Source organism: Triturus cristatus, chromosome 8 (genome assembly GCF_964204655.1).
Source record: "Triturus cristatus chromosome 8, aTriCri1.1, whole genome shotgun sequence".
Lineage (NCBI taxonomy): Eukaryota > Metazoa > Chordata > Amphibia > Caudata > Salamandridae > Triturus > Triturus cristatus.
The window spans coordinates 57,581,309-57,653,397 of NC_140591.1; the positions used below are offsets into that span (position 1 = coordinate 57,581,309).

A 72,089-nucleotide genomic window follows, 5' to 3' on the forward strand; every position below is an offset into this window, starting at 1 on the left:
TTTCAGTATTCAGATGACATAGCTTACCTACTAATGCCAAATACCTCTGTGTAATATGGTGCTAGTCCATTCAGAGTAAAAAACAAAAGCTACCTAACCTGGATCCGAAAAATGCTATTTACCTATTGCACCCGTTAACTGATGAATGATACAGGACATCTTAAAACATAGCTCTAGCATGAGGTTGAGCATCTATTTTCTTGGGAAGTTTAAAAGAAAGGATGAAGACCCCCACTACCAGCAGGCCGAAATAGCTCAGTTGGGAGAGCGTTAGACTGAAGATCTAAAGGTCCCTGGTTCAATCCTGGGTTTCGGCACAATTTCAGCTTCTGCTTTTCATGTCACAAAAGCTGTTTGGAGTTAAATCAACGCTCTTCGTTATCAAAACTTTTTATCAATCTGATCAACAACACAATCAATTCAACATATTATTTACTTTCTGTCTTCCTTTTCAAACTTGCTTCCACCTCTCTTGTATTCAACTATGCCTCATTTATTTGCCACTTCTTGCTTTATTTTAAAGTAAAGCTTTGCCTGCATCAGCCTCCAATTCCCCTTATACAAAACTGTCAGTAGTCAGATGACATAGCTTGTACACCCTGGCCATATAGGTCTGTGTTTCAGAGTATAAGTCAATTCAGAGTTTAGAAAAAAGGATATTCACTCATCAGACCAAGTTACCTGCTGAATGATACTGGACACTTTAACACATAACTATAAACGAAAATAGAATGACCAGCTTCTGTATGTATCGTCTACAATTATTAATAATACATCAGGAGGCCACAGGGACTTGTTGGCTGAAATATCTCAGTTGGGAGATCGTTAGACTGAAGAGCTTAAGGTGCCTGATTCAATCCTGACTTTCAGCACAGTGCGAGGGGATCCTACATTCTTGCAAAATATTTCTTGAAATCAGCTCTAGTTTTTTTTTCTTTATTTGTCAAAATATTTTATCAACTGATCAACAACATGATAACTTCAACAAAAAGTTGTCTTTCTGTCCTCCTTCTAAACCTGCTTCCACCTCTCTTGCCATCAGCTTTGATGACAAATTTATCCCATTTTATACTCTTTTCAAAGTAAACTCTTGTCTGCATCAGCTTTCACTTCTCCTTGAACAAAGTTGTCAGTATTGAGATGACATAGCTTACCTACTCAGGCGACATACGTCTGTGTAATACAGTGCTGGTCCACTCTGAGTTTTAAAAGAAAAACGACCTAACATTTATCCCAAAAACGCTACTCACCCATTTCACCAGTTAGCTGCTGAACAATGCAGGACACATTAAAACACAGCTCTAACCTCAGATTGGAAATCCAGTTTCTGCATCTCTGTTCTGGGATTGTTCAAAAAAAGAGGCTGAATACTACAGCTGCTGGCAGGCCGAAATAGCTCAGTTGGGAGAGCGTTAGACTGAAGATCTAAAGGTCCCTGGTTCGATCCTGGGTTTTGGCACATTTTGAACTTCTGCTTTGCATGCCACAAAGACTATTTTGAGTCAACTCATATTGACTTTATAATGATCAAAACCTTTTATCAAGATAATCGACAATACAATTAATTCAACATATTATTTACTTTCTGTCTTTCTTTCAAACTTGCTTCCACCTCTCTTGTATTCAACTTTGCCTCCTTTATTTCCCAATTCTTCCTTTAATTGAAAGTAAAGCTTTGCCTGCATCAGCCCCCAGTTCCCCTTATACAAAACTGTTAGTAGTCAGATGACCTAGCTTGCCGACCCTCGCCATATAGGTCTGTGTTTCTGAGTATAAGTCCATTCATAGTTTACAAACATCATCTAACTAACTTGGCTCCTAAAAAGGAAATCCACCCATCAGACCAATTAAGCTACTGAATAATACTGGGCAATTTAACACATAACTGCACATGCAGAGAGAGTGACCAGGTTCTGCATTTATCTTTAACAATTATAAAAAATACAACAGAAAGCTAAAATTGCCAGCTGGATGAAATAGCTCAGTTGGGAGAACAGTAGACTGAAGATCTAAACGTCCCTAGTTCAATCCCGGGTTTAGGCACATTTTGAACTTCTGCTTTGCATGCCACAAATGCTATTTGGAGTCAACTCATATTGACGTTGTTTATAATGATCAAAACCTTTTATCAAGCTGATCGATACAACATATTTTTTACATTCTGTCTTTCTGTCAAACTTGCTTCCACCTCTCTTGTATTCAACTTTACCTGCTTTATTTGCCAATTCTTCCTTTAATTGAAAGTAAAGCTTTGCCTGCATCAGCCTCCAGTTCCCCTTATACAAAACTGTTAGTAGTCAGATGACCTAGTTTGCCTACCCTCGCCATATAGGTCTGTGTGTCTGAGTATAAGTCCATTCATAGTTTACAAACATCTTCTAACTAACTTGGCTCCTAAAAAGGAAATTCACACATCAGACCAATTTAGCTGCTGAATAATATTGGACAATTTAACACATAACTGCACATGCAGATAGAATGACCAGGGTCTGCATTTATCTTTAACAATTATCAAAAATACAACAGAAATCCAAAATGGCCAGCTGGATGAAATAGCTCAGTTGTGAGAGTGTTAGATTGAAAATCTAAAAGTCCCTTGTTCAATGCTGGGTTTCGGAAAAGTCTGAGAGGTTTCTTGCTTCTCACAAAATATTTCTTGGTATCAGCTCAAGTTTTTCTTTCTTTATTTATCAAAATATTTGATCAACTGATCGACAACATGATCAATTCAACATAGAATTGTCTTTCTGTCCTCCTTCTAAATTTGCTTCCACCTCTCTTGCATTCAGCTTCGACTACAAATGTTTCCTATTTCATGCTTTTTTGTAAAGTAAACTCTTGTCTGCATCAGCTTCCACTTCTCCTTGAACACAGATTTCAGTATTCAGATGACATAGCTTACCTACTCAGGCCAAATACCTCTGTGTAATATGGTGCTAGTCCATTCAGAGTAAAAAAAAAAGCTACCTAACCTGGATCCGAAAAATGCTATTTACCTATTGCACCCGTTAACTGATGAATGATACAGGGCATCTTAAAACATAGCTCTAGCATGAGGTTGAGCATCTATTTTCTTGGGAAGTTTAAAAGAAAGGATGAAGACCCAAACAACCAGCAGGCTGAAATAGCACAGTTGGGAGAGCGTTAGACTGAAGATCTAAAGGTCCCTGGTTCAATCCTGGGTTTCGGCACAATTTCAACTTCTGCTTTTCATGTCACAAAAGCTGTTTGGAGTTAAATCAACGCTCTTCTTTATCAAGACCTTTTATCAATCTGATCAACAACACAATCAATTCAACATATTATTTACTTTCTGTCTTCATTTCAAACTTGCTTCCACCTCTCTTGTATTCAACTATGCCTCATTTATTTGCAACTTCTTGCTTTATTTTAAAGTAAAGCTTTGCCTGCATCAGCCTCCAATTCCCCTTATACAAAACTGTCAGTAGTCAGATGACATAGCTTGTACACCCTGGCCATATAGGTCTGTGTTTCAGAGTATAAGTCAATTCAGAGTTTAGAAAAAAAATTCTACCTACCTTGTCCCCTAAAAAGGATATTCACTCATCAGACCAAGTTACCTGCTGAATGATACTGGACACTTTAACACATAACTATAAACGAAAATAGAATGACCAGCTTCTGTATGTATCGGCTACAATTATTAATAATACATCAGGAGGCCACAGGGACTTGTTGGCTGAAATATCTCAGTTGGGAGATCGTTAGACTGAAGAGCTTAAGGTACCTGATTCAATCCTGACTTTCAGCACAGTGCGAGGGGATCCTACATTCTTGCAAAATATTTCTTGAAATCAGCTCTAGTTTTTTTTTCTTTATTTGTCAAAATATTTTATCAACTGATCAACAACATGATAACTTCAACAAAAAGTTGTCTTTCTGTCCTCCTTCTAAACTTGCTTCCACCTCTCTTGCCATCAGCTTTGATGACGAATTTATCCCATTTTATACTCTTTTCAAAGTAAACTCTTGTCTGCATCAGCTTTCACTTCTCCTTGAACAAAGTTGCCAGTATTGAGATGAAATAGCTTACCTACTCAGGCGACATACGTCTGTGTAATACAGTGCTGGTCCACTCAGAGTTTTAAAAGAAAAACGACCTAACATTTATCCCAAAAACACTACTCACCCATTTCACCAGTTAGCTGCTGAACAATGCAGGACACATTAAAACACAGCTCTAACCTCAGATTGAAAATCCAGTTTCTGCATCTCTGTTCTGGGATTGTTCAAAAAAAGAGGCTGAATACTACAGCTGCTGGCAGGCTGAAATAGCTCAGTTGGGAGAGCGTTAGACTGAAGATCTAAAGGTCCCTGGTTCGATCCCGGGTTTCGGCACATTTTGAACTTCTGCTTTACATGCCACAAAGACTATTTTGAGTCAACTCATATTGACTTTGTTTATAATGATCAAAACCTTTTATCAAGATAATCGACAATACAATTAATTCAACATAATATTTACTTTCTGTCTTCCTTTAAAACTTGCTTCCACCTCTCTTGTATTCAACTTTGCCTCCTTTATTTCCCAATTCTTCCTTTAATTGAAAGTAAAGCTTTGCCTGCATCAGCCCCCAGTTCCCCTTATACAAAACTGTTAGTAGTCAGATGACCTAGCTTGCCGACTCTCGCCATATAGGTCTGTGTTTCTGAGTATAAGTCCATTCATAGTTTACAAACATCATCTAACTAACTTGGCTCCTAAAAAGGAAATTCACCCATCAGACCAATTAAGCTACTGAATAATACTGGACAATTTAACACATAACTGCACATGCAGATAGAGTGACCAGGTTCTGCATTTATCTTTACCAATTATAAAAAATACAACAGAAAGCCAAAATTGCCAGCTGGATGAAATAGCTCAGTTGGGAGAGCAGTAGACTGAAGATCTAATGGTCCCTGGTTCAATCCCGGGTTTAGGCACATTTTGAACTTCTGCTTTGCATGCCACAAATGCTATTTGGAGTCAACTCATATTGACGTTGTTTATAATGATCAAAACCTTTTATCAAGCTGATCGATAATACAACCATTTCAACATATTTTTTACATTCTGTCTTTCTGTCAAACTTGCTTCCACCTCTCTTGTATTCAACTTTACCTGCTTTATTTGCCAATTCTTCCTTTAATTGAAAGTAAAGCTTTGCCTGCATCAGCCTCGAGTTCCCCTTATACAAAACTGTTAGTAGTCAGATGACCTAGTTTGCCTACCCTCGCCATATAGGTCTGTGTGTCTGAGTATAAGTCCATTCATAGTTTACAAACATCATCTAACTAACTTGGCTCCTAAAAAGGAAATTCAACCATCAGACCAATTTAGCTGCTGAATAATATTGGACAATTTAACACATAACTGCACATGCAGATAGAATGACCAGGGTCTGCATTTATCTTTAACAATTATCAAAAATACAACAGAAAGCCAAAATGGCCAGCTGGATGAAATAGCTCAGTTGGGAGAGTGTTAGATTGAAAATCTAAAAGTCCCTTGTTCAATGCTGGGTTTCGGAAAAGTCTGAGAGGTTTCTTGCTTCTCACAAAATATTTGTTGGTATCAGCTCAAGTTTTTCCTTCTTTATTTATCCAAATATGTGATCAACTGATCGACAACATGATCAATTCAACATAGAATTGTCTTTGTGTCCTCCTTCTAAATTTGCTTCCACCTCTCTTGCATTCAGCTTCGACTACAAATGTTTCCTATTTCATGCTTTTTTGTAAAGTAAACTCTTGTCTGCATCAGCTTCCACTTCTCCTTGAACAAAGATTTCAGTATTCAGATGACATAGCTTACCTACTCAGGCCAAATACCTCTGTGTAATATGGTGCTAGTCCATTCAGAGTAAAAAAAAAAGCTACCTAACCTGGATCCGAAAAATGCTATTTACCTATTGCACCCGTTAACTGATGAATGATACAGGACATCTTAAAACATAGCTCTAGCATGAGGTTGAGCATCTATTTTCTTGGGAAGTTTAAAAGAAAGGATGAAGACCCAAACTACCAGCAGGCTGAAATAGCTCAGTTGGGAGAGCGTTAGACTGAAGATCTAAAGGTCCCTGGTTCAATCCCGGGTTTCGGCACAATTTCAACTTCTACTTTTCATGTCACAAATGCTGTTTGGAGTTAAATCAACGCTCTTCTTTATCAAAACCTTTTATCAATCTGATCAACAACACAATCAATTCAACATATTATTTACTTTCTGTCTTCCTTTCAAACTTGCTTCCACCTCTCTTGTATTCAACTATGCCTCATTTATTTGCAACTTCTTGCTTTATTTTAAAGTAAAGCTTTGCCTGCATCAGCCTCCAATTCCCCTTATACAAAACTGTCAGTAGTCAGATGACATAGCTTGTACACCCTGGCCATATAGGTCTGTGTTTCAGAGTATAAGTCAATTCAGAGTTTAGAAAAAAGGATATTCACTCATCAGACCAAGTTACCTGCTGAATGATACTGGACACTTTAACACATAACTATAAACGAAAATGGAATGACCAGCTTCTGTATGTATCGGCTACAATTATTAATAATACATCAGGAGGCCACAGGGACTTGTCTCTGAAATATCTCAGTTGGGAGATCGTTAGACTGAAGAGCTTAAGGTACCTGATTCAATCCTGACTTTCAGCACAGTGCGAGGGGATCCTACATTCTTGCAAAATATTTCTTGAAATCAGCTCTAGTTTTTTTTTCTTTATTTGTCAAAATATTTTATCAACTGATCAACAACATGATAACTTCAACAAAAACTTGTCTTTCTGTCCTCCTTCTAAACTTGCTTCCACCTCTCTTGCCATCAGCTTTGATGACGAATTTATCCCATTTTATACTCTTTTCAAAGTAAACTCTTGTCTGCATCAGCTTTCACTTCTCCTTGAACAAAGTTGTCAGTATTGAGATGAAATAGCTTACCTACTCAGGCGACATACGTCTGTGTAATACAGTGCTGGTCCACTCAGAGTTTTAAAAGAAAAACGACCTAACATTTATCCCAAAAACGCTACTCACCCATTTCACCAGTTAGCTGCTGAACAATGCAGGACACATTAAAACACAGCTCTAACCTCAGATTGAAAATCCAGTTTCTGCATCTCTGTTCTGGGATTGTTCAAAAAAAGAGGCTGAATACTACAGCTGCTGGCAGGCCGAAATAGCTCATTTGGGAGAGCGTTAGACTGAAGATCTAAAGGTCCCTGGTTCGATCCCGGGTTTCGGCACATTTTGAACTTCTGCTTTGCATGCCACAAAGACTATTTTGAGTCAACTCATATTGACTTTGTTTATAATGATCAAAACCTTTTATCAAGATAATAGACAATACAATTAATTCAACATATTATTTACTTTCTGTCTTTCTTTGAAACTTGCTTCCACCTCTCTTGTATTCAACTTTGCCTCCTTTATTTCCCAATTCTTCCTTTAATTGAAAGTAAAGCTTTGCCTGCATCAGCCCCCAGTTCCCCTTATACAAAACTGTTAGTAGTCAGATGACCTAGCTTGCCGACCCTCGCCATATAGGTCTGTGTTTCTGAGTATAAGTCCATTCATAGTTTACAAACATCATCTAACTAACTTGGCTCCTAAAAAGGAAATTCACCAATCAGACCAATTAAGCTACTGAATAATACTGGACAATTTAACACATAACTGCACATGCAGATAGAGTGACCAGGTTCTGCATTTATCTTTAACAATTATAAAAAATACAACAGAAAGCCAAAATTGCCAGCTGGATGAAATAGCTCAGTTGGGAGAGCAGTAGACTGAAGATCTAAAGGTCACTGGTTCAATCCCGGGTTTAGGCACATTTTGAACTTCTGCTTTGCATGCCACAAATGCTATTTGGAGTCAACTCATATTGACGTTGTTTATAATGATCAAAACCTTTTATCAAGCTGATCGATAAGACAACCATTTCAACATATTTTTTACATTCTGTCTTTCTGTCAAACTTGCTTCCACCTCTCTTGTATTCAACTTTACCTGCTTTATTTGCCAATTCTTCCTTTAATTGAAAGTAAAGCTTTGCCTGCATCAGCCTCGAGTTCCCCTTATACAAAACTGTTAGTAGTCAGATGACCTAGTTTGCCTACCCTCGCCATATAGGTCTGTGTGTCTGAGTATAAGTCCATTCATAGTTTACAAACATCTTCTAACTAACTTGGCTCCTAAAAAGGAAATTCACCCATCAGACCAATTTAGCTGCTGAATAATATTGGACAATTTAACACATAACTGCACATGCAGATAGAATGACCAGGGTCTGCATTTATCTTTAACAATTATCAAAAATACAACAGAAAGCCAAAATGGCCAGCTGGATGAAATAGCTCAGTTGGGAGAGTGTTAGATTGAAAATCTAAAAGTCCCTTGTTCAATGCTGGGTTTCGGAAAAGTCTGAGAGGTTTCTTGCTTCTCACAAAACATTTCTTGGTATCAGCTCAAGTTTTTCTTTATTTATTTATCAAAATATTTGATCAACTGATCGACAACATGATCAATTCAACATAGAATTGTCTTTCTGTCCTCCTTCTAAATTTGCTGCCACCTCTCTTGCATTCAGCTTCGACTACAAATGTTTCCTATTTCATGCTTTTTTGTAAAGTAAACTCTTGTCTGCATCAGCTTCCACTTCTCCTTGAACACAGATTTTAGTATTCTGATGACATAGCTTACCTACTCAGGCCAAATACCTCTGTGTAATATCGTGCTAGTCCATTCAGAGTAAAAAACAAAACTACCTAACCTGGATCCGAAAAATGCTATTTACCTATTGCACCTGTTAACTGATGAATGATACAGGACATCTTAAAACATAGCTCTAGCATGAGGTTGAGCATCTATTTTCTTGGGAAGTTTAAAAGAAAGGATGAAGACCGAAAATACCAGCAGGCCGAAATAGCTCAGTTGGGAGAGTGTTAGACTGAAGATCTAAAGGTCCCTGGTTCAATCCCGGGTTTCGGCACAATTTCAACTTCTGCTTTTCATGTCACAAAAGCTGTTTGGAGTTAAATCAACGCTCTTCTTTATCAAAACCTTTTATCAATCTGATCAACATCACAATCAATTCAACATATTATTTACTTTCTGTCTTCCTTTCAAACTTGCTTCCACCTCTCTTGTATTCAACTATGCCTCATTTATTTGCAACTTCTTGCTTTATTTTAAAGTAAAGCTTTGCCTGCATCAGCCTCCAATTCCCCTTATACAAAACTGTCAGTAGTCAGATGACATAGCGTTTACACCCTGGCCATATAGGTCTGTGTTTCAGAGTATAAGTCAATTCAGAGTTTTAAAAAAAAATTCTACCTACCTTGTCCCCTAAAAAGGATATTCACTCATCAGACCAAGTTACCTGCTGAATGATACTGGACACTTTAACACATAACTATAAACGAAAATAGAATGACCAGGTTCTGTATGTATCGTCTACAATTATTAATAATACATCAGGAGGCCACAGGGACTTGTTGGCTGAAATATCTCAGTTGGGAGATCGTTAGACTGAAGAGCTTAAGGTACCTGATTCAATCCTGACTTTCAGCACAGTGCGAGGGGATCCTACATTCTTGCAAAATATTTCTTGAAATCAGCTCTAGTTTTTTTTTCTTTATTTGTCAAAATATTTTATCAACTGATCAACAACATGATAACTTTAACAAAAAGTTGTCTTTCTGTCCTCCTTCTAAACTTGCTTCCACCTCTCTTGCCATCAGCTTTGATGACAAATTTATCCCATTTTATACTCTTTTCAAAGTACACTCTTGTCTGCATCAGCTTTCACTTCTTGAACAAAGTTGTCAGTATTGAGATGACATAGCTTACCTACTCAGGCGACATACGTCTGTGTAATACAGTGCTGGTCCACTCAGAGTTTTAAAAGAAAAACGACCTAACATTTATCCCAAAAACGCTACTCACCCATTTCACCAGTTAGCTGCTGAACAATGCAGGACACATTAAAACACAGCTCTAACCTCAGATTGAAAATCCAGGTTCTGCATCTCTGTTCTGGGATTGTTCAAAAAAAGAGGCTGAATACTATAGCTGCTGGCAGGCCGAAATAGCTCAGTTGGGAGAGCGTTAGACTGAAGATCTAAAGGTCCCTGGTTTGATCCCGGGTTTCGGCACATTTTGAACTTCTGCTTTGCATGCCACAACGACTATTTTGAGTCAACTCATATTGACTTTGTTTATAATGATCAAAACCTTTTATCAAAATAATCGACAATACAATTAATTCAACATATTATTTACTTTCTGTCTTTCTTTCAAACTTGCTTCCACCTTTCTTGTATTCAACTTTGCCTCCTTTATTTCCCAATTCTTCCTTTAATTGAAAGTAAAGCTTTGCCTGCATCAGCCCCCAGTTCCCCTTATACAAAACTGTTAGTAGTCAGATGACCTAGCTTGCCGACCCTCGCCATATAGGTCTGTGTTTCTGAGTATAAGTCCATTCATAGTTTATAAACATCATCTAACTAACTTGGCTCCTAAAAAGGAAATTCACCCATCAGACCAATTTAGCTACTGAATAATACTGGACAATTTAACACATAACTGCACATGCAGATAGAGTGACCAGGTTCTGCATTTATCTTTAACAATTATAAAAAATACAACAGAAAGCCAAAATTTGCTAGCTGGATGAAATAGCTCAGTTGGGAGAACAGTAGACTGAACATCTAAAGGTCCCTGGTTCAATCCCGGGTTTAGGCAAATTATGAACTTCTGCTTTGCATGCCACAAATGCTATTTGGAGTCAACTCATATTGACGTTGTTTATAATGATCAAAACCTTTTATCAAGCTGATCGATAAGACAACCATTTCAACATATTTTTTACATTCTGTCTTTCTGTCAAACTTGCTTCCACCTCTCTTGTATTCAACTTTACCTGCTTTATTTGCCAATTCTTCCTTCAATTGAAAGTAAAGCTTTGCCTGCATCAGCCTCGAGTTCCCCTTATACAAAACTGTTAGTAGTCAGATGACCTAGTTTGCCTACCCTCGCCATATAGGTCTGTGTGTCTGAGTATAAGTCCATTCATAGTTTACAAACATCTTCTAACTAACTTGGCTCCTAAAAAGGAAATTCACCCATAAGACCAATTTAGCTGCTGAATAATATTGGACAATTTAACACATAACTGCACATGCAGATAGAATGACCAGGGTCTGCATTTATCTTTAACAATTATCAAAAATACAACAGAAAGCCAAAATGGCCAGCTGGATGAAATAGCTAAGTTGGGAGAGTGTTAGATTGAAAATCTAAAAGTCCCTTGTTCAATGCTGGGTTTCGGAAAAGTCTGAGAGGTTTCTTGCTTCTCACAAAATATTTCTTGGTATCAGCTCAAGTTTTTCTTTCTTTATTTATCAAAATATTTGATCAACTGATCGACAACATGATCAATTCAACATAGAATTGTCTTTCTGTCCTCCTTCTAAATTTGCTTCCACCTCTCTTGCATTCAGCTTTGACTACAAATGTTTCCTATTTCATGCTTTTTTGTAAAGTAAACTCTTGTCTGCATCAGCTTCCACTTCTCCTTGAACACAGATTTCAGTATTCAGATGACATAGCTTACCTACTCAGGCCAAATACCTCTGTGTAATATGGTGCTAGTCCATTCAGAGTAAAAAACAAAAGCTACCTAACCTGGATCCGAAAAATGATATTTACCTATTGCACCCGTTAACTGATGAATGATACAGGACATCTTAAAACATAGCTCTAGCATGAGGTTGAGCATCTATTTTCTTGGGAAGTTTAAAAGAAAGGATGAAGACCCAAACTACCAGCAGGCTGAAATAGCTCTGTTGAGAGAGCGGTAGTCGCACATCTAAAGGTCCCTGGTTCAATCCCTGGTTTCGGCACAATTTCAACTTCTGCTTTTCATGTCACAAAAGCTGTTTGGAGTTAAATCAACGCTCTTCGTTATCAAAACCTTTTATCAATCTGATCAACAACACAATCAATTCAACATATTATTTACTTTCTGTCTTCCTTTCAAACTTGCTTCCACCTCTCTTGTATTCAACTATGCCTCATTTATTTGCCACTTCTTGCTTTATTTTAAAGTAAAGCTTTGCCTGCATCAGCCTCCAATTCCCCTTATACAAAACTGGCAGTTGTCAGATGACATAGCTTGTACACCCTGGCCATATAGGTCTGTGTTTCAGAGTATAAGTCAATTCAGAGTTTAGAAAAAAAATTCTACCCAGCTTGTCCCCTAAAAAGGATATTCACTCATCAGACCAAGTTACCTGCTGAATGATACTGGACACTTTAAAACATAACTATAAACGAAAATAGAATGACCAGGTACTGTATGTATCGTCTACAATTATTAATAATGCATCAGGAGGCCACAGGGACTTGTTGGCTGAAATATCTCAGTTGGGAGATCGTTAGACTGAAGAGCTTAAGGTACCTGATTCAATCCTGACTTTCAGCACAGTGCGAGGGGATCCTACATTCTTGCAAAATATTTCTTGAAATCAGCTCTAGTTTTTTTTTCTTTATTTGTCAAAATATTTTATCAACTGATCAACAACATGATAACTTCAACAAAAAGTTGTCTTTCTGTCCTCCGTCTAAACTTGCTTCCACCTCTCTTGCCATCAGCTTTGATGACGAATTTATCCCATTTTTTACTCTTTTCAAAGAAAAACTCTTGTCTGCATCAGCTTTCACTTCTCCTTGAACAAAGTTGTCAGTATTGAGATGACATAGCTTACCTACTCAGGCGACATACGTCTGTGTAATACAGTGCCGGTCCACTCAGAGTTTTAAAAAAAAATTACCTAACATTTATCCCAAAAACGCTACTCACCCATTTCACCAGTTAGCTGCTGAACAATGCAGGACACATTAAAACACAGCTCTAACCTCAGATTGAAAATCCAGTTTCAGCATCTCTGTTCTGGGATTGTTCAAAAAAAGAGGCTGAATACTACAGCTGCTGGCAGGCCGAAATAGCTCAGTTGGGAGAGCGTTAGACTGAAGATCTAAAGGTCCCGGGTTTCGGCACATTTTGAACTTCTGCTTTGCATGCCACAAAGACTATTTTGATTCAACTCATATTGACTTTGTTTATAATGATCAAAACCTTTTATCAAGATAATCGACAATACAATTAATTCAACATATTATTTACTTTCTGTCTTTCTTTCAAACTTGCTTCCACCTTCCTTGTATTCAACTTTGCCTCCTTTATTTCCCAATTCTTCCTTTAATTGAAAGTAAAGCTTTGCCTGCATCAGCCCCCAGTTCCCCTTATACAAAACTGTTAGTAGTCAGATGACCTAGCTTGCCGACCCTCGCCATATAGGTCTGTGTTTCTGAGTATAAGTCCATTCATAGTTTGCAAACATCATCTAACTAACTTGGCTCCTAAAAAGGAAATTCACCCATCAGACCAATTAAGCTACTGAATAATACTGGACAATTTAACACATAACTGCACATGCAGATAGAGTGACCAGGTTCTGCATTTATCTTTAACAATTATAAAAAAGACAACAGACAGCCAAAATTTGCTAGCTGGATGAAATAGCTCAGTTGGGAGAACAGTAGACTGAAGATATAAAGGTCCCTGGTTCAATCCTGGGTTTAGGCACATTTTGAACTTCTGCTTTCCATGCCACAAATGCTATTTGGAGTCAACTCATATTGACGTTGTTTATAATGATCAAAACCTTTTATCAAGCTGATCGATAATACAACCATTTCAACATATTTTTTACATTCTGTCTTTCTGTCAAACTTGCTTCCACCTCTCTTGTATTCAACTTTGCCTCCTTTATTTCCCAATTCTTCCTTTAATTGAAAGTAAAGCTTTGCCTGCATCAGCCTCCAGTTCCCCTTATACAAAACTGTTAGTAGTCAGATGACCTAGTTTGCCTACCCTCGCCATATAGGTCTGTGTGTCTGAGTATAAGTCCATTCATAGTTTACAAACATCTTCTAACTAACTTGGCTCCTAAAAAGGAAATTCACCCATCAGACCAATTTAGCTGCTGAATAATATTGGACAATTTAACACATAACTGAACATGCAGATAGAATGACCCGGGTCTGCATTTATCTTTAACAATTATCAAAAATACAACAGAAAGCCAAAATTGCCAGCTGGATGAAATAGCTCAGTTGGGAGAGCAGTAGACTGAAGATCTAAAGGTCCCTGGTTCAATCTCGGGTTTAGGCACATTTTGAACTTCTGCTTTGCATGCCACAAATGCTATTTGGAGTCAACTCATATTGACGTTGTTTATAATGATCAAAACCTTTTATCAAGCTAATCGATAAGACAACCATTTCAACATATTTTTTACATTCTGTCTTTCTGTCAAACTTGCTTCCACCTCTCTTGTATTCAACTTTACCTGCTTTATTTGCCAATTCTTCCTTTAATTGAAAGTAAAGCTTTGCATGCATCAGCCTCGAGTTCCCCTTATACAAAACTGTTAGTAGTCAGATGACCTAATTTGCCTACCCTCGCCATATAGGTCTGTGTGTCTGAGTATAAGTCCATTCATAGTTTACAAACATCTTCTAACTAACTTGGCTCCTAAAAAGGAAATTCACCCATCAGACCAATTTAGCTGCTGAATAATATTGGACAATTTAACACATAACTGCACATGCAGATAGAATGACCAGGGTCTGCATTTATCTTTAACAATTATCAAAAATACAACAGAAAGCCAAAATGGCCAGCTGGATGAAATAGCTCAGTTGTGAGAGCGTTAGATTGAAAATCTAAAAGTCCCTTGTTCAATGCTGGGTTTCAGAAAAGTCTGAGAGGTTTCTTGCTTATCACAAAATATTTCTTGGTATCAGCTCAAGTTTTTCTTTATTTATCAAAATATTTGATCAACTGATCGACAACATAATCAATTCAACATAGAATTGTCTTTCTGTCCTCCTTCTAAATTTGCTTCCACCTCTCTTGCATTCAGCTTCGACTACAAATGTTTCCTATTTCATGCTTTTTTGTAAAGTGAACTCTTGTCTGCATCAGCTTCCACTTCTTCTTGAACACAGATTTCAGTATTCAGATGACATAGCTTACCTACTCAGGCCAAATACCTCTGTGTAATATGGTGCTAGTCCATTCAGAGTAAAAATCAAAAGCTACCTAACCTGGATCCGAAAAATGCTATTTACCTATTGCACCCGTTAACTGATGAATGATACAGGACATCTTAAAACATAGCTCTAGCATGAGGTTGAGCATCTATTTTCTTGGGAAGTTTAAAAGAAAGGATGAAGACCCAAACTACCAGCAGGCCGAAATAGCTCAGTTGGGAGAGTGGTAGACCGAACATCTAAAGGTCCCTGGTTCAATCCCTGGTTTCGGCACAATTTCAGCTTCTGCTTTTCATGTCACAAAAGCTGTTTGGAGTTAAATCAACGCTCTTCGTTATCAAAACCTTTTATCAATCTGATCAACAACACAATCAATTCAACATATTATTTACTTTCTGTCTTCCTTTTGAAATTTGCTTCCACCTCTCTTGTATTCAACTATGCCTCATTTATTTGCCACTTCTTGCTTTATTTTAAAGTAAAGCTTTGCCTGCATCAGCCTCCAATTCCCCTTATACAAAACTGTCAGTAGTCAGATGACATAGCTTGTACATCCTGGCCATATAGGTCTGTGTTTCAGAGTATAAGTCAATTCAGAGTTTAGAAAAAAAATTCTACCTAGCTTGTCCCCTAAAAAGGATATTCACTCATCAGACCAAGTTACCTGCTGAATGATACTGGACACTTTAAAACATAACTATAAACGAAAATAGAATGACCAGGTTCTGTATGTATCGTCTACAATTATTAATAATGCATCAGGAGGCCACAGGGACTTGTTGGCTGAAATATCTCAGTTGGGAGCTCGTTAGACTGAAGAGCTTAAGGTACCTGATTCAATCCTGACTTTCAGCACAGTGCGAGGGGATCCTACATTCTTGCAAAATATTCCTTGAAATCAGCTCTAGTTTTTTTTTCTTTATTTGTCAAAATATTTTATCAACTGATCAACAACATGATAACTTCAACAAAAAGTTGTCTTTCTGTCCTCCTTCTAAACTTGCTTCCACCTCTCTTGCCATCAGCTTTGATGACGATTGTATCCCATTTTATACTTTTTTCAAAGTAAACTCTTGTCTGCATCAGCTTTCACTTCTCCTTGAACAAAGTTGTCAGTATTGAGATGACATAGCTTACCTACTCAGGCGACATACGTCTGTGTAATACAGTGCTGGTCCACTCAGAGTTTTAAAAGAAAAACGACCTAACATTTATCCCAAAAACGCTACTCACCCATTTCACCAGTTAGCTGCTGAACAATGCAGGACACATTAAAACACAGCTCTAACCTCAGATTGAAAATCCAGGTTCTGCATCTCTGTTCTGGGATTGTTCAAAAAAAGAGGCTGAATACTACAGCTGCTGGCAGGCCGAAATAGCTCAGTTGGGAGAGCGTTAGACTGAAGATCTAAAGGTCCCTTGTTCAATCCCGGGTTTCGGCACATTTTGAACTTCTGCTTTGCATGCCACAATGACTATTTTGAGTCAACTCATATTTACTTTGTTTATAATGATCAAAACCTTTTATAAAGATAATCGACAATACAATTAATTCAACATATTATTTACTTTCTGTCTTTCTTTCAAACTTGCTTCCACCTCTCTTGTATTCAACTTTGCCTCCTTTATTTCCCAATTCTTCCTTTAATTGAAAGTAAAGCTTTGCCTGCATCAGCCTCCAGTTCCCCTTATACAAAACTGTTAGTAGTCAGATGACCTAGCTTGCCTTCCCTCGCCATATAGGTCTGTGTTTCTGAGTATAAGTCCATTCATAGTTTATAAACATCATCTAACTTGGCTCCTAAAAAGGAAATACACCCATCAGACCAATTTAGCTACTGAATAATACTGGACAATTTAACACATAACTGCACATGCAGAGAGAGTGACCAGGTTCTGCATTTATCTTTAACAATTAGCAAAAATACAACAGAAAGCCAAAATTGCCAGCTGGATGAAATAGCTCAGTTGGGAGAGCAGTAGATTGAAGATCTAAAGGTCCCTTGTTCAATCCCGGGTTTAGGCACATTTTGAACTTCTGCTTTGCATGCCACAAATGCTATTTGGAGTCAACTCATATTGACGTTGTTTATAATGATCAAAACCTTTTATCAATCTGATCGATAATACAACCATTTCAACATATTTTTTACATTCTGTCTTTATGTCAAACTTGCTTCCACCTCTCTTGTATTCAACTTTACCTGCTTTATTTGCCAATTCTTCCTTTAATTGAAAGTAAAGCTTTGCCTGCATCAGCCTCCAGTTCCCCTTATACAAAACTGTGAGTAGTCAGATGACCTAGTTTGCCTACCCTCACCATATAGGCCTGTGTGTCTGAGTATAAGTCCATTCATAGTTTACAAACATCTTCTAACTAACTTGGCTCCTAAAAAGGAAATTCACCCATCAGACCAATTTAGCTGCTGAATAATATTGGACAATTTAACACATAACTGCACATGCAGATGGAATGATCAGGGTCTGCATTTATCTTTAACAATTATCAAAAATACAACAGAAAGACAAAATGGCAGCTGGATGAAATAGCTCAGTTGGGAGAGTGTTAGATTGAAAATCTAAAAGTCCCTTGTTCAATGCTGGGTTTCGTAAAAGTCTGAGAGGTTTCTTGCTTCTCACAAAATATTTCTTGGTATCAGCTCAAGTTTTTCTTTCTTTATTTATCAAAATATTTGATCAACTGATCGACAACATGATCAATTCAACATAGAATTGTCTTTCTGTCCGCCTTCTAAATTTGCTTCCACCTCTCTTGCATTCAGCTTTGACTACAAATGTTTCCTATTTCATGCTTTTTTGTAAAGTAAACTCTTGTCTGCATCAGCTTCCACTTCTCCTTGAACACAGATTTCAGTATTCAGATGACATAGCTTACCTACTAATGCCAAATACCTCTGTGTAATATGGTGCTAGTCCATTCAGAGTAAAAAACAAAAGCTACCTAACCTGGATACGAAAAATGCTATTTACCTATTGCACCCGTTAACTGATGAATGATACAGGACATCTTAAAACATAGCTCTAGCATGAGGTTGAGCATCTATTTTCTTGGGAAGTTTAAAAGAAAGGATGAAGACCCCCACTACCAGCAGGCCGAAATAGCTCAGTTGGGAGAGCGTTAGACTGAAGATCTAAAGGTCCCTGGTTCAATCCTGGGTTTCGGCACAATTTCAGCTTCTGCTTTTCATGTCACAAAAGCTGTTTGGAGTTAAATCAACGCTCTTCGTTATCAAAACTTTTTATCAATCTGATCAACAACACAATCAATTCAACATATTATTTACTTTCTGTCTTCCTTTTCAAACTTGCTTCCACCTCTCTTGTATTCAACTATGCCTCATTTATTTGCCACTTCTTGCTTTATTTTAAAGTAAAGCTTTGCCTGCATCAGCCTCCAATTCCCCTTATACAAAACTGTCAGTAGTCAGATGACATAGCTTGTACACCCTGGCCATATAGGTCTGTGTTTCAGAGTATAAGTCAATTCAGAGTTTAGAAAAAAGGATATTCACTCATCAGACCAAGTTACCTGCTGAATGATACTGGACACTTTAACACATAACTATAAACGAAAATAGAATGACCAGCTTCTGTATGTATCGTCTACAATTATTAATAATACATCAGGAGGCCACAGGGACTTGTTGGCTGAAATATCTCAGTTGGGAGATCGTTAGACTGAAGAGCTTAAGGTGCCTGATTCAATCCTGACTTTCAGCACAGTGCGAGGGGATCCTACATTCTTGCAAAATATTTCTTGAAATCAGCTCTAGTTTTTTTTTCTTTATTTGTCAAAATATTTTATCAACTGATCAACAACATGATAACTTCAACAAAAAGTTGTCTTTCTGTCCTCCTTCTAAACTTGCTTCCACCTCTCTTGCCATCAGCTTTGATGACAAATTTATCCCATTTTATACTCTTTTCAAAGTAAACTCTTGTCTGCATCAGCTTTCACTTCTCCTTGAACAAAGTTGTCAGTATTGAGATGACATAGCTTACCTACTCAGGCGACATACGTCTGTGTAATACAGTGCTGGTCCACTCTGAGTTTTAAAAGAAAAACGACCTAACATTTATCCCAAAAACGCTACTCACCCATTTCACCAGTTAGCTGCTGAACAATGCAGGACACATTAAAACACAGCTCTAACCTCAGATTGGAAATCCAGTTTCTGCATCTCTGTTCTGGGATTGTTCAAAAAAAGAGGCTGAATACTACAGCTGCTGGCAGGCCGAAATAGCTCAGTTGGGAGAGCGTTAGACTGAAGATCTAAAGGTCCCTGGTTCGATCCTGGGTTTTGGCACATTTTGAACTTCTGCTTTGCATGCCACAAAGACTATTTTGAGTCAACTCATATTGACTTTATAATGATCAAAACCTTTTATCAAGATAATCGACAATAAAATTAATTCAACATATTATTTACTTTCTGTCTTTCTTTCAAACTTGCTTCCACCTCTCTTGTATTCAACTTTGCCTCCTTTATTTCCCAATTCTTCCTTTAATTGAAAGTAAAGCTTTGCCTGCATCAGCCCCCAGTTCCCCTTATACAAAACTGTTAGTAGTCAGATGACCTAGCTTGCCGACCCTCGCCATATAGGTCTGTGTTTCTGAGTATAAGTCCATTCATAGTTTACAAACATCATCTAACTAACTTGGCTCCTAAAAAGGAAATCCACCCATCAGACCAATTAAGCTACTGAATAATACTGGGCAATTTAACACATAACTGCACATGCAGATAGAGTGACCAGGTTCTGCATTTATCTTTAACAATTATAAAAAATACAACAGAAAGCCAAAATTGCCAGCTGGATGAAATAGCTCAGTTGGGAGAACAGTAGACTGAAGATCTAAACGTCCCTAGTTCAATCCCGGGTTTAGGCACATTTTGAACTTCTGCTTTGCATGCCACAAATGCTATTTGGAGTCAACTCATATTGACGTTGTTTATAATGATCAAAACCTTTTATCAAGCTGATCGATACAACATATTTTTTACATTCTGTCTTTCTGTCAAACTTGCTTCCACCTCTCTTGTATTCAACTTTACCTGCTTTATTTGCCAATTCTTCCTTTAATTGAAAGTAAAGCTTTGCCTGCATCAGCCTCCAGTTCCCCTTATACAAAACTGTTAGTAGTCAGATGACCTAGTTTGCCTACCCTCGCCATATAGGTCTGTGTGTCTGAGTATAAGTCCATTCATAGTTTACAAACATCTTCTAACTAACTTGGCTCCTAAAAAGGAAATTCACACATCAGACCAATTTAGCTGCTGAATAATATTGGACAATTTAACACATAACTGCACATGCAGATAGAATGACCAGGGTCTGCATTTATCTTTAACAATTATCAAAAATACAACAGAAATCCAAAATGGCCAGCTGGATGAAATAGCTCAGTTGTGAGAGTGTTAGATTGAAAATCTAAAAGTCCCTTGTTCAATGCTGGGTTTCGGAAAAGTCTGAGAGGTTTCTTGCTTCTCACAAAATATTTCTTGGTATCAGCTCAAGTTTTTATTTCTTTATTTATCAAAATATTTGATCAACTGATCGACAACATGATCAATTCAACATAGAATTGTCTTTCTGTCCTCCTTCTAAATTTGCTTTCACCTCTCTTGCATTCAGCTTCGACTACAAATGTTTCCTATTTCATGCTTTTTTGTAAAGTAAACTCTTGTCTGCATCAGCTTCCACTTCTCCTTGAACACAGATTTCAGTATTCAGATGACATAGCTTACCTACTCAGGCCAAAAACCTCTGTGTAATATGGTGCTAGTCCATTCAGAGTAAAAAACAAAAGCTACCTAACCTGGATCCGAAAAATGCTATTTACCTATTGCACCCGTTAACTTTTGAATGATACAGGACATCTTAAAACATAGCTCTAGCATGAGGTTGAGCATCTATTTTCTTTGGAAGTTTAAAAGAAAGGATGAAGACCCAATCTACCAGCAGGCCGAAATAGCTCAGTTGGGAGAGCGGTAGATAGCACATCTAAAGGTCCCTGGTTCAATCCCTGGTTTCGGCACAATTTCAACTTCTGCTTTTCATGTCACAAAAGCTGTTTGGAGTTAAATCAACGCTCTTCGTTATCAAAACCTTTTTCGATCCCGGGTTTCGGCACATTTTGAACTTCTGCTTTGCATGCCACAAAGACTATTTTGAGTCAACTCATATTGACTTTATAATGATCAAAACCTTTTATCAAGATAATCGACAATACAATTAATTCAACATATTATTTACTTTCTGTCTTTCTTTCAAACTTGCTTCCACCTCTCTTGTATTCAACTTTGCCTCCTTTATTTCCCAATTCTTTCTTTAATTGAAACTAAAGCTTTGCCTGCATCAGCCCCCAGTTCCCCTTATACAAAACTGTTAGTAGTCAGATGACCTAGCTTGCCGACCCTCGCCATATAGGTCTGTGTTTCTGAGTATAAGTCCATTCATAGTTTACAAACATCATCTAACTAACTTGGCTCCTAAAAAGGAAATTCACCCATCAGACCAATTAAGCTACTGAATAATACTGGACAATTTAACACATAACTGCACATGCAGATAGAGTGACCAGGTTCTGCATTTATCTTTAACAATTATCAAAAATACAACAGAAAGCCAAAATGGCCAGCTGGATGAAATAGCTCAGTTGTGAGAGTGTTAGATTGAAAATCTAAAAGTCCCTTGTTCAATGCTGGGTTTCGGAAAAGTCTGAGAGGTTTCTTGCTTCTCACAAAATATTTCTTGGTATCAGCTCAAGTTGTTCTTTCTTTATTTATCAAAATATTTGATCAACTGATCGACAACATGATCAATTCAACATAGAATTGTCTTTCTGTCCTCCTTCTAAATTTGCTTCCACCTCTCTTGCATTCAGCTTCGACTACAAATGTTTCCTATTTCATGCTTTTTTGTAAAGTAAACTCTTGTCTGCATCAGCTTCCACTTCTCCTTGAACACAGATTTCAGTATTTAGATGCCATAGCTTACCTACTCAGGCCAATTACCTCTGTGTAATATGGTGCTAATCCATTCAGAGTAAAAAACAAAAGCTACCTAACCTGGATCCGAAAAATGCTATTTACCTATTGCACCCGTTAACTGATGAATGATACAGGACATCTTAAAACATAGCTCTAGCATGAGGTTGAGCATCTATTTTCTTTGGAAGTTTAAAAGAAAGGATGAAGACACAAACTACCAGCAGGCCGAAATTGCTCAGTTGGGAGAGCGGTAGACTGAACATCTAAAGGTTCCTGGTTCAATCCCTGGTTTCGGCACAATTTCACCTTCTGCTTTTCATGTCACAAAAGCTGTTTGGAGTTAAACCAACGCTCTTCGTTATCAAAACCTTTTATCAATCTGATCAACAACACAATCAATTCAACATATAATTTACTTTCTGTCTTCCTTTCAAACTTGCTTCCACCTCTCTTGTATTCAACTATGCCTCATTTATTTGCCACTTCTTGCTTTATTTTAAAGTAAAGCTTTGCCTGCATCAGCCTCCAATTCCCCTTATACAAAACTGTCAGTAGTCAGATGACATAGCTTGTACACCCTGGCCATAACGGTCTGTGTTTCAGAGTATAAGTCAATTCAGAGTTTAGAAAAAAAATTCTACCTACCTTGTCCCCTAAAAAGGATATTCACTCATCAGACCAAGTTACCTGCTGAATGATACTGGACACTTTAACACATAACTATAAACGAAAATAGAATGACCAGGTTCTGTATGTATCGTCTACAATTATTAATAATACATCAGGAGGCCACAGGGACTTGTTGGCTGAAATATCTCAGTTGGGAGATCGTTAGACTGAAGAGCTTAAGGTACCTGATTCAATCCTGACTTTCAGCACAGTGCGAGGGGATCCTACATTCTTGCAAAATATTTCTTGAAATCAGCTCTAGTTTTTTTTTCTTTATTTGTCAAAATATTTTATCAACTGATCAACAACATGATAACTTCAACAAAAAGTTGTCTTTCTGTCCTCCTTCTAAACTTGCTTCCACCTCTCTTGCCATCAGCTTTGATGACGAATTTATCCCATTTTATACTCTTTTCAAAGTAAACTCTTGTCTGCATCAGCTTTCACTTCTCCTTGAACAAAGTTGTCAGTATTGAGATGACATAGCTTACCTACTCAGGCGACATACGTCTGTGTAATACAGTGCTGGTCCACTCTGAGTTTTAAAAGAAAAACGACCTAACATTTATCCCAAAAACGCTACTCACCCATTTCACCAGTTAGCTGCTGAACAATGCAGGACACATTAAAACACAGCTCTAACCTCAGATTGAAAATCCAGTTTCTGCATCTCTGTTCTGGGATTGTTCAAAAAAAGAGGCTGAATACTACAGCTGCTGGCAGGCCGAAATAGCTCAGTTGGGAGAGCGTTAGACTGAAGATCTAAAGGTTCCTGCTCGATCCCGGGTTTCGGCACATTTTGAACTTCTGCTTTGCATGCCACAAAGACTATTTTGAGTCAACTCATATTGACTTTATAATGATCAAAACCTTTTATCAAGATAATCGACAATACAATTAATTCAACATATTATTTACTTTCTGTCTTTCTTTCAAACTTGCTTCCACCTCTCTTGTATTCAACTTTTCCTCCTTTATTTCCCAATTCTTCCTTTAATTGAAAGTAAAGCTTTGCCTGCATCAGCCCCCAGTTCCCCTTATACAAAACTGTTAGTAGTCAGATGACCTAGCTTGCCGACCCTCGCCATATAGGACTGTGTTTCTGAGTATAAGTCCATTCATAGTTTACAAACATCATCTAACTAACTTGGCTCCTAAAAAGGAAATTCACCCATCAGACCAAATTAGCTACTGAATAATACTGGACAATTTAACACATAACTGCACATGCAGATAGAGTGACCAGGTTCTGCATTTATCTTTAACAATTATAAAAAATACAACAGAAAGCCAAAATTGCCAGCTGGATGAAATAGCTCAGTTGGGAGAACAGTAGACTGAAGATCTAAAGGTCCCTGGTTCAATCCCGGGTTTAGGCACATTTTGAACTTCTGCTTTGCATGCCACAAATGCTATTTGGAGTCAACTCATATTGACGTTGTTTATAATGATCAAAACCTTTTATCAAGCTGATCGATAAGACAACCATTTCAACATATTTTTCACATTCTGTCTTTCTGTCAAACTTGCTTCCACCTCTCTTGTATTCAACTTTACCTGCTTTATTTGCCCATTCTTCCTTTAATTGAAAGTAAAGCTTTGCCTGCATCAGCCTCCAGTTCCCCTTATACAAAACTGTTAGTAGTCAGATGACCTAGTTTGCCTACCCTCGCCATATAGGTCTGTGTGTCTGAGTATAAGTCCATTCATAGTTTACAAACATCTTCTAACTAACTTGGCTCCTAAAAAGGAAATTCACCCATCAGACCAATTTAGCTGCGGAATAATATTGGACAATTTAACACATAACTGCACATGCAGATAGAATGACCAGGGTCTGCATTTATCTTTAACAATTATCAAAAATACAACAGAAAGCCAAAATGGCCAGCTGGATGAAATAGCTCAGTTGGGAGAGTGTTAGATTGAAAATCTAAAAGTCCCTTATTCAATGCTGGGTTTCGGAAAAGTCTGAGAGGTTTCTTGCTTCTCACAAAATATTTCTTGGTATCAGCTCAAGTTTTTCTTTCTTTATTTATCAAAATATTTGATCAACTGATCGACAACATGATCAATTCAACATAGAATTGTCTTTCTGTCCTCCTTCTAAATTTGCTTCCACCTCTCTTGCATTCAGCTTCGACTACAAATGTTTCCTATTTCATGCTTTTTTGTAAAGTAAACTCTTGTCTGCATCAGCTTCCACTTCTCCTTGAACACAGATTTCAGTATTCAGATGACATAGCTTACCTACTCAGGCCAATTACCTCTGTGTAATATGGTGCTAATCCATTCAGAGTAAAAAACAAAAGCTACCTAACCTGGATCCGAAAAATGCTATTTACCTATTGCACCCGTTAACTGATGAATGATACAGGACATCTTAAAACATAGCTCTAGCATGAGGTTGAGCATCTATTTTCTTGGGAAGTTTAAAAGAAAGGATGAAGACACAAACTACCAGCAGGCCGAAATAGCTCAGTTGGGAGAGCGGTAGACTGAACATCTAAAGGTCCCTGGTTCAATCCCTGGTTTTGGCACAATTTCAACTTCTGCTTTTCATGTCACAAAAGCTGTTTGGAGTTAAATCAACGCTCTTCGTTATCAAAACCTTTTATCAATCTGATCAACAACACAATCAATTCAACATATTATTTACTTTCTGTCTTCCTTTCAAACTTGCTTCCACCTCTCTTGTATTCAACTATGCCTCATTTATTTGCCACTTCTTGCTTTATTTTAAAGTAAAGCTTTGCCTGCATCAGCCTCCAATTCCCCTTATACAAAACTGTCAGTAGTCAGATGACATAGCTTGTACACCCTGGCCATATAGGTCTGTGTTTCAGAGTATAAGTCAATTCAGAGTTTAGAAAAAAAATTCTACCTACCTTGTCCCCTAAAAAGGATATTCACTCATCAGACCAAGTTACCTGCTGAATGATACTGGACACTTTAACACATAACTATAAACGAAAATAGAATGACCAGGTTCTGTATGTATCGTCTACAATTATTAATAATACATCAGGAGGCCACAGGGACTTGGTGGCTGAAATATCTCAGTTGGGAGATCGTTAGACTGAAGAGCTTAAGGTACCTGATTCAATCCTGACTTTCAGCACAGTGCGAGGGGATCCTACATTCTTGCAAAATATTTCTTGAAATCAGCTCTAGTTTTTTTTTCTTTATTTCTCAAAATATTTTATCAACTGATCAACAACATGATAACTTCAACAAAAAGTTCTCTTTTTGTCCTCCTTCTAAACTTGCTTCCACCTCTCTTGCCATCAGCTTTGATGACGAATTTATCCAATTTTATACTTTTTTCAAAGTAAACTCTTGTCTGCATCAGCTTTCACTTCTCCTTGAACAAAGTTGTCAGTATTGAGATGACATAGCTTACCTACTCAGGCGACATACGTCTGTGTAATACAGTGCTGGTCCACTCAGAGTTTTAATAGAAAAACGACCTAACATTTATCCCAAAAACGCTACTCACCCATTTCACCAGTTAGCTGCTGAGCAATGCAGGACACATTAAAACACAGCTCTAACCTCAGATTGAAAATCCAGGTTCTGCATCTCTGTTCTGGGATTGTTCAAAAAAAGAGGCTGAATACTATAGCTGCTGGCAGGCCGAAATAGCTCAGTTGGGAGAGCGCTAGACTGAAGATCTAAAGGTCCCTGGTTAGATCCCGGGTTTCGGCACATTTTGAACTTCTGCTTTGCATGCCACAAAGACTATTTTGAGTCAACTCATATTGACTTTGTTTATAATGATCAAAACCTTTTATCAAGATAATCGAAAATACAATTAATTCAACATATTATTTACTTTCTGTCTTTCTTTCAAACTTGCTTCCACCTCTCTTGTATTCAACTTTGCCTCCTTTATTTCCCAATTCTTCCTTTAATTGAAAGTAAAGCTTTGCCTGCATCAGCCTCCAGTTCCCCTTATACAAAACTGTTAGTAGTCAGATGACCTAGCTTGCCGACCCTCGCCATATAGGTCTGTGTTTCTGAGTATAAGTCCATTCATAGTTTACAAACATCATCTAACTAACTTGGCTCCTAAAAAGGAAATTCACCCATCAGACCAATTTAGCTACTGAATAATACTGGACAATTTAACACATAACTGCACATGCAGATAGAGTGACCAGGTTCTGCATTTATCTTTAACAATTATAAAAAAGACAACAGAAAGCCAAAATTGCCAGCTGGATGAAATAGCTCAGTTGGGAGAGCAGTAGACTGAAGATCTAAAGATCCCGGGTTTAGGCACATTTTGAACTTCTGCTTTGCATGCCACAAATGCTATTTGGAGTCAACTCATATTGACGTTGTTTATAATGATCAAAACCTTTTATCAAGCTGATCGATAAGACAACCATTTCAACATATTTTTTACATTCTGTCTTTCTGTCAAACTTGCTTCCACCTCTCTTGTATTCAACTTTACCTGCTTTATTTTCCAATTCTTCCTTTAATTGAAAGTAAAGCTTTGCCTGCATCAGCCTCCAGTTCCCCTTATACAAAACTGTTAGTAGTCAGATGACCTAGTTTGCCTACCCTCGCCATATAGGTCTGTGTGTCTGAGTATAAGTCCATTCATAGTTTACAAACATCTTCTAACTAACTTGGCTCCTAAAAAGGAAATTCACCCATCAGACCAATTTAGCTGCTGAATAATATTGGAACATTTAACACATAACTGCACATGCAGATAGAATGACCAGGGTCTGCATTTATCTTTAACAATTATCAAAAATACAACAGAAAGCCAAAATGGCCAGCTGGATGAAATAGCTCAGTTGTGAGAGTGTTAGATTGAAAATCTAAAAGTCCCTTGTTCAATGCTGGGTTTCGGAAAAGTCTGAGAGGTTTCTTGCTTCTCACAAAATATTTCTTGGTATCAGCTCAAGTTTTTCTTTCTTTATTTATCAAAATATTTGATCAACTGATCGACAACATGATCAATTCAACATAGAATTGTCTTTCTGTCCTCCTTCTAAATTTGCTTCCACCTCTCTTGCATTCAGCTTCGACTACAAATGTTTCCTATTTCATGCTTTTTTGTAAAGTAAACTCTTGTCTGCATCAGCTTCCACTTCTCCTTGAACACAGATTTCAGTATTCAGATGACATAGCTTACCTACTCAGGCCAATTACCTCTGTGTAATATGGTGCTAATCCATTCAGAGTAAAAAACAAAAGCTACCTAACCTGGATCCGAAAAATGCTATTTACCTATTGCACCCGTTAACTGATGAATGATACAGGACATCTTAAAACATAGCTCTAGCATGAGGTTGAGCATCTATTTTCTTGGGAAGTTTAAAAGAAAGGATGAAGACACAAACTACCAGCAGGCCGAAATAGCTCAGTTGGGAGAGCGGTAGACTGAACATCTAAAGGTCCCTGGTTCAATCCCTGGTTTTGGCACAATTTCAACTTCTGCTTTTCATGTCACAAAAGCTGTTTGGAGTTAAATCAACGCTCTTCGTTATCAAAACCTTTTATCAATCTGATCAACAACACAATCAATTCAACATATTATTTACTTTCTGTCTTCCTTTCAAACTTGCTTCCACCTCTCTTGTATTCAACTATGCCTCATTTATTTGCCACTTCTTGCTTTATTTTAAAGTAAAGCTTTGCCTGCATCAGCCTCCAATTCCCCTTATACAAAACTGTCAGTAGTCAGATGACATAGCTTGTACACCCTGGCCATATAGGTCTGTGTTTCAGAATATAAGTCAATTCAGAGTTTAGAAAAAAAATTCTACCTACCTTGTCCCCTAAAAAGGATATTCACTCATCAGACCAAGTTACCTGCTGAATGATACTGGACACTTTAACACATAACTATAAACGAAAATAGAATGACCAGGTTCTGTATGTATCGTCTACAATTATTAATAATACATCAGGAGGCCACAGGGACTTGGTGGCTGAAATATCTCAGTTGGGAGATCGTTAGACTGAAGAGCTTAAGGTACCTGATTCAATCCTGACTTTCAGCACAGTGCGAGGGGATCCTACATTCTTGCAAAATATTTCTTGAAATCAGCTCTAGTTTTTTTTTCTTTATTTCTCAAAATATTTTATCAACTGATCAACAACATGATAACTTCAACAAAAAGTTCTCTTTTTGTCCTCCTTCTAAACTTGCTTCCACCTCTCTTGCCATCAGCTTTGATGACGAATTTATCCAATTTTATACTTTTTTCAAAGTAAACTCTTGTCTGCATCAGCTTTCACTTCTCCTTGAACAAAGTTGTCAGTATTGAGATGACATAGCTTACCTACTCAGGCGACATACGTCTGTGTAATACAGTGCTGGTCCACTCAGAGTTTTAATAGAAAAACGACCTAACATTTATCCCAAAAACGCTACTCACCCATTTCACCAGTTAGCTGCTGAGCAATGCAGGACACATTAAAACACAGCTCTAACCTCAGATTGAAAATCCAGGTTCTGCATCTCTGTTCTGGGATTGTTCAAAAAAAGAGGCTGAATACTATAGCTGCTGGCAGGCCGAAATAGCTCAGTTGGGAGAGCGCTAGACTGAAGATCTAAAGGTCCCTGGTTAGATCCCGGGTTTCGGCACATTTTGAACTTCTGCTTTGCATGCCACAAAGACTATTTTGAGTCAACTCATATTGACTTTGTTTATAATGATCAAAACCTTTTATCAAGATAATCGAAAATACAATTAATTCAACATATTATTTACTTTCTGTCTTTCTTTCAAACTTGCTTCCACCTCTCTTGTATTCAACTTTGCCTCCTTTATTTCCCAATTCTTCCTTTAATTGAAAGTAAAGCTTTGCCTGCATCAGCCTCCAGTTCCCCTTATACAAAACTGTTAGTAGTCAGATGACCTAGCTTGCCGACCCTCGCCATATAGGTCTGTGTTTCTGAGTATAAGTCCATTCATAGTTTACAAACATCATCTAACTAACTTGGCTCCTAAAAAGGAAATTCACCCATCAGACCAATTTAGCTACTGAATAATACTGGACAATTTAACACATAACTGCACATGCAGATAGAGTGACCAGGTTCTGCATTTATCTTTAACAATTATAAAAAAGACAACAGAAAGCCAAAATTGCCAGCTGGATGAAATAGCTCAGTTGGGAGAGCAGTAGACTGAAGATCTAAAGATCCCGGGTTTAGGCACATTTTGAACTTCTGCTTTGCATGCCACAAATGCTATTTGGAGTCAACTCATATTGACGTTGTTTCTAATGATCAAAACCTTTTATCAAGCTGATCGATAAGACAACCATTTCAACATATTTTTTACATTCTGTCTTTCTGTCAAACTTGCTTCCACCTCTCTTGTATTCAACTTTACCTGCTTTATTTGCCAATTCTTCCTTTAATTGAAAGTAAAGCTTTGCCTGCATCAGCCTCCAGTTCCCCTTATACAAAACTGTTAGTAGTCAGATGACCTAGTTTGCCTACCCTCGCCATATAGGTCTGTGTGTCTGAGTATAAGTCCATTCATAGTTTACAAACATCTTCTAACTAACTTGGCTCCTAAAAAGGAAATTCACCCATCAGACCAATTTAGCTGCTGAATAATATTGGACAATTTAACACATAACTGCACATGCAGATAGAATGACCAGGGTCTGCATTTATCTTTAACAATTATCAAAAATACAACAGAAAGCCAAAATGGCCAGCTGGATGAAATAGCTCAGTTGAGAGAGTGTTAGATTGAAAATCTAAAAGTCCCTTGTTCAATGCTGGGTTTCGGAAAAGTCTGAGAGGTTTCTTGCTTCTCACAAAATATTTCTTGGTATCAGCTCAAGTTTTTCTTTCTTTATTTATCAAAATATTTGATCAACTGATCGACAACATGATCAATTCAACATAGAATTGTCTTTCTGTCCTCCTTCTAAATTTGCTTCCACCTCTCTTGCATTCAGCTTCGACTACAAATGTTTCCTATTTCATGCTTTTTTGTAAAGTAAACTCTTGTCTGCATCAGCTTCCACTTCTCCTTGAACACAGATTTCAGTATTCAGATGACATAGCTTACCTACTCAGGCCAAATACCTCTGTGTAATATGGTGCTAGTCCATTCAGAGTAAAAAACAAAAGCTACCTAACCTGGATCCGAAAAATGCTATTTACCTATTGCACCCGTTAACTGATGAATGATACAGGACATCTTAAAACATAGCTCTAGCATGAGGTTGAGCATCTATTTTCTTGGGAAGTTTAAAAGAAAGGATGAAGACCCCAATTACTAGCAGGCCGAAATAGCTCAGTTGGGAGAGCGGTAGACCGAACAACTAAAGGTCCCTGGTTCAATCCCTGGTTTCGGCACAATTTCAACTTCTGCTTTTCATGTCACAAAAGCTGTTTGGAGTTAAATCAACGCTCTTCGTTATCAAAATCTTTTATCAATCTGATCAATTCAACATAATATTTACTTTCTGTCTTCCTTTAAAACTTGCTTCCACCTCTCTTGTATTCAACTATGCCTCATTTATTTGCCACTTCTTGCTTTATTTTAAAGTAAAGCTTTGCCTGCATCAGCCCCCAGTTCCCCTTATACAAAACTGTTAGTAGTCAGATGACCTAGCTTGCCGACCCTCGCCATATAGGTCTGTGTTTCTGAGTATAAGTCCATTCATAGTTTACAAACATCATCTAACTAACTTGGCTCCTAAAAAGGAAATTCACCCATCAGACCAATTAAGCTACTGAATAATACTGGACAATTTAACACATAACTGAACATGCAGATAGAGTGACCAGGTTCTGCATTTATCTTTAACAATTATAAAAAATACAACAGAAAGCCAAAATTGCCAGCTGGGTGAAATTGCTCAGTTGGGAGAACAGTAGACTGAAGATCTAAAGGTCCCTGGTTCTATCCCGGGTTTAGGCACATTTTGAACTTCTGCTTTGCATGCCACAAATGCTATTTGGAGTCAACTCATATTGACGTTGTTTATAATGATCAAAACCTTTTATCAAGCTGATCGATAAGACAACCATTTCAACATATTTTTTACATTCTGTCTTTCTGTCAAACTTGCTTCCACCTCTCTTGTATTCAACTTTACCTGCTTTATTTTCCAATTCTTCCTTTAATTGAAAGTAAAGCTTTGCCTGCATCAGCCTCCAGTTCCCCCTATACAAAACTGTTAGTAGTCAGATGACCTAGTTTGCCTACCCTCGCCATATAGGTCTGTGTGTCTGAGTATAAGTCCATTCATAGTTTACAAACATCTTCTAACTAACTTGGCTCCTAAAAAGGAAATTCACCCATCAGACCAATTTAGCTGCTGAATAATATTGGAACATTTAACACATAACTGCACATGCAGATAGAATGACCAGGGTCTGCATTTATCTTTAACAATTATCAAAAATACAACAGAAAGCCAAAATGGCCAGCTGGATGAAATAGCTCAGTTGTGAGAGTGTTAGATTGAAAATCTAAAAGTCCCTTGTTCAATGCTGGGTTTCGGAAAAGTCTGAGAGGTTTCTTGCTTCTCACAAAATATTTCTTGGTATCAGCTCAAGTTTTTCTTTTTTTATTTATCAAAATATTTGATCAACTGATCGACAACATGATCAATTCAACATAGAATTGTCTTTCTGTCCTCCTTCTAAATTTGCTTCCACCTCTCTTGCATTCAGCTTCGACTACAAATGTTTCCTATTTCATGCTTTTTTGTAAAGTAAACTCTTGTCTGCATCAGCTTCCACTTCTCCTTGAACACAGATTTCAGTATTCAGATGACATAGCTTACCTACTCAGGCCAAATCCCTCTGTGTAATATGGTGCTAGTCCATTCAGAGTAAAAAAAAAAGCTACCTAACCTGGATCCGAAAAATGCTATTTACCTATTGCACCCGTTAACTGATGAATGATACAGCACATCTTAAAACATAGCTCTAGCATGAGGTTGAGCATCTATTTTCTTGGGAAGTTTAAAAGAAAGGATGAAGACACAATCTACCAGCAGGCCGAAATAGCTCAGTTGGGAGAGCGGTAGACTGAACATCTAAAGGTCCCTGGTTCAATCCCTGGTTTCGGCACAATTTCAACTTCTGCTTTTCATGTCACAAAAGCTGTTTGGAGTTAAATCAACGCTCTTCGTTATCAAAACCTTTTATCAATCTGATCAACAACACAATCAATTCAACATATTATTTACTTTCTGTCTTCCTTTCAAACTTGCTTCCACCTCTCTTGTATTCAACTATGCCTCATTTATTTGCCACTTCTTGCTTTATTTTAAAGTAAAGCTTTGCCTGCATCAGCCTCCAATTCCCCTTATACAAAACTGTCAGTAGTCAGATGACATAGCTTGTACACCCTGGCCATATAGGTCTGTATTTCAGAGTATAAGTCAATTCAGAGTTAAGAAAAAAAATTCTACCTACCTTGTCCCCTAAAAAGGGTATTCACTCATCAGACCAAGTTACCTGCTGAATGATACTGGACACTTTAACACATAACTATAAACAAAAATAGAATGACCAGGTTCTGTATGTATCGTCTACAATTATTAATAATATATCAGGAGGCCACAGGGACTTGTTGGCTGAAATATCTCAGTTGGGAGATCGTTAGACTGAAGAGCTTAAGGTACCTGATTCAATCCTGACTTTCAGCACAGTGCGAGGGGATCCTACATTCTTGCAAAATATTTCTTGAAATCAGCTCTAGTTTTTTTTTCTTTATTTGTCAAAATATTTTATCAACTGATCAACAACATGATAACTTCAACAAAAAGTTGTCTTTCTGTCCTCCTTCTAAACTTGCTTCCACCTCTCTTGCCATCAGCTTTGATGACCATTGTATCCCATTTTATAATTTTTTCAAAGTAAACTCTTGTCTGCATCAGCTTTCACTTCTCCTTGAACAAAGTTGTCAGTATTGAGATGACATAGCTTACCTACTCAGGCGACATACGTCTGTGTAATACAGTGCTGGTCCACTCAGAGTTTTAAAAGAAAAACGACCTAACATTTATCCCAAAAACGCTACTCACCCATTTCACCAGTTAGCTGCTGAACAATGGAGGACACATTAAAACACAGCTCTAACCTCAGATTGAAAATCCAGGTTCTGCATCTCTGTTCTGGGATTGTTCAAAAAAAGAGGCTGAATACTACAGCTGCTAGCAGGCCGAAATAGCTCTGTTGGGAGAGCGTTAGACTGAAGATCTAAAGGTCCCTTGTTCAATCCCGGGTTTCGGCACATTTTGAACTTCTGCTTTGCATGCCACAAAGACTATTTTGAGTCAACTCATATTGACTTTGTTTATAATGATCAAAACCTTTTATCAAGATAATCGATAATACAATTAATTCAACATATTATTTACTTTCTGTCTTTCTTTCAAACTTGCTTCCACCTCTCTTGTATTCAACTTTGCCTCCTTTATTTCCCAATTCTTGCTTTAATTGAAAGTAAAGCTTTGCCTGCATCAGCCTCCAGTTCCCCTTATACAAAACTGTTAGTAGTCAGATGACCTAGCTTGCCTTCCCTCGCCATATAGGTCTGTGTTTCTGAGTATAAGTCCATTCATAGTTTATAAACATCATCTAACTAACTTGGCTCCTAAAAAGGAAATTCACCCATCAGACCAATTTAGCTACTGAATAATACTGGACAATTTAACACATAACTGCACATGCAGAGAGAGTGACCAGGTTCTGCATTTATCTTTAACAATTAGCAAAAATACAACAGAAAGCCAAAATTGCTAGCTGGATGAAATAGCTCAGTTGGGAGAGCAGTAGACTGAAGATCTAAAGGTCCCTTGTTCAATCCCGGGTTTAGGCACATTTTGAACTTCTGCTTTGCATTCCACAAATGCTATTTGGAGTCAACTCATATTGACGTTGTTTATAATGATCAAAACCTTTTATCAATCTGATCGATAATACAACCATTTCAACATATTTTTTACATTCTGTCTTTCTGTCAAACTTGCTTCCACCTCTCTTGTATTCAACTTTATCTGCTTTATTTGCCAATTCTTCCTTTAATTGAAAGTAAAGCTTTGCCTGCATCAGCCTCCAGTTCCCCTTATACAAAACTGTTAGTAGTCAGATGACCTAGTTTGCCTACCCTCGCCATATAGGTCTGTGTGTCTGAGTATAAGTCCATTCATAGTTTACAAACATCTTCTAACTAACTTGGCTCCTAAAAAGGAAATTCACCCATCAGACCAATTTAGCTGCTGAATAATATTGGACAATTTAACACATAACTGCACATGCAGATAGAATGACCAGGGTCTGCATTTATCTTTAACAATTATCAAAAATACAACAGAAAGCCAAAATGGCAGCTGGATGAAATAGCTCAGTTGGGAGAGTGTTAGATTGAAAAGCTAAAAGTCCCTTGTTCAATGCTGGGTTTCGTAAAAGTCTGAGAGGTTTCTTGCTTCTCACAAAATATTTCTTGGTATCAGCTCAAGTTTTTCTTTCTTTATTTATCAAAATATTTGATCAACTGATCGACAACATGATCAATTCAACATAGAATTGTCTTTCTGTCCTCCTTCTAAATTTGCTTCCACCTCTCTTGCATTCAGCTTCGACTACAAATGTTTCCTATTTCATGCTTTTTTGTAAAGTAAACTCTTGTCTGCATCAGCTTCCACTTCTCCTTGAACACAGATTTCAGTATTCAGATGACATAGCTTACCTACTCATGCCAAATACCTCTGTGTAATATGGTGCTAGTCCATTCAGAGTAAAAAACAAAAGCTACCTAACCTGGATCCGAAAAATGCTATTTACCTATTGCACCCGTTAACTGATGAATGATACAGGACATCTTAAAACATAGCTCTAGCATGAGGTTGAGCATCTATTTTCTTGGGAAGTTTAAAAGGAAGGATGAAGAGCCCCACTACCAGCAGGCCGAAATAGCTCAGTTGGGAGAGTGTTAGACTGAAGATCTAAAGGTCCCTGGCTCAATCCTGGGTTTCGGCACAATTTCAGCTTCTGCTTTTCATGTCACAAAAGCTGTTTGGAGTTAAATCAACGCTCTTCGTTATCAAAACTTTTTATCAATCTGATCAACAACACAATCAATTCAACATATTATTTACTTTCTGTCTTCCTTTTCAAACTTGCTTCCACCTCTCTTGTATTCAACTATGCCTCATTTATTTGCCACTTCTTGCTTTATTTTAAAGTAAAGCTTTGCCTACATCAGCCTCCAATTCCCCTTATACAAAACTGTCAGTAGTCAGATGATATAGCTTGTACACCCTGGCCATATAGGTCTGTGTTTCAGAGTATAAGTCAATTCAGAGTTTAGAAAAAAGGATATTCACTCATCAGACCAAGTTACCTGCTGAATGATACTGGACACTTTAACAAATAACTATAAACGAAAATGGAATGACCAGCTTCTGTATGTATCGTCTACAATTATTAATAATACATCAGGAGGCCACAGGGACTTGTTGGCTGAAATATCTCAGTTGGGAGATCGTTAGACTGAAGAGCTTAAGGTACCTGATTCAATCCTGACTTTCAGCACAGTGCGAGGGGATCCTACATTCTTGCAAAATATTTCTTGAAATCAGCTCTAGTTTTTTTTTCTTTATTTGTCAAAATATTTTATCAACTGATCAACAACATGATAACTTCAACAAAAAGTTGTCTTTCTGTCCTCCTTCTAAACTTGCTTCCACCTCTCTTGCCATCAGCTTTGATGACGATTGTATCCCATTTTATAATTTTTTCAAAGTAAACTCTTGTCTGCATCAGCTTTCACTTCTCCTTGAACAAAGTTGTCAGTATTGAGATGACATAGCTTACCTACTCAGGCGACATACGTCTGTGTAATACAGTGCTGGTCCACTCAGAGTTTTAAAAGAAAAACGACCTAACATTTATCCCAAAAACGCTACTCACCCATTTCACCAGTTAGCTGCTGAACAATGCAGGACACATTAAAACACAGCTCTAACCTCAGATTGAAAATCCAGGTTCTGCATCTCTGTTCTGGGATTGTTCAAAAAAAGAGGCTGAATACTACAGCTGCTGGCAGGCCTAAATAGCTCAGTTGGGAGAGCGTTAGACTGAAGTTCTAAAAGTCCCTTGTTCAATCCCGGGTTTCGGCACATTTTGAACTTCTGCTTTGCATGCCACAAAGACTATTTTGAGTCAACTCATATTGACTTTGTTTATAATGATCAAAACCTTTAATCAAGATAATCGATAATACAATTAATTCAACATATTATTTACTTTCTTTCTTTCTTTCAAACTTGCTTCCACCTCTCTTGTATTCAACTTTGCCTCCTTTATTTCCCAATTCTTGCTTTAATTGAAAGTAAAGCTTTGCCTGCATCAGCCTCCAGTTCCCCTTATACAAAACTGTTAGTAGTCAGATGACCTAGCTTGCCTTCCCTCGCCATATAGGCTGTGTTTCTGAGTATAAGTCCATTCCTAGTTTACAAACATCATCTAACTAACTTGGCTCCTAAAAAGGAAATTCACCCATCAGACCAATTTAGCTACTGAATAATACTGGACAATTTAACACATAACTGCACATGCAGATAGAGTGACCAGGTTCTGCATTTATCTTTAACAATTATAAAAAATACAACAGAAAGCCTTAAATGCCAGCTGGATGAAATAGCTCAGTTGGGAGAGCAGTAGACTGAAGATCTAAAGGTCCCTGGTTCAATCCCGGGTGTAGGCACATTTTGAACTTCTGCTTTGCATGCCACAAATGCTATTTGGAGTCAACTCATATTGACGTTGTTTATAATGATCAAAACCTTTTATCAAGCTGATCGATAAGACAACCATTTCAACATATTTTTTACATTCTGTCTTTCTGTCAAACTTGCTTCCACCTCTTTTGTATTCAACTTTACCTGCTTTATTTGCCAATTCTTCCTTTAATTGAAAGTAAAGCTTTGCCTGCATCAGCCTCGAGTTCCCCTTATACAAAACTGTTAGTAGTCAGATGACCTAGTTTGCCTACCCTCGCCATATAGGTCTGTGTGTCTGAGTATAAGTCCATTCATAGTTTACAAACATCTTCTAACTAACTTGGCTCCTAAAAAGGAAATTCACCCATCAGACCAATTTAGCTGCTGAATAATATTGGACAATTTAACACATAACTGCACATGCAGATAGAATGACCAGGATCTGCATTTATCTTTAACAATTATCAAAAATACAACAGAAAGCCAAAATGGCCAGCTGGATGAAATAGCTCAGTTGGGAGAGTGTTAGATTGAAAATCTAAAAGTCCCTTGTTCAATGCTGGGTTTCGGAAAAGTCTGAGAGGTTTCTTGCTTCTCACAAAATATTTCTTGGTATCAGCTCAAGTTTTTCTTTCTTTATTCATCAAAATATTTGATCAACTGATCGACAACATGATCAATTCAACATAGAATTGTCTTTCTGTCCTCCTTCTAAATTTGCTTCCACCTCTCTTGCATTCAGCTTCGACTACAAATGTTTCCTATTTCATGCTTTTTTGTAAAGTAAACTTTTGTCTGCCTCAGCTTCCACTTCTCCTTGAACACAGATTTCAGTATTCAGATGACATAGCTTACCTACTCAGGCCAAATACCTCTGTGTAATATGGTGCTAGTCCATTCAGAGTAAAAAACAAAAGCTACCTAACCTGGATCCGAAAAATGCTATTTACCTATTGCACCCGTTAACTGATGAATGATACAGGACATCTTAAAACATAGCTCTAGCATGAGGTTGAGCATCTATTTTCTTGGGAAGTTTAAAAGAAAGGATGAAGACCCCAATTACTAGCAGGCCGAAATAGCTCAGTTGGGAGAGCGGTAGACCGAACATCTAAAGGTCCCTGGTTCAATCCCTGGTTTCGGCACAATTTCAACTTCTGCTTTTCATGTCACAAAAGCTGTTTGGAGTTAAATCAACGCTCTTCGTTATCAAAATCTTTTATCAATCTGATCAATTCAACATAATATTTACTTTCTGTCTTCCTTTAAAACTTGCTTCCACCTCTCTTGTATTCAACTATGCCTCATTTATTTGCCACTTCTTGCTTTATTTTAAAGTAAAGCTTTGCCTGCATCAGCCCCCAGTTCCCCTTATACAAAACTGTTAGTAGTCAGATGACCTAGCTTGCCGACCCTCGCCATATAGGTCTGTGTTTCTGAGTATAAGTCCATTCATAGTTTACAAACATCATCTAACTAACTTGGCTCCTAAAAAGGAAATTCACCCATCAGACCAATTAAGCTACTGAATAATACTGGACAATTTAACACATAACTGCACATGCAGATAGAGTGACCAGGTTCTGCATTTATCTTTAACAATTATAAAAAATACAACAGAAAGCCAAAATTGCCAGCTGGGTGAAATTGCTCAGTTGGGAGAACAGTAGACTGAAGATCTAAAGGTCCCTGGTTATATCCCGGGTTTAGGCACATTTTGAACTTCTGCTTTGCATGCCACAAATGCTATTTGGAGTCAACTCATATTGACGTTGTTTATAATGATCAAAACCTTTTATCAAGCTGATCGATAAGACAACCATTTCAACATATTTTTTACATTCTGTCTTTCTGTCAAACTTGCTTCCACCTCTCTTGTATTCAACTTTACCTGCTTTATTTTCCAATTCTTCCTTTAATTGAAAGTAAAGCTTTGCCTGCATCAGCCTCCAGTTCCCCTTATACAAAACTGTTAGTAGTCAGATGACCTAGTTTGCCTACCCTCGCCATATAGGTCTGTGTGTCTGAGTATAAGTCCATTCATAGTTTACAAACATCTTCTAACTAACTTGGCTCCTAAAAAGGAAATTCACCCATCAGACCAATTTAGCTGCTGAATAATATTGGAACATTTAACACATAACTGCACATGCAGATAGAATGACCAGGGTCTGCATTTATCTTTAACAATTATCAAAAATACAACAGAAAGCCAAAATGGCCAGCTGGATGAAATAGCTCAGTTGTGAGAGTGTTAGATTGAAAATCTAAAAGTCCCTTGTTCAATGCTGGGTTTCGGAAAAGTCTGAGAGGTTTCTTGCTTCTCACAAAATATTTCTTGGTATCAGCTCAAGTTTTTCTTTTTTTATTTATCAAAATATTTGATCAACTGATCGACAACATGATCAATTCAACATAGAATTGTCTTTCTGTCCTCCTTCTAAATTTGCTTCCACCTCTCTTGCATTCAGCTTCGACTACAAATGTTTCCTATTTCATGCTTTTTTGTAAAGTAAACTCTTGTCTGCATCAGCTTCCACTTCTCCTTGAACACAGATTTCAGTATTCAGATGACATAGCTTACCTACTCAGGCCAAATCCCTCTGTGTAATATGGTGCTAGTCCATTCAGAGTAAAAAAAAAAGCTACCTAACCTGGATCCGAAAAATGCTATTTACCTATTGCACCCGTTAACTGATGAATGATACAGCACATCTTAAAACATAGCTCTAGCATGAGGTTGAGCATCTATTTTCTTGGGAAGTTTAAAAGAAAGGATGAAGACACAATCTACCAGCAGGCCGAAATAGCTCAGTTGGGAGAGCGGTAGACTGAACATCTAAAGGTCCCTGGTTCAATCCCTGGTTTCGGCACAATTTCAACTTCTGCTTTTCATGTCACAAAAGCTGTTTGGAGTTAAATCAACGCTCTTCGTTATCAAAACCTTTTATCAATCTGATCAACAACACAATCAATTCAACATATTATTTACTTTCTGTCTTCCTTTCAAACTTGCTTCCACCTCTCTTGTATTCAACTATGCCTCATTTATTTGCCACTTCTTGCTTTATTTTAAAGTAAAGCTTTGCCTGCATCAGCCTCCAATTCCCCTTATACAAAACTGTCAGTAGTCAGATGACATAGCTTGTACACCCTGGCCATATAGGTCTGTATTTCAGAGTATAAGTCAATTCAGAGTTTAGAAAAAAAATTCTACCTACCTTGTCCCCTAAAAAGGATATTCACTCATCAGACCAAGTTACCTGCTGAATGATACTGGACACTTTAACACATAACTATAAACGAAAATAGAATGACCAGGTTCTGTATGTATCGTCTACAATTATTAATAATATATCAGGAGGCCACAGGGACTTGTTGGCTGAAATATCTCAGTTGGGAGATCGTTAGACTGAAGAGCTTAAGGTACCTGATTCAATCCTGACTTTCAGCACAGTGCGAGGGGATCCTACATTCTTGCAAAATATTTCTTGAAATCAGCTCTAGTTTTTTTTTCTTTATTTGTCAAAATATTTTATCAACTGATCAACAACATGATAACTTCAACAAAAAGTTGTCTTTCTGTCCTCCTTCTAAACTTGCTTCCACCTCTCTTGCCATCAGCTTTGATGACCATTGTATCCCATTTTATAATTTTTTCAAAGTAAACTCTTGTCTGCATCAGCTTTCACTTCTCCTTGAACAAAGTTGTCAGTATTGAGATGACATAGCTTACCTACTCAGGCGACATACGTCTGTGTAATACAGTGCTGGTCCACTCAGAGTTTTAAAAGAAAAACGACCTAACATTTATCCCAAAAACGCTACTCACCCATTTCACCAGTTAGCTGCTGAACAATGGAGGACACATTAAAACACAGCTCTAACCTCAGATTGAAAATCCAGGTTCTGCATCTCTGTTCTGGGATTGTTCAAAAGAAGAGGCTGAATACTACAGCTGCTAGCAGGCCGAAATAGCTCAGTTGGGAGAGCGTTAGACTGAAGATCTAAAGGTCCCTTGTTCAATCCCGGGTTTCGGCACATTTTGAACTTCTGCTTTGCATGCCACAAAGACTATTTTGAGTCAACTCATATTGACTTTGTTTATAATGATCAAAACCTTTTATCAAGATAATCGATAATACAATTAATTCAACATATTATTTACTTTCTGTCTTTCTTTCAAACTTGCTTCCACCTCTCTTGTATTCAACTTTGCCTCCTTTATTTCCCAATTCTTGCTTTAATTGAAAATAAAGCTTTGCCTGCATCAGCCTCCAGTTCCCCTTATACAAAACTGTTAGTAGTCAGATGACCTAGCTTGCCTTCCCTCGCCATATAGGTCTGTGTTTCTGAGTATAAGTCCATTCATAGTTTATAAACATCATCTAACTAACTTGGCTCCTAAAAAGGAAATTCACCCATCAGACCAATTTAGCTACTGAATAATACTGGACAATTTAACACATAACTGCACATGCAGAGAGAGTGACCAGGTTCTGCATTTATCTTTAACAATTAGCAAAAATACAACAGAAAGCCAAAATTGCCAGCTGGATGAAATAGCTCAGTTGGGAGAGCAGTAGACTGAAGATCTAAAGGTCCCTTGTTCAATCCCGGGTTTAGGCACATTTTGAACTTCTGCTTTGCATGCCACAAATGCTATTTGGAGTCAACTCATATTGACGTTGTTTATAATGATCAAAACCTTTTATCAATCTGATCGATAATACAACCATTTCAACATATTTTTTACATTCTGTCTTTCTGTCAAACTTGCTTCCACCTCTCTTGTATTCAACTTTATCTGCTTTATTTGCCAATTCTTCCTTTAATTGAAAGTAAAGCTTTGCCTGCATCAGCCTCCAGTTCCCCTTATACAAAACTGTTAGTAGTCAGATGACCTAGTTTGCCTACCCTCGCCATATAGGTCTGTGTGTCTGAGTATAAGTCCATTCATAGTTTACAAACATCTTCTAACTAACTTGGCTCCTAAAAAGGAAATTCACCCATCAGACCAATTTAGCTGCTGAATAATATTGGACAATTTAACACATAACTGCACATGCAGATAGAATGACCAGGGTCTGCATTTATCTTTAACAATTATCAAAAATACAACAGAAAGCCAAAATGGCAGCTGGATGAAATAGCTCAGTTGGGAGAGTGTTAGATTGAAAAGCTAAAAGTCCCTTGTTCAATGCTGGGTTTCGTAAAAGTCTGAGAGGTTTCTTGCTTCTCACAAAATATTTCTTGGTATCAGCTCAAGTTTTTCTTTCTTTATTTATCAAAATATTTGATCAACTGATCGACAACATGATCAATTCAACATAGAATTGTCTTTCTGTCCTCCTTCTAAATTTGCTTCCACCTCTCTTGCATTCAGCTTCGACTACAAATGTTTCCTATTTCATGCTTTTTTGTAAAGTAAACTCTTGTCTGCATCAGCTTCCACTTCTCCTTGAACACAGATTTCAGTATTCAGATGACATAGCTTACCTACTCATGCCAAATACCTCTGTGTAATATGGTGCTAGTCCATTCAGAGTAAAAAACAAAAGCTACCTAACCTGGATCCGAAAAATGCTATTTACCTATTGCACCCGTTAACTGATGAATGATACAGGACATCTTAAAACATAGCTCTAGCATGAGGTTGAGCATCTATTTTCTTGGGAAGTTTAAAAGGAAGGATGAAGACCCCCACTACCAGCAGGCCGAAATAGCTCAGTTGGGAGAGTGTTAGACTGAAGATCTAAAGGTCCCTGGCTCAATCCTGGGTTTCGGCACAATTTCAGCTTCTGCTTTTCATGTCACAAAAGCTGTTTGGAGTTAAATCAACGCTCTTCGTTATCAAAACGTTTTATCAATCTGATCAACAACACAATCAATTCAACATATTATTTACTTTCTGTCTTCCTTTTCAAACTTGCTTCCTCCTCTCTTGTATTCAACTATGCCTCATTTATTTGCCACTTCTTGCTTTATTTTAAAGTAAAGCTTTGCCTACATCAGCCTCCAATTCCCCTTATACAAAACTGTCAGTAGTCAGATGATATAGCTTGTACACCCTGGCCATATAGGTCTGTGTTTCAGAGTATAAGTCAATTCAGAGTTTAGAAAAAAGGATATTCACTCATCAGACCAAGTTACCTGCTGAATGATACTGGACACTTTAACAAATAACTATAAACGAAAATGGAATGACCAGCTTCTGTATGTATCGTCTACAATTATTAATAATACATCAGGAGGCCACAGGGACTTGTTGGCTGAAATATCTCAGTTGGGAGATCGTTAGACTGAAGAGCTTAAGGTACCTGATTCAATCCTGACTTTCAGCACAGTGCGAGGGGATCCTACATTCTTGCAAAATATTTCTTGAAATCAGCTCTAGTTTTTTTTTCTTTATTTGTCAAAATATTTTATCAACTGATCAACAACATGATAACTTCAACAAAAAGTTGTCTTTCTGTCCTCCTTCTAAACTTGCTTCCACCTCTCTTGCCATCAGCTTTGATGACGATTGTATCCCATTTTATAATTTTTTCAAAGTAAACTCTTGTCTGCATCAGCTTTCACTTCTCCTTGAACAAAGTTGTCAGTATTGAGATGACATAGCTTACCTACTCAGGCGACATACGTCTGTGTAATACAGTGCTGGTCCACTCAGAGTTTTAAAAGAAAAACGACCTAACATTTATCCCAAAAACGCTACTCACCCATTTCACCAGTTAGCTGCTGAACAATGCAGGACACATTAAAACACAGCTCTAACCTCAGATTGAAAATCCAGGTTCTGCATCTCTGTTCTGGGATTGTTCAAAAAAAGAGGCTGAATACTACAGCTGCTGGCAGGCCTAAATAGCTCAGTTGGGAGAGCGTTAGACTGAAGTTCTAAAAGTCCCTTGTTCAATCCCGGGTTTCGGCACATTTTGAACTTCTGCTTTGCATGCCACAAAGACTATTTTGAGTCAACTCATATTGACTTTGTTTATAATGATCAAAACCTTTTATCAAGATAATCGATAATACAATTAATTCAACATATTATTTATTTTCTTTCTTTCTTTCAAACTTGCTTCCACCTCTCTTGTATTCAACTTTGCCTCCTTTATTTCCCAATTCTTGCTTTAATTGAAAGTAAAGCTTTGCCTGCATCAGCCTCCAGTTCCCCTTATACAAAACTGTTAGTAGTCAGATGACCTAGCTTGCCTTCCCTCGCCATATAGGTCTGTGTTTCTGAGTATAAGTCCATTCATAGTTTATAAACATCATCTAACTAACTTGGCTCCTAAAAAGGAAATTCACCCATCAGACCAATTTAGCTACTGAATAATACTGGACAATTTAACACATAACTGCACATGCAGAGAGAGTGACCAGGTTCTGCATTTATCTTTAACAATTAGCAAAAATACAACAGAAAGTCAAAATTGCCAGCTGGATGAAATAGCTCAGTTGGGAGAGCAGTAGACTGAAGATCTAAATGTCCCTTGTTCAATCCCGGGTTTAGGCACATTTTGAACTTCTGCTTTGCATGACACAAATGCTATTTGGAGTCAACTCATATTGACATTGTTTATAATGATCAAAACCTTTTATCAATCTGATCGATAATACAACCATTTCAACATATTTTTTACATTCTGTCTTTCTGTCAAACTTGCTTCCACCTCTCTTGTATTCAACTTTATCTGCTTTATTTGCCAATTCTTCCTTTAATTGAAAGTAAAGCTTTGCCTGCATCAGCCTCCAGTTCCCCTTATACAAAACTGTTAGTAGTCAGATGACCTAGTTTGCCTACCCTCGCCATATAGGTCTGTGTGTCTGAGTATAAGTCCATTCATAGTTTACAAACATCTTCTAACTAACTTGGCTCCTAAAAAGGAAATTCACCCATCAGACTAATTTAGCTGCTGAATAATATTGGACAATTTAACACATAACTGCACATGCAGATAGAATGACCAGGGTCTGCATTTATCTTTAACAATTATCAAAAATACAACAGAAAGCCAAAATGGCAGCTGGATGAAATAGCTCAGTTGGGAGAGTGTTAGATTGAAAATCTAAAAGTCCCTTGTTCAATGCTGGGTTTCGTAAAAGTCTGAGAGGTTTCTTGCTTCTCACAAAATATTTCTTGGTATCAGCTCAAGTTTTTCTTTCTTTATTTATCAAAATATTTGATCAACTGATCGACAACATGATCAATTCAACATAGAATTGTCTTTCTGTCCTCCTTCTAAATTTGCTTCCACCTCTCTTGCATTCAGCTTCGACTACAAATGTTTCCTATTTCATGCTTTTTTGTAAAGTAAACTCTTGTCTGCATCAGCTTCCACTTCTCCTTGAACACAGATTTCAGTATTCAGATGACATAGCTTACCTACTCATGCCAAATACCTCTGTGTAATATGGTGCTAGTCCATTCAGAGTAAAAAACAAAAGCTACCTAACCTGGATCCGAAAAATGCTATTTACCTATTGCACCCGTTAACTGATGAATGATACAGGACATCTTAAAACATAGCTCTAGCATGAGGTTGAGCATCTATTTTCTTGGGAAGTTTAAAAGGAAGGATGAAGACCCCCACTACCAGCAGGCCGAAATAGCTCAGTTGGGAGAGTGTTAGACTGAAGATCTAAAGGTCCCTGGCTCAATCCTGGGTTTCGGCACAATTTCAGCTTCTGCTTTTCATGTCACAAAAGCTGTTTGGAGTTAAATCAACGCTCTTCGTTATCAAAACGTTTTATCAATCTGATCAACAACACAATCAATTCAACATATTATTTACTTTCTGTCTTCCTTTTCAAACTTGCTTCCACCTCTCTTGTATTCAACTATGCCTCATTTATTTGCCACTTCTTGCTTTATTTTAAAGTAAAGCTTTGCCTACATCAGCCTCCAATTCCCCTTATACAAAACTGTCAGTAGTCAGATGATATAGCTTGTACACCCTGGCCATATAGGTCTGTGTTTCAGAGTATAAGTCAATTCAGAGTTTAGAAAAAAGGATATTCACTCATCAGACCAAGTTACCTGCTGAATGATACTGGACACTTTAACAAATAACTATAAACGAAAATGGAATGACCAGCTTCTGTATGTATCGTCTACAATTATTAATAATACATCAGGAGGCCACAGGGACTTGTTGGCTGAAATATCTCAGTTGGGAGATCGTTAGACTGAAGAGCTTAAGGTACCTGATTCAATCCTGACTTTCAGCACAGTGCGAGGGGATCCTACATTCTTGCAAAATATTTCTTGAAATCAGCTCTAGTTTTTTTTTCTTTATTTGTCAAAATATTTTATCAACTGATCAACAACATGATAACTTCAACAAAAAGTTGTCTTTCTGTCCTCCTTCTAAACTTGCTTCCACCTCTCTTGCCATCAGCTTTGATGACGATTGTATCCCATTTTATAATTTTTTCAAAGTAAACTCTTGTCTGCATCAGCTTTCACTTCTCCTTGAACAAAGTTGTCAGTATTGAGATGACATAGCTTACCTACTCAGGCGACATACGTCTGTGTAATACAGTGCTGGTCCACTCAGAGTTTTAAAAGAAAAACAACCTAACATTTATCCCAAAAACGCTACTCACCCATTTCACCAGTTAGCTGCTGAACAATGCAGGACACATTAAAACACAGCTCTAACCTCAGATTGAAAATCCAGGTTCTGCATCTCTGTTCTGGGATTGTTCAAAAAAAGAGGCTGAATACTACAGCTGCTGGCAGGCCTAAATAGCTCAGTTGGGAGAGCGTTAGACTGAAGTTCTAAAAGTCCCTTGTTCAATCCCGGGTTTCGGCACATTTTGAACTTCTGCTTTGCATGCCACAAAGACTATTTTGAGTCAACTCATATTGACTTTGTTTATAATGATCAAAACCTTTTATCAAGATAATCGATAATACAATTAATTCAACATATTATTTATTTTCTTTCTTTCTTTCAAACTTGCTTCCACCTCTCTTGTATTCAACTTTGCCTCCTTTATTTCCCAATTCTTGCTTTAATTGAAAGTAAAGCTTTGCCTGCATCAGCCTCCAGTTCCCCTTATACAAAACTGTTAGTAGTCAGATGACCTAGCTTGCCTTCCCTCGCCATATAGGTCTGTGTTTCTGAGTATAAGTCCATTCATAGTTTATAAACATCATCTAACTAACTTGGCTCCTAAAAAGGAAATTCACCCATCAGACCAATTTAGCTACTGAATAATACTGGACAATTTAACACATAACTGCACATGCAGAGAGAGTGACCAGGTTCTGCATTTATCTTTAACAATTAGCAAAAATACAACAGAAAGTCAAAATTGCCAGCTGGATGAAATAGCTCAGTTGGGAGAGCAGTAGACTGAAGATCTAAATGTCCCTTGTTCAATCCCGGGTTTAGGCACATTTTGAACTTCTGCTTTGCATGACACAAATGCTATTTGGAGTCAACTCATATTGACATTGTTTATAATGATCAAAACCTTTTATCAATCTGATCGATAATACAACCATTTCAACATATTTTTTACATTCTCTCTTTCTGTCAAACTTGCTTCCACCTCTCTTGTATTCAACTTTATCTGCTTTATTTGCCAATTCTTCCTTTAATTGAAAGTAAAGCTTTGCCTGCATCAGCCTCCAGTTCCCCTTATACAAAACTGTTAGTAGTCAGATGACCTAGTTTGCCTACCCTCGCCATATAGGTCTGTGTGTCTGAGTATAAGTCCATTCATAGTTTACAAACATCTTCTAACTAACTTGGCTCCTAAAAAGGAAATTCACCCATCAGACTAATTTAGCTGCTGAATAATATTGGACAATTTAACACATAACTGCACATGCAGATAGAATGACCAGGGTCTGCATTTATCTTTAACAATTATCAAAAATACAACAGAAAGCCAAAATGGCAGCTGGATGAAATAGCTCAGTTGGGAGAGTGTTAGATTGAAAATCTAAAAGTCCCTTGTTCAATGCTGGGTTTCGTAAAAGTCTGAGAGGTTTCTTGCTTCTCACAAAATATTTCTTGGTATCAGCTCAAGTTTTTCTTTCTTTATTTATCAAAATATTTGATCAACTGATCGACAACATGATCAATTCAACATAGAATTGTCTTTCTGTCCTCCTTCTAAATTTGCTTCCACCTCTCTTGCATTCAGCTTCGACTACAAATGTTTCCTATTTCATGCTTTTTTGTAAAGTAAACTCTTGTCTGCATCAGCTTCCACTTCTCCTTGAACACAGATTTCAGTATTCAGATGACATAGCTTACCTACTCATGCCAAATACCTCTGTGTAATATGGTGCTAGTCCATTCAGAGTAAAAAACAAAAGCTACCTAACCTGGATCCGAAAAATGCTATTTACCTATTGCACCCGTTAACTGATGAATGATACAGGACATCTTAAAACATAGCTCTAGCATGAGGTTGAGCATCTATTTTCTTGGGAAGTTTAAAAGGAAGGATGAAGACCCCCACTACCGGCAGGCCGAAATAGCTCAGTTGGGAGAGCGTTAGACTGAAGATCTAAAGGTCCCTGGTTCAATCCCGGGTTTCGGCACAATTTCAGCTTCTGCTTTTCATGTCACAAAAGCTGTTTGGAGTTAAATCAACGCTCTTCGTTATCAAAACTTTTTATCAATCTGATCAACAACACAATCAATTCAACATATTATTTACTTTCTGTCTTCCTTTTCAAACTTGCTTCCACCTCTCTTGTATTCAACTATGCCTCATTTATTTGCCACTTCTTGCTTTATTTTAAAGTAAAGCTTTGCCTGCATCAGCCTCCAATTCCCCTTATACAAAACTGTCAGTAGTCAGATGACATAGCTTGTACATCCTGGCCATATAGGTCTGTGTTTCAGAATATAAGTCAATTCAGAGTTTAGAAAAAAGGATATTCACTCATCAGACCAAGTTACCTGCTGAATGATACTGGACACTTTAACACATAACTATAAACGAAAATGTAATGACCAGCTTCTGTATGTATCGTCTACAATTATTAATAATACATCAGGAGGCCACAGGGACTTGTTGGCTGAAATATCTCAGTTGGGAGATCGTTAGACTGAAGAGCTTAAGGTACCTGATTCAATCCTGACTTTCAGCACAGTGCGAGGGGATCCTACATTCTTGCAAAATATTTCTTGAAATCAGCTCTAGTTTTTTTTTCTTTATTTGTCAAAATATTTTATCAACTGATCAACAACATGATAACTTCAACAAAAAGTTGTCTTTCTGTCCTCCTTCTAAACTTGCTTCCACCTCTCTTGCCATCAGCTTTGATGACGAATTTATCCCATTTTATACTCTTTTCAAAGTAAACTCTTGTCTGCATCAGCTTTCACTTCTCCTTGAACAAAGTTGTCAGTATTGAGATGACATAGCTTACCTACTCAGGCGACATACGTCTGTGTAATACAGTGCTGGTCCACTCTGAGTTTTAAAAAAAAACGACCTAACATTTATCCCAAAAACGCTACTCACCCATTTCACCAGTTAGCTGCTGAACAATGCAGGACACATTAAAACACAGCTCTAACCTCAGATTGAAAATCCAGTTTCTGCATCTCTGTTCTGGGATTGTTCAAAAAAAGAGGTTGAATACTACAGCTGGTGGCAGGCCGAAATAGCTCAGTTGGGAGAGCGTTAGACTGAAGATCTAAAGGTCCCTGGTTCGATCCCGGGTTTCGGCACATTTTGAACTTCTGCTTTGCATGCCACAAAGACTATTTTGAGTCAACTCATATTGACTTTATAATGATCAAAACCTTTTATCAAGATAATCGACAATACAATTAATTCAACATATTATTTACTTTCTGTCTTTCTTTCAAACTTGCTTCCACCTCTCTTGTATTCAACTTTGCCTCCTTTATTTCCCAATTCTTCCTTTAATTGAAAGTAAAGCTTTGCCTGCATCAGCCCCCAGTTCCCCTTATACAAAACTGTTAGTAGTCAGATGACCTAGCTTGCCGACCCTCGCCATATCGGACTGTGTTTCTGAGTATAAGTCCATTCATAGTTTACAAACATCATCTAACTAACTTGGCTCCTAAAAAGGAAATTCACCCATCAGACCAATTAAGCTACTGAATAATACTGGACAATTTAACACATAACTGCACATGCAGATAGAGTGACCAGGTTCTGCATTTCTCTTTAACAATTATAAAAAATACAACAGAAAGCCAAAATTGCCAGCTGGGTGAAATAGCTCAGTTGGGAGAACAGTAGACTGAAGATCTAAAGGTCCCTGGTTCAATCCCGCGTTTAGGCACATTTTGAACTTCTGCTTTGCATGCCACAAATGCTATTTGGAGTCAACTCATATTGACGTTGTTTATAATGATCAAAACCTTTTATCAAGCTGATCGATAAGACAACCATTTCAACATATTTTTTACATTCTGTCTTTCTGTCAAACTTGCTTCCACCTCTCTTGTATTCAACTTTACCTGCTTTATTTGCCAATTCTTCCTTTAATTGAAAGTAAAGCTTTGCCTGCATCAGCCTCGAGTTCCCCTTATACAAAACTGTTAGTAGTCAGATGACCTAGTTTGCCTACCCTCGCCATATAGGTCTGTGTGTCTGAGTATAAGTCCATTCATAGTTTACAAACATCTTCTAACTAACTTGGCTCCTAAAAAGGAAATTCACCCAGCAGACCAATTTAGCTGCTGAATAATATTGGACAATTTAACACATAACTGCACATGCAGATAGAATGACCAGGGTCTGCATTTATCTTTAACAATTATCAAAAATACAACAGAAAGCCAAAATGGCCAGCTGGATGAAATAGCTCAGTTGGGAGAGTGTTAGATTGAAAATCTAAAAGTCCCTTGTTCAATGCTGGGTTTCGGAAAAGTCTGAGAGGTTTCTTGCTTCCCACAAAATATTTCTTGGTATCAGCTCAAGTTTTTCTTTCTTTATTTATCAAAATATTTGATCAACTGATCGACAACATGATCAATTCAACATAGAATTGTCTTTCTGTCCTCCTTCTAAATTTGCTTCCACCTCTCTTGCATTCAGCTTCGACTACAAATGTTTCCTATTTCATGCTTTTTTGTAAAGTAAACTCTTGTCTGCATCAGCTTCCACTTCTCCTTGAACACAGATTTCAGTATTCAGATGACATAGTGTAGAGTTCTTTCTGTAGTGGAATGTAGAACTTGTTGTGGATTAGAATGTTGATCTTTGAAGTGATGATCAGTATTGTAATGCTGGAAGAATAGCTGGAGGTGCTTCCTTTACTTGCTACTAATAAAGATCTCCATCATCACTACTCTGTTGTTGGAAGTGGATCTTTACATTGGCGACGATGGACTCATGCTGCGCAGGGGGCAGACAGCAAGTACCTCCACCCCTGGATTAATTTCGGTTTAAGAAGAACCCACTGCTTCGAAAGCTGTGTTTCCTTGGATATGTGTTCAAGATATCAGGTTTGGATATACCTGCATCTTGTTGGAATTCAAGAATTTCTTCTACTTCTACACTTTGCGTTTTCAGCATTTTGGTAATTTCTTGCTTTGCTAGACTTTCGCCTGCTTATTTGACTGTGACTTTCTGTGGAGAAAGGAAATTACTTTTTGGAAGTAAATCGTGCGTGTGTGCGGTACACTGTGAATTGGACAACTCTCTTCTTTCGGGAAGGATTTAATTCTGTGTGCATGCGTGTTGAACTTGGCCATATTTGACTTCAAGAAAATTGGAATAAATGCACGCGCCTACTAAATCAAAGGATTAGTTTATTTTTAACTTTATTGATAACGCGCTTGCTATCTACCACCGTTTTCATTGGTAAAACATTGTTACTATCGTAACTGAGAGATCGCCAACTAACCGTCATTTCACCAAGCGATCGTCATTTTTCAAAGTTGCATCTGCGTTCCAAGCGTGCGAGGGGAGATGATAATGATGATTCTTATTTCCTGGTTTACTGTGCCCAACTGCCAGTAGAAAACGACGCGCACCACGCATAGCACGTACAGCGGCCATTTTAGAGAGTTGGGAAGGTTTATTTCCTGGTTTACTGTGCCCAACTGCCAGTAGAAAACGACGCGCACCACGCATAGCACGTACAGCGGCCATTTTAGAGGGTTGGGAAAGTGCCCAACCGGGATTTCGTCTCGTTTTTCACTCCACAAGAGGATTACCAAAATTCCACAGCGTTTGGCCAGTATTTATTTATTGTTAATTATTTATTACTAATTATTCTTCCACAGGTTATTGGATTTGGATTTTTGACTGACAAGAGTCAAAAATAAGAGTACGACTGGTCTTAGCAGCCATGGCTGACCAAGGGTTAGCGACCCCTCCTTCTTTTCTTCCCACTCCTGGAGATCCTCCCATTCTTTGGAAAGAATGGAAAAAATTATTTTTAACGTATATTCTAGCAACTGGAGCAGACAAGTATGGTCCAGTGCGCAAACAAGCTATCCTGCTTCATCACCTGGGTGTTGAAGGGCGACGCTTGTATGAAGATCTGCCTGAAATTTCTCTAGGGATGGGTGATGGTCAACCATCTAATGTCTATGAAATGAGTATGCAGATGCTAGAAGTGAGGTTTGTCGCTAAGATCAATGTGGTACTAGAAAGGCATAAATTTTTTTGTCGTATACAAAAACCAGATGAAGATATAGCAACATATGTGGGTGCCTTGAGGGGGCTTTCCTTAACCTGTCGCTTTGAAACATTAGCAGATTCACTCATACGTGACCAAATTGTTAGATGTACAAATAATAAGAGAGTACGCGAGAAACTTCTTATCAAAGATTGTACCTTAGAAGAAGCCATACAGATAGCTAAAGGGCTTGAACATACGGATCTTTGGATGAAAGAGATGGAGAAATGTAGTAGCTCAGTTGTACCAAAGGAAGTGATATCAAAAGATTTAAATTCTAAGGGATCAGAAATACATGCATATGTTGATGAAACTAAAACTGTAAAAAGTTTGGGGAAGACGGAACCTAAACCAGTAGGCAAACAAGTAGATACGTTTCATGAAAATAAGGGAATACCTGTGTACACACGCCCAAGAGGTATGGCAACTATGGCATTCACTCGTAATGTTAAATGTTATCGATGTGGAGCTCCTGGCCATATAGCTTCAAGTACTAGATGCATGGCTAGGAATACTATTTGTAGAGCGTGTGGGAGAAGAGGTCACCTTGCCAAAGTGTGCAATGCCAAAACCCAATATGTACAAGAAGTTGACGATACCTGTGAAAGTGTTCAGGAACTAATGTTATGTGTAGATGGTTTGTCCTTTCCTGCGGAAGGAGATTGTAATGTTGTCAACAATATGGGAATTCCCATGGAGAGCACGGATAAGTTAGAAAAGCCTCATTCTATTATTTGTCTAGACATGAACAATGTGAAAATGTTAATTGATTCTGGAAGCTTATACACGCTTTTATCTAGAGACATGTACCTTGAAGTGTGGGGTGAAAAGAGTAAAGTAGAAGAGTGGGATAATCCAGACATCAAAGCTGTAGGTTATGGGGGGAGGACAATAGAAATATTGGGCTTCAAGTGGATGTTAATAAGCTTTGAAGAAAAGAAAATTTATGGGCGAGTGTATTTGACAAAGCAAGGTTCAAATTTGCTTGGTTGGCGTCACCAGAAAGATCTGGGGATAATGTTAAATCCTAATGCCAATGAACCAGTTATATCCACCTTTGTTCACGATGTTGGTAATTATGGAACGGATCTGATGGATAGATTCCCTAGTGTTTTCACTGACAAATTAGGAAAGCTAGTGGATTTTTCTCATAAGATTATCTTGAAAAAGAACGCCATACCAATTGTCCATAAAGTTAGAAATGTTCCTCATTTGATGAGAGGGCCTCTCCAAGATGAATTGAACAAGTTGTTGAGTCAAGGGATTATTGAGCCCATTGAGGCTTCGGAATGGTTGGCGCCTATTGTGGTCGCTCCCAAGGAAGGAAATAAAATTCGTTTGTGTGTAGACTTGCGCGATTTGAATCGTAACATATGGGTAGATAGACAGCCGCTACCTAATATATCTGAGATGTTGACTGCAATGGGAGGTGGAGCTGTTTTCAGTGTGATAGACATGTCATCAGCGTATCACCAAATTGATCTTTGCAAGGAGTCAAGACATCTCACGTCATTTGTAACACCACTGGGAGCCTTTCGCTATTGCAGGATGCCATTTGGTTTGGCATCCGCTGCAGCGGTGTTTCAAAGGGTTATGCAGCAAGTGTTTTCTGGGTTGGACAACGTGCTGTGCTTCCAAGACGATGTGTTAGTCGTAGGGAAAAATGATGAGCATCACGATAGGGTAATCGAAGAGGTTTTGAGAAGGATGGAAAAACATGGGCTTACAATTAAAAAGGAAAAATGTCAACTTAAGAGGAAAATGGTGACATATTTAGGTCATGAAATATCTGAGGCAGGGATTAGACCTAAAAAGAGTATTGTTTCAGCCATTAGTGAGGCCCCCATTCCACTTAGTAAGGAACAATTGAAATCTTTTTTGGGGTTGGCAGAATATTGTTCCAAGTTTGTGAAAGGATTCACAGAAATAGTAGAACCTCTGAGACTGTTGATGAAAAGTGGTGTTGTGTTTGATTGGAATGAAAAGTGTAATGAAGCTTTTAAATCTGAAAAGTGCTGTATACTCCATGCTCCTACGCTTGGTCATTTCAATGTTAATGCGAAAACAATTATTACGACTGATGCGAGTGCAGTTGGAGTTGGAGCTGTTCTAGCTCAAGTGTACAATGGAGAGGAAAGAATTATTGGGTTTGCATCCAGGAGGTTGCAAGGTGCTGAAGTTTCATACTCTGTGATTGAGAAAGAAGCTTTAGCTTGCTGTTGGGGAATTAAGCATTTCCGCTACTTTGTTTGGGGTTTACCCTTCAAGGTTCGTACTGATCACAAACCTTTGATACATCTGTTTAAAGGAGGGAGAGGCTTAGAAGGTAATGTCACGCCAAGGATCTCAAGGTGGATTCTGTCGGTTATAGAATACAATTTTGAGATGGAATATGTGAAGGGATTGGAAAATGTGGTAGCAGATTGCTTGTCCAGATTGCCAGCTGATGTTGTAGATGCAGATTCAGAAGATAGTGTAGAAGTAATTAAATGTAATGTTGAGCAAGCGTTTGATAAGGAAGAATGGGAGTCTGGTATGTTGAATGATGTGATATTACAAGAAGTTATGGATTATGTGTCAACAGGATGGAAAGATGATCATGCACAAGATAGTCGTTTCAAAAGTTATTGGAATGTTGCATCAGAATTGAGTTTGAGCGAAGGGAAGTTATGGAGGAGAAGCCAGTTAGTACCACCAGTTAGTCTTAGAGGTAAGATTGTGAACATAGCTCATGAGGGGCATCTGGGCAGGAACATGGCCAAGAGACGAGTTCGACAGTCATTTTGGTGGCCAGGTATGGACAATGATATTGAAAATGCGGTCAAAGATTGTTATGCCTGTGCAAGAAGTGACAAGACGAAAGTCATAAGGCAACCGCCATTAGCGTGTCCAGAGTTTCCTACGCGTCCGTGGGAGAAGGTAGCGATTGACTTTTTAGGACCCATTGTCAAACTGGGGTCACGTAACAAATTCTTGATGGTTTTGGTAGATTATCACTCTAAATGGTTCGTTGTTGAGAATACTGAGTGCATTGAAACTGAAAAGGTAATTGGGTTCATGGAAAGAATATTTATAAATGAAGGGATTCCCAAGACACTTGTGTCGGATAATGGGGTTCAGTTGGTTTCCAAAAGGATGCAAGAATTTCTCTGTGGAATGGGAATCAACCATGAGAGGGTTGCATTATTCAGACCTCAGGCCAATGGGTTGGTTGAACGTATTAATAGGTTGATTATGGATAATATTCAACTCTCTATTTCTAATGGCTTAATGTGGTCAGAGGAACTCAAGAAATTAGTTTGGTCATATAGGGTTACACCACATTCAGTGACAGGGGTGTCACCTTTTGTCTCTCTTAAGGGACGGGAACCTGGCATGAAGGAGGTTCCAGGATGGCTTAAGAATAGAGAGTGTGTGTGGGTGGATCGTGAGGCAGTGAAGGATGATGTGAAGGAACAACAACATGCTGCCGCAAGGTATTATAATATCAAGAAGAGTGTCAAGAATCATCATTTTGTGGTTGGTGATTGGGTGGTCATAAAACGTGGGGGTATTGTTACTAAGGGCGAAAGCAAATTCTCACAACCGATACAAATCAAAATGGTGAAAAAGGACATTCTCATTATGACTGATGGTTCTGCTTGGAGCGCAGGAAATGTTTCCAAATGTAATACTCCAGTTGTGAAGATGGGGGATTAATGTAACTTCTGTTGTGTTGTATTAGATGTATAACAGAATGTTATTTATTTATTTATTTATTTATTTATTTATTTATTTATTTATTTATAAGGAAAAAATGTAAGGAGGAAGATGTGTAGAGTTCTTTCTGTAGTGGAATGTAGAACTTGTTGTGGATTAGAATGTTGATCTTTGAAGTGATGATCAGTATTGTAATGCTGGAAGAATAGCTGGAGGTGCTTCCTTTACTTGCTACTAATAAAGATCTCCATCATCACTACTCTGTTGTTGGAAGTGGATCTTTACACATAGCTTACCTACGCAGGCCAAATACCTCTGTGTAATATGGTGCTAGTCCATTCAGAGTAAAAAACAAAAGCTACCTAACCTGGATCCGAAAAATGCTATTTACCTATTGCACCCGTTAACTGATGAATGATACAGGACATCTTAAAACATAGCTCTAGCATGAGGTTGAGCATCTATTTTCTTGGGAAGTTTAAAAGAAAGGATGAAGACCCAAACTACCAGCAGGCCGAAATAGCTCAGTTGGGAGAGTGGTAGACCGCACATCTAAAGGTCCCTCGTTCAATCCCTGGTTTCGGCACAATTTCAACTTCTGCTTTTCATGTCACAAAAGCTGTTTGGAGTTAAATCAACGCTCTTCGTTATCAAAACCTTTTATCAATCTGATCAACAACACAATCAATTCAACATATTATTTACTTTCTGTCTTCCTTTCAAACTTGCTTCCACCTGTCTTGTATTCAACTATGCCTCATTTATTTGCCACTTCTTGATTTATTTTAAAGTAAAGCTTTGCCTGCATCAGCCTCCAATTCCCCTTATACAAAACTGGCAGTAGTCAGATGACATAGCTTGTACACCCTGGCCATATAGGTCTGTGTTTCAGAGTATAAGTCAATTCAGAGTTTAGAAAAAAAATTCTACCTAGCTTGTCCCCTAAAAAGGATATTCACTCATCAGACCAAGTTACCTGCTGAATGATACTGGACACTTTAAAACATAACTATAAACGAAAATAGAATGACCAGGTACTGTATGTATCGTCTACAATTATTAATAATGCATCAGGAGGCCACAGGGACTTGTTGGCTGAAATATCTCAGTTGGGAGATCGTTAGACTGAAGAGCTTAAGGTACCTGATTCAATCCTGACTTTCAGCACAGTGCGAGGGGATCCTACATTCTTGCAAAATATTTTCTTGAAATCAGCTCTAGTTTTTTTTTTCTTTATTTGTCAAAATATTTTATCAACTGATCAACAACATGATAACTTCAACAAAAAGTTCTCTTTCTGTCCTCCTTCTAAACTTGCTTCCACCTCTCTTGCCATCAGCTTTGATGACGATTGTATCCCATTTTATACTTTTTTCAAAGTAAACTCTTGTCTGCATCAGCTTTCACTTCTCCTTGAACAAAGTTGTCAGTATTGAGATGACATAGCTTACCTACTCAGGCGACATACGTCTGTGTAATACAGTGCTGGTCCACTCAGAGTTTTAAAAGAAAAACGACCTAACATTTATCCCAAAAACGCTACTCACCCATTTCACCAGTTAGCTGCTGAACAATGCAGGACACATTAAAACACAGCTCTAACCTCAGATTGAAAATCCAGGTTCTGCATCTCTGTTCTGGGATTGTTCAAAAAAAGAGGCTGAATACTACAGCTGCTGGCAGGCCGAAATAGCTCAGTTGGGAGAGCGTTAGACTGAAGATCTAAAGGTCCCTGGTTCGATCCCGGGTTGCGGCACATTTTGAACTTCTGCTTTGCATGCCACAAAGACTATTTTGAGTCAACTCATATTGACGTTGTTTATAATGATCAAAACCTTTTATCAAGATAATCGACAATACAATTAATTCAACATATTATTTACTTTCTGTCTTTCTTTCAAACTTGCTTCCACCTCTCTTGTATTCAACTTTGCCTCCTTTATTTCCCAATTCTTCCTTTAATTGAAAGTAAAGCTTTGCCTGCATCAGCCTCCAGTTCCCCTTATACAAAACTGTTAGTAATCAGATGACCTAGCTTGCCTTCCCTCGCCATATAGGTCTGTGTTTCTGAGTATAAGTCCATTCATAGTTTATAAACATCATCTAACTAACTTGGCTCCTAAAAAGGAAATTCACCCATCAGACCAATTTAGCTACTGAATAATACTGGACAATTTAACACATAACTGCACATGCAGAGAGAGTGACCAGGTTCTGCATTTATCTTTAACAATTAGCAAAAATACAACAGAAAGCCAAAATTGCCAGCTGGATGAAATAGCTCAGTTGGGAGAGCAGTAGTCTGAAGATCTAAAGGTCCCTTGTTCAATCCCGGCTTTAGGCACATTTTGAACTTCTGCTTTGCATGCCACAAATGCTATTTGGAGTCAACTCATATTGACGTTGTTTATAATGATCAAAACCTTTTATCAAGCTGATCGATACAACATATTTTTTACATTCTGTCTTTCTGTCAAACTTGCTTCCACCTCTATTGTATTCAACTTTACCTGCTTTATTTGCCAATTCTTCCTTTAATTGAAAGTAAAGCTTTGCCTGCATCAGCCTCCAGTTCCCCTTATACAAAACTGTTAGTAGTCAGATGACCTAGTTTGCCTACCCTCGCCATATAGGTCTGTGTGTCTGAGTATAAGTCCATTCATAGTTTACAAACATCTTCTAACTACCTTGGCTCCTAAAAAGGAAATTCACCCATCAGACCAATTTAGCTGCTGAATAATATTGGACAATTTAACACATAACTGCACATGCAGATAGAATGACCAGGGTCTGCATTTATCTTTAACAATTATCAAAAATACAACAGAAAGCCAAAATGGCCAGCTGGATGAAATAGCTCAGTTGTGAGAGTGTTAGATTGAAAATCTAAAAGTCCCTTGTTCAATGCTGGGTTTCGGAAAAGTCTGAGAGGTTTCTTGCTTCTCACAAAATATTTCTTGGTATCAGCTCAAGTTTTTCTTTCTTTATTTATCAAAATATTTGATCAACTGATCGACAACATGATCAATTCAACATAGAATTGTCTTTCTGTCCTCCTTCTAAATTTGCTTCCACCTCTCTTGCATTCAGCTTCGACTACAAATGTTTCCTATTTCATGCTTTTTTGTAAAGTAAACTCTTGTCTGCATCAGCTTCCGCTTCTCCTTGAACACAGATTTCAGTATTCAGATGACATAGCTTACCTACTCAGGCCAAATACCTCTGTGTAATATGGTGCTAGTCCATTCAGAGTAAAAAACAAAAGCTACCTAACCTGGATCCGAAAAATGCTATTTACCTATTGCACCCGTTAACTGATGAATGATACAGGACATCTTAAAACATAGCTCTAGCATGAGGTTGAGCATCTATTTTCTTGGGAAGTTTAAAAGAAAGGATGAAGACCCAAACTACCAGCAGGCCGAAATAGCTCAGTTGGGAGAGCGGTAGACCGCACATCTAAAGGTCCCTCGTTCAATCCCTGGTTTCGGCACAATTTCAACTTCTGCTTTTCATGTCACAAAAGCTGTTTGGAGTTAAATCAACGCTCTTCGTTATCAAAACCTTTTATCAATCTGATCAACAACACAATCAATTCAACATATTATTTACTTTCTGTCTTCCTTTCAAACTTGCTTCTACCTCTCTTGTATTCAACTATGCCTCATTTATTTGCCACTTCTTGCTTTATTTTAAAGTAAAGCTTTGCCTGCATCAGCCTCCAATTCCCCTTATACAAAACTGGCAGTAGTCAGATGACATAGCTTGTACACCCTGGCCATATAGGTCTGTGTTTCAGAGTATAAGTCAATTCAGAGTTTAGAAAAAAAATTCTACCTAGCTTGTCCCCTAAAAAGGATATTCACTCATCAGACCAAGTTACCTGCTGAATGATACTGGACACTTTAAAACATAACTATAAACGAAAATAGAATGACCAGGTACTGTATGTATTGTCTACAATTATTAATAATGCATCAGGAGGCCACAGGGACTTGTTGGCTGAAATATCTCAGTTGGGAGATCGTTAGACTGAAGAGCTTAAGGTACCTGATTCAATCCTGACTTTCAGCACAGTGCGAGGGGATCCTACATTCTTGCAAAATATTTCTTGAAATCAGCTCTAGTTTTTTTTTCTTTATTTGTCAAAATATTTTATCAACTGATCAACAACATGATAACTTCAACAAAAAGTTCTCTTTCTGTCCTCCTTCTAAACTTGCTTCCACCTCTCTTGCCATCAGCTTTGATGACGATTGTATCCCATTTTATACTTTTTTCAAAGTAAACTCTTGTCTGCATCAGCTTTCACTTCTCCTTGAACAAAGTTGTCAGTATTGAGATGACATAGCTTACCTACTCAGGCGACATACGTCTGTGTAATACAGTGCTGGTCCACTCAGAGTTTTAAAAGAAAAACGACCTAACATTTATCCCAAAAACGCTACTCACCCATTTCACCAGTTAGCTGCTGAACAATGCAGGACACATTAAAACACAGCTCTAACCTCAGATTGAAAATCCAGGTTCTGCATCTCTGTTCTGGGATTGTTCAAAAAAAGAGGCTGAATACTACAGTTGCTGGCAGGCCGAAATAGCTCAGTTGGGAGAGCGTTAGACTGAAGATCTAAAGGTCCCTTGTTCAATCCCGGGTTTCGGCACATTTTGAACTTCTGCTTTGCATGCCACAAAGACTATTTTGAGTCAACTCATATTGACTTTGTTTATAATGATCAAAACCTTTTATCAAGATAATCGACAATACAATTAATTCAACATATTATTTACTTTCTGTCTTTCTTTCAAACTTGCTTCCACCTCTCTTGTATTCAACTTTGCCTCCTTTATTTCCCAATTCTTCCTTTAATTGAAAGTAAAGCTTTGCCTGCATCAGCCTCCAGTTCCCCTTATACAAAACTGTTAGTAGTCAGATGACCTAGCTTGCCTTCCCTCGCCATATAGGTCTGTGTTTCTGAGTATAAGTCCATTCATAGTTTATAAACATCATCTAACTAACTTGGCTCCTAAAAAGGAAATTTACCCATCAGACCAATTTAGCTACTGAATAATACTGGACAATTTAACACATAACTGCACATGCAGAGAGAGTGACCAGGTTCTGCATTTATCTTTAACAATTAGCAAAAATACAACAAAAAGCCAAAATTGCCAGCTGGATGAAATAGCTCAGTTGGGAGAGCAGTAGACTGAAGATCTAAAGGTCCCTGGTTCAATCCCGGGTTTAGGCACATTTTGAACTTCTGCTTTGCATGCCACAAATGCTATTTGGAGTCAACTCATATTGACGTTGTTTATAATGATCAAAACCTTTTATCAAGCTGATCGATAAGACAACCATTTCAACATATTTTTTACATTCTGTCTTTCTGTCAAACTTGCTTCCACCTCTCTTGTATTCAACTTTACCTGCTTTATTTGCCAATTCTTCCTTTAATTGAAAGTAAAGCTTTGCCTGCATCAGCCTCGAGTTCCCCTTATACAAAACTGTTAGTAGTCAGATGACCTAGTTTGCCTACCCTCGCCATATAGGTCTGTGTGTCTGAGTATAAGTCCATTCATAGTTTACAAACATCTTCTAACTACCTTGGCTCCTAAAAAGGAAATTCACCCATCAGACCAATTTAGCTGCTGAATAATATTGGACAATTTAACACATAACTGCACATGCAGATAGAATGACCAGGGTCTGCATTTATCTTTAACAATTATCAAAAATACAACAGAAAGCCAAAATGGCCAGCTGGATGAAATAGCTCAGTTGTGAGAGTGTTAGATTGAAAATCTAAAAGTCCCTTGTTCAATGCTGGGTTTCGGAAAAGTCTGAGAGGTTTCTTGCTTCTCACAAAATATTTCTTGGTATCAGCTCAAGTTTTTCTTTCTTTATTTATCAAAATATTTGATCAACTGATCGACAACATGATCAATTCAACATAGAATTGTCTTTCTGTCCTCCTTCTAAATTTGCTTCCACCTCTCTTGCATTCAGCTTCGACTACAAATGTTTCCTATTTCATGCTTTTTTGTAAAGTAAACTCTTGTCTGCATCAGCTTCCGCTTCTCCTTGAACACAGATTTCAGTATTCAGATGACATAGCTTACCTACTCAGGCCAAATACCTCTGTGTAATATGGTGCTAGTCCATTCAGAGTAAAAAACAAAAGCTACCTAACCTGGATCCGAAAAATGCTATTTACCTATTGCACCCGTTAACTGATGAATGATACAGGACATCTTAAAACATAGCTCTAGCATGAGGTTGAGCATCTATTTTCTTGGGAAGTTTAAAAGAAAGGATGAAGACCCAAACTACCAGCAGGCCGAAATAGCTCAGTTGGGAGAGCGGTAGACCGCACATCTAAAGGTCCCTCGTTCAATCCCTGGTTTCGGCACAATTTCAACTTCTGCTTTTCATGTCACAAAAGCTGTTTGGAGTTAAATCAACGCTCTTCGTTATCAAAACCTTTTATCAATCTGATCAACAACACAATCAATTCAACATATTATTTACTTTCTGTCTTCCTTTCAAACTTGCTTCTACCTCTCTTGTATTCAACTATGCCTCATTTATTTGCCACTTCTTGCTTTATTTTAAAGTAAAGCTTTGCCTGCATCAGCCTCCAATTCCCCTTATACAAAACTGGCAGTAGTCAGATGACATAGCTTGTACACCCTGGCCATATAGGTCTGTGTTTCAGAGTATAAGTCAATTCAGAGTTTAGAAAAAAAATTCTACCTAGCTTGTCCCCTAAAAAGGATATTCACTCATCAGACCAAGTTACCTGCTGAATGATACTGGACACTTTAAAACATAACTATAAACGAAAATAGAATGACCAGGTACTGTATGTATTGTCTACAATTATTAATAATGCATCAGGAGGCCACAGGGACTTGTTGGCTGAAATATCTCAGTTGGGAGATCGTTAGACTGAAGAGCTTAAGGTACCTGATTCAATCCTGACTTTCAGCACAGTGCGAGGGGATCCTACATTCTTGCAAAATATTTCTTGAAATCAGCTCTAGTTTTTTTTTCTTTATTTGTCAAAATATTTTATCAACTGATCAACAACATGATAACTTCAACAAAAAGTTCTCTTTCTGTCCTCCTTCTAAACTTGCTTCCACCTCTCTTGCCATCAGCTTTGATGACGATTGTATCCCATTTTATACTTTTTTCAAAGTAAACTCTTGTCTGCATCAGCTTTCACTTCTCCTTGAACAAAGTTGTCAGTATTGAGATGACATAGCTTACCTACTCAGGCGACATACGTCTGTGTAATACAGTGCTGGTCCACTCAGAGTTTTAAAAGAAAAACGACCTAACATTTATCCCAAAAACGCTACTCACCCATTTCACCAGTTAGCTGCTGAACAATGCAGGACACATTAAAACACAGCTCTAACCTCAGATTGAAAATCCAGGTTCTGCATCTCTGTTCTGGGATTGTTCAAAAAAAGAGGCTGAATACTACAGTTGCTGGCAGGCCGAAATAGCTCAGTTGGGAGAGCGTTAGACTGAAGATCTAAAGGTCCCTTGTTCAATCCCGGGTTTCGGCACATTTTGAACTTCTGCTTTGCATGCCACAAAGACTATTTTGAGTCAACTCATATTGACTTTGTTTATAATGATCAAAACCTTTTATCAAGATAATCGACAATACAATTAATTCAACATATTATTTACTTTCTGTCTTTCTTTCAAACTTGCTTCCACCTCTCTTGTATTCAACTTTGCCTCCTTTATTTCCCAATTCTTCCTTTAATTGAAAGTAAAGCTTTGCCTGCATCAGCCTCCAGTTCCCCTTATACAAAACTGTTAGTAGTCAGATGACCTAGCTTGCCTTCCCTCGCCATATAGGTCTGTGTTTCTGAGTATAAGTCCATTCATAGTTTATAAACATCATCTAACTAACTTGGCTCCTAAAAAGGAAATTTACCCATCAGACCAATTTAGCTACTGAATAATACTGGACAATTTAACACATAACTGCACATGCAGAGAGAGTGACCAGGTTCTGCATTTATCTTTAACAATTAGCAAAAATACAACAAAAAGCCAAAATTGCCAGCTGGATGAAATAGCTCAGTTGGGAGAGCAGTAGACTGAAGATCTAAAGGTCCCTGGTTCAATCCCGGGTTTAGGCACATTTTGAACTTCTGCTTTGCATGCCACAAATGCTATTTGGAGTCAACTCATATTGACGTTGTTTATAATGATCAAAACCTTTTATCAAGCTGATCGATAAGACAACCATTTCAACATATTTTTTACATTCTGTCTTTCTGTCAAACTTGCTTCCACCTCTCTTGTATTCAACTTTACCTGCTTTATTTGCCAATTCTTCCTTTAATTGAAAGTAAAGCTTTGCCTGCATCAGCCTCGAGTTCCCCTTATACAAAACTGTTAGTAGTCAGATGACCTAGTTTGCCTACCCTCGCCATATAGGTCTGTGTGTCTGAGTATAAGTCCATTCATAGTTTACAAACATCTTCTAACTAACTTGGCTCCTAAAAAGGAAATTCACCCAGCAGACCAATTTAGCTGCTGAATAATATTGGACAATTTAACACATAACTGCACATGCAGATAGAATGACCAGGGTCTGCATTTATCTTTAACAATTATCAAAAATACAACAGAAAGCCAAAATGGCCAGCTGGATGAAATAGCTCAGTTGGGAGAGTGTTAGATTGAAAATCTAAAAGTCCCTTGTTCAATGCTGGGTTTCGGAAAAGTCTGAGAGGTTTCTTGCTTCTCACAAAATATTTCTTGGAATGAGCTCAAGTTTTTCTTTCTTTATTTATCAAAATATTTGATCAACTGATCGACAACATGATCAATTCAACATAGAATTGTCTTCCTGTCCTCCTTCTAAATTTGCTTCCACCTCTCTTGCATTCAGCTTCGACTACAAATGTTTCCTATTTCATGCTTTTTTGTAAAGTAAACTCTTGTCTGCATCAGCTTCCACTTCTCCGTGAACACAGATTTCAGTATTCAGATGACATAGCTTACCTACTCAGGCCAAATACCTCTGTGTAATATGGTGCTAGTCCATTCAGAGTAAAAAACAAAAGCTACCTAACCTGGATCCGAAAAATGCTATTTACCTATTGCACCCGTTAACTGATGAATGATACAGGACATCTTAAAACATAGCTCTAGCATGAGGTTGAGCATCTATTTTCTTGGGAAGTTTAAAAGAAAGGATGAAGACCCAAACTACCAGCAGGCCGAAATAGCTCAGTTGGGAGAGCAGTAGACCGAACATCTAAAGGTCCCTGGTTTTGGCACAATTTCAACTTCTGCTTTTCATGTCACAAAAGCTGTTTGGAGTTAAATCAACGCTCTTCGTTATCAAAACCTTTTATCAATCTGATCAACAACACAATCAATTCAACATATTATTTACTTTCTGTCTTCCTTTCAAACTTGCTTCCACCTCTCTTGTATTCAACTATGCCTCATTTATTTGCCACTTCTTGCTTTATTTTAAATTAAAGCTTTGCCTGCATCAGCCCCCAGTTCCCCTTATACAAAACTGTGAGTAGTCAGATGACCTAGCTTGCCGACCCTCGCCATATAGGTCTGTGTTTCTGAGTATAAGTCCATTCATAGTTTACAAACATCATCTAACTAACTTGGCTCCTAAAAAGGAAATTCACCCATCAGACCAATTAAGCTACTGAATAATACTGGACAATTTAACACATAACTGCACATGCAGATAGAGTGACCAGGTTCTGCATTTATCTTTAACAATTATAAAAAATACAACAGAAAGACAAAATTGCCAGCTGGATGAAATAGCTCAGTTGGGAGAACAGTAGACTGAAGATCTAAAGGTCCCTGGTTCAATGCCGGGTTTAGGCACATTTTGAACTTCTGCTTTGCATGCCACAAATGCTATTTGGAGTCAACTCATATTGACGTTGTTTATAATGATCAAAACCTTTTATCAATCTGATCGATAATACAACCATTTCAACATATTTTTTACATTCTGTCTTTCTGTCAAACTTGCTTCCACCTCTCTTGTATTCAACTTTACCTGCTTTATTTCCCAATTCTTCCTTTAATTGAAAGTAAAGCTTTGCCTGCATCAGCCTCCAGTTCCCCTTATACAAAACTGTTAGTAGTCAGATGACCTAGCTTGCCTTCCCTCGCCATATAGGTCTGTGTTTCTGAGTATAAGTCCATTCATAGTTTACAAACATCATCTAACTAACTTGGCTCCTAAAAAGGAAATTCACCCATCAGACCAATTTCGCTACTGAATAATACTGGACAATTTAACACATAACTGCACATGCAGATAGAGTGACCAGGTTCTGCATTTATCTGTAACAATTATCAAAAATACAACAGTAAGCCAAAATTGCCAGCTGGATGAAATAGCTCAGTTGGAAGAGCAGTAGACTGAAGATCTAAAGGTCCCTGGTTCAATCCCGGGTTTAGGCACATTTTGAACTTCTGCATTGCATGCCACAAATGCTATTTGGAGTCAACTCATATTGACGTTGTTGATAATGATGAAAACCTTTTATCAAGATAATCGACAATACAATTAATTCAACATATTATTTACTTTCTGTCTTTCTTTCAAACTTGATTCCACCTCTCTTGTATTCAACTTTGCCTCCTTTATTTCCCAATTCTTCCTTTAATTGAAAGTACAGCTTTGCCTGCATCAGCCTGCAGTTCCCCTTATACAAAACTGTTAGTAGTCAGATGACCTAGCTTGCCTACCCTCGCCATATAGGTCTGTGTTTCTGAGTATAAGTCCATTCATAGTTTACAAACATCATCTAACTAACTTGGCTCCTAAAAAGGAAATTCACCCATCAAACCAATTTAGCTACTGAATAATACTGGACAATTTAACACATAACTGCACATGCAGATAGAGTGACCAGGTTCTGCATTTATCTTTAACAATTATCAAAAATACAACAGAAAGCCAAAATTGCCAGCTGGATGAAATAGCCCAGTTGGGAGCGCTGTAGACTGATCATCTAAAGGTCCCTGGTTCAATCCTGGGTTTAGGCACATTTTGAACTTCTGCTTTGCATGCCACAAATGCTATTTGGAGTCAACTCATATTGACGTTGTTTATAATGATCAAAACCTTTTATCAAGCTGATCGATAATACAACCATTTCAACATATTTTTTACATTCTGTCTTTCTTTCAAACTTGCTTCCACCTCTCTTGTATTCAACTTTACCTGCTTTATTTGCCAATTCTTCCTTTAATTGAAAGTAAAGCTTTGCCTGCATCAGCCTCCAGTTCCCCTTATACAAAACTGTTAGTAGTCAGATGACCTAGCTTGCCTACCCTCGCCATATAGGTCTGTGTTTCTGAATATAAGTCCATTCATAGTTTACAAACATCTTCTAACTAACTTGGCTCCTAAAAAGGAAATTCACCCATCAGACCAATTTAGCTGCTGAATAATATTGGACAATTTAACACATAACTGCACATGCAGATTGAATGACCAGGGTCTGCATTTATCTTTAACAATGATCAAAAATACAACAGAAAGCCAAAATCACCAGCTGGATGAAATAGCTCAGTTGGGAGAGCGTTAGATTGAAAATCTAAAAGTCCCTTGTTCAATGCCGGGTTTCGGAAAAGTCTGAGAGGTTTCTTGCTTCTCACAAAATATTTCTTGGTATCGGCTCAAGTTTTTCTTTCTTTATTTATCAAAATATTTGATCAACTGATCGACAACATGATCAATTCAACATAGAATTGTCTTTCTGTCCTCCTTCTAAATTTGCTTCCACCTCTCTTGCATTCAGCTTCGACTACAAATGTTTCCTATTTCATGCTTTTTTGTAAAGTAAACTCTTGTCTGCATCAGCTTCCACTTCTCCTTGAACACAGATTTCAGTATTCAGATGACATAGCTTACCTACTCAGGCCAAATACCTCTGTGTAATGTGGTGCTAGTCCATTCAGAGTAAAAAAAAAGCTACCTAACCTGGATCCGAAAAATGCTATTTACCTATTGCACCCGTTAACTGATGAATGACTCAGGACATCTTAAAACATAGCTCTAGCATGAGGTTGAGCATCTATTTTCTTTGGAAGTTTAAAAGAAAGGATGAAGACCTAAATTACCTGCAGGCCGAAATAGCTCAGTTGGGAGAGCGTTAGACTGAAAATCTAAAGGTCCCTGGTTCAATCCTGGGTTTCAGCACAATTTCAAATTCTGCTTTTCATGTCTCAAAAGCTGTTTGGAGTTAAATCAACGCTCTTCGTTATCAAAACCTTTTATCAATCTGATCAACAACACAATCAATTCAACATATTATTTACTTTCTGTCTTCCTTTCAAACTTGCTTCCACCTCTCTTGTATTCAACTATGCCTCATTTATTTGCCACTTCTTGCTTTATTTTAAAGTAAAGCTTTGCCTGCATCAGCCTCCAATTCCCCTTATACAAAACTGTCAGTAGTCAGATGACATAGCTTGTACACCCTGGCCATATAGGTCTGTCTTTCAGAGTATAAGACAATTCAGACTTTAGAAAAAAAATTCTACCTACCTTGTCCCCTAAAAAGGATATTCACTCATCAGACCAAGTTACCTGCTGAATGATACTGGACACTTTAACACATAACTATAAACGAAAATAGAATGACCAGGTTCTGTATGTATTGTCTACAATTATTAATAATACATCAGGAGGCCACAGGGACTTGTTGGCTGAAATATCTCAGTTGGAAGATCGTTAGACTGAAGAGCTTAAGGTACCTGATTCAATCCTGACTTTCAGCACAGTGCGAGAGGATCCTACATTCTTGCAAAATATTTCTTGAAATCAGCTCTAGTTTTTTTTTCTTTATTTGTCAAAATATTTTATCAACTGATCAACAATATGATAACTTCAACAAAAAGTTGTCTTTCTGTCCTCCTTCTAAACTTGCTTCCACCTCTCTTGCCATCAGCTTTGATGACGAATTTATCCCATTTTATACTTTTTTCAAAGTAAACTCTCGTCTGAATCAGCTTTCACTTCTCCTTGAACAAAGTTGTCAGTATTGAGATGATATAGCTTACCTACTCAGGCGACATACGTCTGTGTAATACAGTGCTGGTCCACTCATAGTTTTAAAAGAAAAATGACCTAACATTTATCCCTAAAACGCTACTCACCCATTTCACCAGTTAGCTGCTGAACAATGCAGGACACACTAAAACACAGCTCTAACCTCAGATTGAAAATCCAGGTTCTGCATCTCTGTTCTGGGATTGTTCAAAAAAAGAGGCTGAATACTACAGCTGCTGGCAGGCCGAAATAGGTCAGTTGGGAGAGCGTTAGACTGAAGATCTAAATGTCCCTTGTTCAATCACGGGTTTCGGCACATTTTGAACTTCTGCTTTGCATGCCACAAAGACTATTTTGAGTCAACTCATATTGACTTTGTTTATAATGATCAAAACCTTTTATCAAGATAATCGACAATACAATTAATTCAACATACTATTTACTTTCTGTCTTTCTTTCAAACTTGCTTCCACCTCTCTTGTATTCAACTTTGCCTCCTTTATTTCCCAATTCTTCCTTTAATTGAAAGTAAAGCTTTGCCTGCATCAGCCTCCAGTTCCCCTTATACAAAACTGTTAGTAGTCAGATGACCTAGCTTGCCTAAGCTCGCCATATAGGTCTGTGTTTCTGAGTATAAATCCATTCATAGTTTACAAACATCATCTAACTAACTTGGCTCCTAAAAAGGAAATTCACCCATCAGACCAATTTATCTACTGAATAATACTGGACAATTTAACACATAACTGCACATGCAGATAGAGTGACCAGGTTCTGCATTTATCTGTAACAATTATCAAAAATACAACAGAAAGCCAAAATTGCCAGCTGGATGAAATAGCTCAGTTGGAAGAGCAGTAGACTGAAGATCTAAAGGTCCCTGGTTCAATCCCGGGTTTAGGCACATTTTGAACTTCTGAATTGCATGCCACAAATGATATTTGGAGTCAACTCATATTGACGTTGTTGATAATGATCAAAACCTTTTATCAAGCTGATCGATAATACAACCATTTCAACATATTTTTTACATTCTGTCTTTCTGTCAAACTTGCTTCCACCTCTCTTGTATTCAACTTTACCTGCATTATTTGCCAATTCTTCCTTTAATTGAAAGTAAAGCTTTGCCTGCATCAGCCTCCAGTTCCCCTTATACAAAACTGTTAGTAATCAGATGACCTAGCTTGCCTACCCTCGCCATATAGGTCTGTGTGTCTGAGTATAAGTCCATTCATAGTTTATAAACATCTTCTAACTAACTTGGCTCCTAAAAAGGAAATTCACCCATCAGACCAATTTAGCTGCTGAATAATATTGGACAATTTATCACATAACTGCACATGCAGATAGAATGACCAGGGTCTGCATTTATCTTTAACAATTATCAAAAATACAACAGAAAGCCAAAATGGCCAGCTGGATGAAATAGCTCATTTGGGAGAGCGTTAGATTGAAAATCTAAAAGTCCCTTGTTCAATGCCGGGTTTCGGAAAAGTCTGAGAGGTTTCTTGCTTCTCACAAAATATTTCTTGGTATCAGCTCAAGTTTTTCTTTCTTTATTTATCTAAATATTTGATCAACTGATCGACAACATGATCAATTCAACATAGAATTGTCTTTCTGTCCTCCTTCTAAATTTGCTTCCACCTCTCATGCATTCAGCTTCGACTACAAATGTTTCCTATTTCATGCTTTTTTGTAAAGTAAACTCTTGTCTGCATCAGCTTCAGCTTCTACTTCTCCTTGAACACAGATTTCAGTATTCAGATGACATAGCTTACCTACTCAGGCCAAATACCTCTGTGTAATATGGTGCTAGTCCATTCAGAGTAAAAAACAAAAGCTACCTAACCTGGATCCGAAAAATGCTATTTACCTATTGCACCCGTTAACTGATGAATGACACAAGACATCTTAAAACATAGCTCAGTTGGTAGAGCGTTAGACTGAAGATCTAAAGGTCCCTTGTTCAAGCCTGGGTTTTGGCACAAATTCAACTTCTGCTTTTCATGTCACAAAAGCTTTTTGGAGTTAAATCAACGCTCTTCGTTATCAAAACCTTTTATCAATCTGATCAACAACACAATCAATTCAACATATTATTTACTTTCTGTC

The 72,089-nt window shown here is 37.8% G+C and overlaps 5 non-coding genes across 5 annotated transcripts; all 5 read left to right on the forward strand.

Annotated features, from left to right (window-relative positions):
* The first annotated feature begins 4,286 nt into the window (after positions 1-4,286).
* On the forward strand, positions 4,287-4,359 carry TRNAF-GAA (transfer RNA phenylalanine (anticodon GAA)). Its single transcript has one exon. It is a non-coding gene; the product is annotated as a tRNA-Phe (tRNA).
* Positions 4,360-8,922: 4,563 nt separating this feature from the next.
* On the forward strand, positions 8,923-8,995 carry TRNAF-GAA (transfer RNA phenylalanine (anticodon GAA)). Its single transcript has one exon. It is a non-coding gene; the product is annotated as a tRNA-Phe (tRNA).
* Positions 8,996-10,087: 1,092 nt separating this feature from the next.
* Positions 10,088-10,160, forward strand: TRNAF-GAA (transfer RNA phenylalanine (anticodon GAA)). The gene has a single exon. It is a non-coding gene; the product is annotated as a tRNA-Phe (tRNA).
* Positions 10,161-49,046: 38,886 nt separating this feature from the next.
* TRNAF-GAA (transfer RNA phenylalanine (anticodon GAA)) lies at positions 49,047-49,119 on the forward strand. Its single transcript has one exon. It is a non-coding gene; the product is annotated as a tRNA-Phe (tRNA).
* A 1,068-nt stretch (positions 49,120-50,187) lies between these two features.
* TRNAF-GAA (transfer RNA phenylalanine (anticodon GAA)) lies at positions 50,188-50,260 on the forward strand. Its single transcript has one exon. It is a non-coding gene; the product is annotated as a tRNA-Phe (tRNA).
* The last annotated feature ends 21,829 nt before the right edge of the window (positions 50,261-72,089 follow it).